We start from the raw sequence: 72,089 nt of genomic DNA, 5'->3' as shown, positions 1-72,089 counted from the left end.
TCCTCTCTGGCCAAGGTCACTGCCTTAGCCCCTGTGATATAATGAGTCACAAGAAATACATATTTGGTCATTCATATGACCAAACATATGTTTCCCATGTGTATCTTGTCTTCACCCACAGTTCTGAAAATACTGCAGAGTCTTAAAGGTGAAATAGTTGTTTTGTCATTTCAATGAGAGACTTTTGGACCCCACCCAAGGGCAGGGGCTGGAGGCTGAATCAGTCAATGGCCAATAATTTAGTCAATCATGACTATGCAATGAAGCCCTCACAAAACCCTTGAGAAGAGCTTATGGCTCTCTGCTCTGCTCTGCTTGGTTGGGTCCTGCTTCTCAGTCAGTCGGAGAGAGCTTCTGTGCTTGGGGAACAGGACGCCTCCATGTGCCACAGATTCAGGCCCCAAGCTCCAGGAGGATAGCAGCTCCTTTATTTGGGACCCTGCCCTGTATATCTCTTCATCTGGGTGTTAACTTGTATCCTTTATGGTATCGTTTATTAAACTGGTTTTCCTGAGTTCTGTGAGCCACTGTAGCAAATTAATCGAACCCAAGGGGGAGGTTGTGAGAACCTCCAATCTGTAGCTGGTAGGTCAGAAGCCTGGGGTTTGTGACTGGCATCTGCAGTGAGGGGTGCAGGGCAGCCTTGTTGGACGGAGCCCTTACCCTGGTAATCTGGTGCTGTCTCTGGGCAGACAGCATCAGAATGGACTTGAGTTCTTCAACACCCTGTTGGTGTTCGAGAATTGCTTGGTGTTATGTGTGGAAAGATCCCCTCCCCTCCCACACATGTACACACACTGGAACCTGAATGGAGTTATACTACTATTACTGCTGTGTATAATATTGTTATTTTTAGATATATATGTACAAAAAAAACCCAACACCATCTCAGACCCCCACCTGGCTGGCCCACTTCTGATTCCTCTTCCACATGATGGCAAGATTTGTGGTTTTCAAATGATTTCTTTATACTATTGAAGATACTTACATGAGAAATATGTGCTTTTGGACATGATAAAGCACATAAAGGAAACAATATAAGCTCCTCCCCTTCTTTCCACACCTCTGACGTTAATGGTTTGTTGCATACATTTCCACACCTTTTTTACACCTATCGAAACAACGATATATATATACATACACATACTTTTTACCAGTTTTAACAAACATGAGATCATGCTGTAAACAAAACTCTGCAAGTTGCCTTCTTCAGATCTAGCAGATGATTCTAAAATACCAGTAACCTCCCCGTCCTGGTTACAGCCAATCATTGCCTCCCTTTGGCCTTCAGTTGTCCTGAAGGTCACACTCCTTTTCATCTCCTGCTTCTTGTCTACTTGACCAGCTTAATCTTCTGCCACCCCATCCTGTCCATATGTTCTGGCAATACTCACTGACTGACTTTCTGGGCTTTGAATGACCCTCCCTCTGGGTTCTGCTCATGTGGTTCCCCCTGAGCAGAATGCTTTTCCTTGCCCTACTTGTCTGGCTCCTTCCCAGTTATCTTTGGGGACTCAGTAGAGATGTCACCTCCTCTCTCCCTAAAGCCAGTCTGGCATTATCTTCTTCTTGTAAAACATTCATTCCATCATAGAATTTACTACATTGGACTACAGCTGTTCAAATGTCTGTTTCCCTCTGGTCTACAAGCGCGGTGAGGGCATGGATCATGCCATTTTTGGGAGTTAAGTATTGCATAGTGCTTAGTAAGGATGAATAGTAGGGACCCAATAAGTACTTGCTGAATAACTAGAAAGATTAATAAATAATAAAGAAACAGACCCTCAGTTATCAAGGTCAGACACCCAGGAGCTGGCCTCGAGTCTTCCTTCCTCTCCTCCCCCCTTTACTGTGTAACCTATCAGTGACTCTGCTTGGCCCTGCTTCCAAAATGCAGCCCAAGACCCTTCTGACCCCCATGGCTTTTGCCCCCAAGCCTCTTTCAGGTGTCCTTCAACTTGTTTTCACTTTCATTTTAACCCTTTTTGTTCACACAGCAACCAGAGGGAAATTTACCAATTGCTAATCAGATTAGACCCTGACCCAAGTTCTTCAGTCCCTCCCACTCCCTGCGGAATAAAGCCCCAACCCTTACCAAAACCTGTCAGGCCCTGCATGAGAAGGACCTTGCCTACATTTCTAGCTTCCTTTTTAAAAATATCAACATTCCTTATTTACTTATGCCCCAGTTACGCTAGGAATTTTATTGTCCCAGAAACATGCTAAGCTTGCTCCTGCCTCAGGGCTTTTTCATTTGCTCTTCCGCTTCCCTGGAGGACTCCTTCCCCTGGATCTTCATCACACGGCTGGCTTCTTCTTGTCATTTAGAGCTGAGCTCAAATGTCGTTTCTTCAAAGAATCATGAATTTCTGATTACACTCACAGAAGTAGCCCTACTTGGCTAGCCGTGCTCTATCCAATATGGCATTCTCTGTTATTTAACTTATTTTTCTGCTTGTATATTTTCTGTCTCCCCCTCAATGGAGTATGAGTACTCCAGGGGCAAGGGCCTTATCTATGTTGCTGGATCGCCAGTGCTTACAGCAGATCTGACTTACAGAAGGTGCTCAGTCCAGAGTTGCCAAATGAATGAGTACACGGAATTTGGACATCATGAGAGAAGGGGAAAACCACCTAATTTAAGGGCACACATTCTGAACTCTATTACTGTCTCTGGCATTACTAAGCTGTATGAACTTGAGAAAGTTCCTTAAATTCTTGTATCTTATGCAAACACGGCTATGGGACTATGACTTCCCTCCTTTCCTTCTGGATTTCTGCAAGGTTTAGGCTGGCTAATGGAAGTGAACATGCCCTCTAAGCAAAGTGGTGATGAATATTATCAGTCCCAGAACAGGAGAATAACTTGAATTACCCAAACCACAGTCTCTTTGATATCAGATAAAGCAAATCTCTCTGGCCTGTAACTACAGTTCCACCCGGGGAACCAGTCAAGAATCCTCAGGAGCCAACAACACCTCATTTAAGGTTGCAACTACCAGACTGGCCCAGCTCTCAAGGCAGAGCAGGCACTGGAGCAGATGAAATACAAAAAGAACACTGTGCTAATTTATCAAAGTTAAGTCCATGAGAACCATCTCCACTGAGGAGGGATAGCATCTTTTGGGAGTTCCTTCTCAGGAAGGTACCATTGTGAAACACATAATTCCCCAAAAGCTTCTAAGAGAGGCAGCATGAATTTCCTGCATCTGACTTCAGATGCAAATGTCTGTAATGAAGGCACAACTGTGTGAGCACTCCTCTTTGAGGGCTCCGGATCTGAACTAATGAAAGATGCAGGACACTCATTATTTATTCATCAGTGTTTTAGTGGCGTCAGACTGGCTGAAACTGGTTATAGTTTCTATTTGTTTTGCAAACCACCAACCATTCTTAACCGGTGAACCCAGCAAACATTTGTGGCTCTTTGGGTCTTGGGTTCCTTCTAGAAAATAAGTACATTGAGATGTTGCAGAAAATGGAAAAGAAAAAAGAAAACTCAACTCTGTTGGACAGAGGAGGTTGCTCACATAAAATAATAAACAGATGCCCGACTTCTTCCTAATGCCAAGCAACCTTTTAAAGTCCTAGCTTAGTAACTCTTCAAGGGGCTTTGCTGTTGCCTTTAATGTGTCCTTTAGAGTGTCATGAGCATGTATGGACTACATTGGATTACAGCTGTTCAAATGTCTGCTTCCCTCTGGTCTCAAAATACATGTATTCGGGTCTCAAAATACATGTATTTGGGATTCTTCATACTTCCTCTGCCAGCTATGGGGGTCACTGGATGTAGGTAAAGACAGTCTCTTTGGTTGTAGTGTCCTGAGTATCTAATTATTTTCTATTCAACTTATATTTCCTTGAACATGGAATTTTCATTCAGGGGAAACAGTATATTTGTGAATATTCTCTTAGATCTTTTAAATTTTTTAATTTTCATAGCCTGATAAATACTATTTTAATATGCTCTGGAAAAGTCTGAAAAAGATTTTACAGAATTTAGTTGTATGTGGGCTTTAATATTCATCAGCTCTCACACTCCTTAGATATCTGTCTAGATTTTAAAAAGAACCTTGCTATTTTCTGATTATAAAACTAATGCACATTCAGTGTATATAATTTGGGAAATAGTTACGTATTTTAATTTTTTTAAATTTAATGCAGAGGATTCTACTTAATATTTTGCTTGAAGCACCTTCTTCCCTTAGCACTTCCTGTGAGCATTTCTTTTTTCTGTCATATTTCTCAAGATGCAATCTTGAATGACTGAGTAGTATTGTTTTGGGAGTTTGTATCATAATTATTTAATCATGTATCAAATTTCATACATTGGACCATCTAATTTGTGCTGTTATTAAATCTACTACATTAAGCATTTCTGTACATATATTTCATTTCCAACTTCTCACAATTTCCTTAGATAACCTTTTACAACAGAAAAATAAGAGGGTGAGGGTATGAGAAATTTTTTAAACTCTATTTACACATTTTCAAATGTTTCTTTATGATTCCTTTCTTTGAAATTATGCTTCAAAAGGCCTAGTATAATTAACAATTATAAAATGTTCACCTATATTTCTTCTAGTTATTCTATGATGTATTTTAACATTTATCTTTTTTTATATATCGCATGATACAGAGATTGATTTTTTCCTCCCAAATTATTCAGCTTTCCTAGAAAAGAGTACTGAATAATTTAGCCATTATAAAATATTTTCATTAGATAATAAATAACTTCATGTATTTACATCTATTTGTTGCCTTATATTCTGTTCAATGTATTACTCTCTTATCTTTTCTGTACCACACTGCTATAATTATGGCAGTGTTAGTTCAAACTGTTCAGTGAATCAAATTGTTTATTGAGTCCCTGGCCTATGCCCTGTACTGAGCTGAAGACTGGTACATAACGATCAACCAAACAGACATAGTTTCTGATTTCATGGAACTTACAGCTGAGCTGGGGAGACAGACATTAACCGAGGAAATAGAGCACTAATGAAATCATTACAAATGGTGGTAACCACAGTCAACACAAAGCACAGGATTTTGTGGTTAACAATACCATTGAAGAATTTTAATCAGGGGAGGTCCACCATTGGATTTATTTTATTTTTTGTCTTTTTGTTTGTTTGTTTTAAATAACTATGACTGCTGAGTGGAGATGAAATCAGAGGTGGTTAGAGTGGCACAAGGAAGACCAATCCACAGGGCAATGGTGATAACGTAAGATGGACCTTAGTGGACAGGGAAATAGGTTGACAAATTCATGAACTCTTTAGACCATAGAGCCAAGAAGACTTGGCAACTGACTAAATGTGGAAATGAAGAGAAGAGAGGTGTCAAGAATGACTACAGTTTTTTAGTCTGAGAGACAAAGATATTGTGCTGTGCGTGGAGTACAAGTAGGCAAAAGATAGAAAGAAACTGGAAGTGGGATGGACACAGACGAATCCTGTTTAAATAGGAGTAAACCTGGATGGTTGTGAACTTCTCCAGCTGTCATGGCTGATGGGCTAGTCAAGTTCCAAAGAGAATTGTGGGCTGGGGGACATTGGCATATGGGTGAAGCCAAGCAAAGTAATGAAATCACATGCACATAAAGTCTAGGGAGAAGATAAGCCAGTGCAGGACCAAGCCCTGGGTAACAACTTTAGTCTGTAGAAACTAGAACGAGGAGAGACAAAGAAGAATGGCAAATCGGACCAAGTGGTGGGAAGAAACCAGCAGAGCATGGTGTCAGTAGACCAAGAGGTGGGGGGTTTCATTGGGGAGGGCATTGCATCCAATGTTGCTGAGACCTTTGGTCAGACAGAAAGGAAAGTAATCCCGCTGGACTTGGCTTGAGTGCGTCCTGGGTAATGTAAGCAATAGCAATTTTGGTGTCATGTTAGAGATGGACATCAGATCAGGGTAAAAGACAAATTTGATTTCATGTGCAAACAAAATTCTCTTCCCTTTTGGAGAAATCTGGCCACGGAGAGGAGGAGTAAGGTGATCTCTTAGGGATGTACCTAAGGAGACTTTGGTTTGGTTTGGTGGTCGGTCTTGTGATAAGAGACCTTATAGAAGGTTTCTCTGCAGAAATCAGTAATGCAGGAGACAAAGGAGAGAGACGGGGAGAGAAGGCACAGAGAAAGGCTGCAATTTTCTGAATAAAAATTCCTGAGTTTGTATCTTCATAGTGAATGAATTGTCCCATTTAAGGCTTTTTGCTTTCAGCTCTCTTTTGTGTGTTATTAGCATTAGCTTTGGGTCTCTGGTTTATTTCAGTTTGCATTTGCCTGATCTATGTATACTAATTTTTTATTTTTTATTTTTTTCATGTTTCTTTGTTTACTTCTGAAACCTGTACTCTGTACACAATTGGTTTGTATTTCTTTGGACAAATGAAAGGCTAACCCATGTCTATTTTTTGTACCAACCCATGTTTGATTTTATGATTTCTTCTTATTTGTTTCCTTGCTCTCTCCTGTGTTTTTTATATTTTGCTAAACTTTTTGTTATGTAATATCTGGTTTCTATTTCTACTAGATGATATATTATGTTTAAAAAATCCTTCTTATGCATACTTCTCTAATGATCTGTAGCAAGAATGGCAATACTTACTGTTTCCTCCTATGAAAAATGTGCTTTTTGACCTCTTTCATTTCAACTTCTCTTGTCTGAAATTCTTTCCTGACTTTCGTGGCTATATTCTATGACTTCCAAAACAGAAATTTATTATTAAATCATCATGTGAGCCTTATGCTTTCATTCATAGAACTGTTTTATATTTTTAGTCTAGTTTTAATTCTATATATTACTGGTTTCAATGTTCCCCACCAGTGCTGTAATACCACATTGTTCCCATTCTTGAATTCTATATTTCAATGCATCATTGGATTATTGGTTTATAACTCAGTGGGTTTTGAAGCAATAGTTCATGGATGACATTTTTTCTGTGCCTTTCAATATCTTTTATTAACTTCCAATTAATTGCCTAGACCATGTCTAGATTCTTGAGTCACAAGCTTTCCACCATTTAAGTCTGAGAATGTTACCCTCATTTTCTTCCAGTGTTTAACATTATAGAGAAGAAATTTTAGACAATAAATTTAAAAATATTTTATACATAATCTTTTTCAGTTATGGTTAGGAAGATTTATAGCCTTTCCCTTATCTTTAAAATACAATAATTTCACAAGATTACTCTTTTTTGTGTTTCAGTAAATTTTTCTTGACACTTGAAACTTTTGAATCTGAACACTTTGGCCTGTCCTTGGCTTGGGAAGTTCCTTTCATTCCATTTGTTCCACTACCTTGTTCAGAAATAAAAATTATTTTATTAACTGAATATTTTCTGGTTTTCTTTTTGTCACTGGTTTCTTTGTTTTGTCTCATTTCCCATTATACTTTGAGAAAGTTTCTGAAGTTAATAATTCCTTTTGTGTCCATGTTAATTATACATTTTATTGCTTCTAACATAAATTTTGATTTGATTTGTCCTCTTTGATTTAACTTGTCTTTCCTATTGTCTTTCCATATCTTGTCCATTTCTCCTTTATTTTTCTCTTCAAAGTCTGTTATTACCTCATCTTTTGCACTAGTATTACTCATGTTTGTTTGTGTTTGAAACACAAATCAGGTGATTTCTCCAATGTACTCGTTTCCTAAATCATTTTTAAAGTTTGCCATTCCTTATCTTGTCGAGCCATCTGAACTCTTTCTCCTGTGCAGCTGAATCTTTTTATAGGCCCCAAATTTAACTGACTCATCTTTCAATGAAGAAATGTTTATCCTGGACTGGGGTTTCCCATAAATAGAATTGATGGAATTTTCTTGAACCTGCTTATTCTCCATCTAATTTTTAGAATTCTCTCAAATCATAAGATGAGGGCCAGAAAGTATCTATAGTTCTTCCCTTGCCAGAAAGAGTGAAGAAAAACCTGAGCTTCCCAGACACTTCTCCAAAGAAGAAATTCAGACGGCCAACAGACACATGAAAAGATGCTCCACATTGCTAGTCATCAGAGAAATGCAAATTAAAACCACAATGAGATATCACCTCACACCAGTAAGGATGGCCACCATCCAAAAGACAAACAACAACAAGTGTTGGCAAGGTTGTGGAGACAGGGGAACCCTCCTACGCTGCTGGTGGGAATGTAAATTAGTTCAACCATTGTGGAAAGCAGTATGGAGGTTCCTCCAAAAACTAAAAATAGAAATACCATTTGACCCAGGATTCCACTCCTAGGAATTTACCCTAAGAACGCAGGGGCCCAGTTTGAAAAAGACAGATGCACCCCTATGTTTATCGCAGCACTATTTACAATAGCCAAGAAATGGAAGCAACCTAAGTGTCCATCAGTAGATGAATGGATAAAGAAGATGTGGTACATATACACAATGGAATGTTATTCAGCCATAAGAAGAAAACAAATCCTACCATTTGCAACAACATGGATGGAGCTAGAGGGTATTATGCTCAGTGAAATAAGCCAGGCAGAGAAAGACAAGAACCAAATGATTTTACTCATCTGTGGTGTATAAGAACAAAGCAAAAACTGAAGGAACAAAACAGCAGCAGACTCACAGAACCCAAGAATAGACTAACAGTTACCAAAGGGAAAGGGACTGGAGAGGATGAGTGGGAAGGGAGGGATAAGGGGGAAAAGGGGGCATTACTATTGGCAGACATAATGTAGGGGGTGGGCGGGGAGGGCTGTACAACACAGAGAGGACAAGTAATGATTCTATAGTATCTTACTACACTGATGGACAGTGACTCTAATGGGGTATGTCAGGGGGACTTGATAATAGGGGGAGTCTAGTAACCATAATGTTGTTCATGTAACTGTACATTAATGATAGCAAAATAAAAAATACATTAAAAAAAACCCTGAGATTCCCAGTGCCCTCTGCTTTGTTACTTCTTTGCATTTCTGCATTTTCTTAGTCTCTCTGTAATACCCAGAGGCGGAGAACATTGGTGTCTACTCCTTTCCCCAGCCGTGCTCCATGATTGGCATCAGCATTCCAAAGTGCAAGCAGAAAGGTGCTTTTGGGGTGGGAGATGGGGTGGGCAGAGCAGGACACAAACAGTCCAAAATACCTTACTTAGTAATACCTCTCCACAGGAGAGAAAGAGGTTTCTGGTTGGTGTAGGCCTTCCTTCTCAGAGCTGGGCAGTAGACTGTGGGAGAAGAATAAAGCCCATCCTCAGGAGCGTATCCCTTCCTGACTGGGAAAGTTCTCCAACTTGGCAAGTTAGCATTTCATCTTTGCCCCCATGTGTCTTATTAATTATGGAAATTCTTCCCAGATACTCACAATAATTTGATTTTCAGTTAAGTTTCTGAGGATGCACACATTTCTTCTTTCTTATTTTAGATCTTTTCATGGTGATTTTGGTTAGAAAAACAGAAGACTCAGCTGAAAAGTTCCATTCCAATTTCAACTTAAATTAGGAGTCCCAAATCTACTTTCAAACTATTATTATTAAACAGCTGAGAGTTAGAATTCTTGCTACATCACTTACTCATCCTCAGGAACAGGCTCAGGGCCAGTTTCTGTTGGTTTCCAACCCAGCAGCCATTCTCAGTCTTCTCTGTAATCCTCACATATTTTTTAGGTGTTTATTTTTCCAGACTTCCCTGCAGCTAGAGTTGACCCAAATCCAGAGAGTGATATATTAGAGAACATATGTTAGTAGGTCTGGCAGAACTTTTTTCTGTAATAAAAAGAGAGAAATATGGAAAGGCATTTCTTACTTCTTTTCCTTTTTTTCTGTATTGGATGTTCTTTTAAAAAATAATTAATAGGCTTATTATTTTTTTAAGTATAGTTGTAGATTTACAGGGAAATGGAGCATATAGTACAAAGAATTCTGTGTAAGTCTCCCAACCACCAGCCTTGGCATACAGTTTCCCTTATTATTAATATTTTGCATTAATGTGGTATATTTGTTGCAACTGATGAGTCCAAATTGATAGATTATTTTTGACTACAGTCCATAGTTTACATTAGGGTTCACTCTTGGTATGGTATATCTTGTGGATTTCGACAAATGCACAGTCTTGTATCCACCATTACAGTGTTATGCAGAATAGTTTCACTGCCCTGAAATTCCCCTGTGCTCTACCTGTTTATAACCCTTGACCATCACTGTCCTACTGTCTCCATAGTTCTGCCTTTCACAAAATGTAATATGGTTGGAATTATACATTATGTAGGCTTTTCAGACTGTTTTTTTTTTTTTACTTAGCAATACGCAGTTAAGTTCCTCCATACCTTTTAGTGGCTCGATAGGTCATTTATTTTTAGTGCCGAATAATATTCCTTTGTATGGATATACCACAAGTTATCTACCTATTCATCTATTGATGGATATCTTGATTGCCTTCAGCTTTGGGCTACAAACATTTTGTGTACATTACTTGATGTTCTTTTGTGACAAGGTGATGTTTGGTGTAGTGGCAGCCATCTTTCCACCACGAGGCGACAAATGTGAGGATAAAAGTGAAGATGAAACAAAGTGGAACAAAAAGAAGAACTGGTAACTTGGTGATATGTTTGAGACAGTGGGCTACCCCCAGGACTCCTTGCTAAGTAAGCAACAAGTGTCTCCACTATGAGTTGAATTAAGCCACTATGAGTTGAATTTTCTATGAACTGTTACAGAAATTATGCTAAGCAATGAAATGACTAATCCATGCCATGATTTATCTAGTCCATGTACTTTAATTTCTGTAGCATATTTTATCTTTTTATGTCAAAAGAAAACTTTAATTTTGTGTAATTCTTAACAAGTTTTCCTGATGTTTCTGTATAATGCAAGTCACTTTTAATATTTTACTCTAGACTTTCATAAGTAGTGACTTGCAGTGACTAAATTGCAGAGACTGAGTTTCACATTCCAGTGTCCCTAATTGTACTCAGAATGCTGATTTCTAATGTATCTGATGTCTTTGCCTTTTTTTCCCTTTAAGCTCAATCTCTTTATTCTATGCCTCTTGAAAGAAGAGTTATTATGTCCCTCATCCTCACAAGTGGGAGGCTGCCAAGCAGCCGGTAAGTCCCTTAGGAAATGTTGAAACACACTGAATTCATTGAAAGCAGCCGCCCAGAAAGCTAAAGGAGAGAACTTTCAGTGATTAAAGAAGAAAATTACACTTGTGATTGCTGCCTGATTAGCAATCTGAACTTAAAAGCATTAATGTGTTTAAAACCTTTATCTCAACAGTAATCTCCACTCTGAACAGCCTAAGTTTATTAAGGCCTTGGCTTTGTTAGCCATTCTTTGCTGTGTGTAACCCACATGCATTTCCTAGGTACTTTCCTAGAAGCACCCAGTTTCCCTCAATATAGTTGCTTCCAAAACCCCGCTGTCTGTGGTCACCCTCTGGTCATCCTCTCTTCCACCTACCAGGCTCTCAGATATTTAAGGATCTTTGTATTTCTTAAATCTCCTCTTTCTTAGGTTAAATGTTCCTCATCCCTTTAATTGCTCCTCTTAAGACATATAATTTCCAGACCCTCTACTCCCTGGGTCTCTCTGCCAGGGATGCAGACTCTCTTGTCAATATCCTTCCTTCGGCAGTGGCTCCTGCACCTCCACATGTGTCTCCGGCTGGGCTCTCTCAGGAGCAGCCACTGGATGGGGACTGAAATATAGGTGGCTGGCTATTTGGGTGATGATTCCAGCAAATAGCGGGGGGGAATGTGCAACAGGGAAGGGAAGAAGCTAATACAGGCTGAGAGGAGCATGTTACTGCTATGGGCAATGTGGCTGGACCCCGTGCTGGACCTCTGGGACACTTAACAAAATGACTCTCAGAGCTGCTCCACTATGAGTAAAGAAGCAGGGTTATCTGTCCCTACTTCCATGCAGGATAAGTATTCTAAATATGACCTGATAAGCACAAATTATCTTACACTCTTGTTGCTGTTGTTTATACAGTCTAGGTTTCTTCAGTCTGTTTTGAAGAGGTCGAATTTGTATCTTTGAATCCCTGTGCATTTGTTACCAGTTGGAATCCATGAATTTACTTGCTGATGGTCAAATCTCTGCCAACTCATATGTGAGCCATTTGTTTGTTTGTTATTTGGTGAACTGGGGGGCGTCTGTATGCAGTTCCCCATATTTTCTCTTTTATTCAGTTGGTTTGCATGCATGACCTGTTAAGGACAAGCTAGTGCTGGAGGAGCCCTGCTTCCAGGCTGTCCTTCTCTTCACTCTCTGCCTTCTCTGTCCTAACATCTTTCCTGCTCATGACCCCTCTTTCAGCTCTTGGATCCCCACCCTGCCACAGGTCGAATAGCTAATAGTGCATGTTAGTTCCTGACTATGTTTTGTACTTTAAAAAAAAAAAAAAATGAAGCTAAGCTGTCACAGATGAAATCCAGGATAACCATGCAACTATTTTGCTTTCTCATTAAAGAACTTAAGGAAACGTTTTTTTTTTCTATGAATGCAAATGATTAAATCTAGATTTTCCATGGAAAGTAATTAAATTAGTATGTGTTGCAAGTCTGCAAATTTACTTGAACTGCATTAGGAGATGCACAGAAACTTTCTTTTCTATAAAGTATCTGATTTTTCTTAAAATCCCCTCACTGCCAGGGAAGAAGAAGAAAAATTAACCTGAATTTTGCCAGTGTTTGGCCGGCCATTTGGCAAGAGTGGCTTCCAATTTGAGTAGCCAGTCAGATGACTCAGTCTCTCCTGAGAAAATGTTTGGTCTTTTGTAGGGTCTTCTCCTCCCTGATTCTGTTCTTCCTGAGGACATCTCTAGGCATGAAGAGAGCTGTGCGGAGCAATGCTGCCCACACCCCTCTCTCAGGGCTAGAGACCGTGGACACTGTGCATGCAGTTACCTCTAGATCAATGACCTGGGCCCCTGGCCTCTGCTTTCAGACTCCCTGTACACTGCAACCTCTTTTGTCTTGATTCTGGGCTTCTGCTGGTCCACCAGCTTTTCCACCATTGCCCCATTCCCTCAGTGGGGCACATGGAACCTCAGAATCTTCTGATTCCTCCAAGAAGCCATGAAGCAACTAGAACATAACAGTAACTCACTTATCCAGCCACCTTACACCAGCAAGACTATCCTCCACCCAGAGCCATGCTGGATATACAAACTGGCCATTTTCAATGCAGCATCTCCAGGCTACAGCCGGGGACTCCTGATGTTCTTGTATTTGCCCACACCTGTCTAGATGTTTCTGCTGTTTCTCTTTTTCCAGGTTCCATTGTAAGAACGGAAAGCATGAGGACACCCACTCACTGTCTTTGCTCCCCTTTGTAGGTGGGACAATTAGTGCTTACCAAATATTTTGTTCCACTCTACAATTTTACGGACCATGTGACTATTTGGGTGCCAATTACCACCTCCAGGTTGAGAAGGCTAAGAGCTGGAATGTATCCACCATCCCTCTATTCTCATGCCGCAACAACTCACCAGAAGCTCCCAAATAAAGGATGGCAGAGCTCCAGGTTGGAGGCAGAATGCCTGTTCATATCCAACTACAAAAGAACAGGAAACAAACCTTTGCTGTGATAAGCCCTTGAGGTGACAGAGTTTGTTGCACTATGTAGAGTTAATCATGAAGAGCATGCCCTGTCCCAGGTTGCTGAGGCAGGAAGGGGTAGATTTCCCACTTCCTCTTTCTGTCAAGAAAGGAGATTTCCCACTGGGTATCCTCCTTTCTGGGCAGTGGGGTGGGGAGGGAATGTGCATTAAGCTTCATTGCTGAGGCTTCATGATGTAAGATCGAACCTTACTGGGACAGCTTGGCTGGGTTTTGAACTAGGATTTTTCCCCATTATAAATATTTTCATATGTATTTATGTATGTCATCACATATGTTTTCAAGTGGCTTACTGAACAGAAACCAGGATTTCTTCTGATTGTAAATGGAAGAAGTCTTAGTGTCAATAAAATCATCAATGGGCCAAAAGGTGTTCACACCAAGTGCAAAAACATGAATGAGATGTGTTACTGGTTGAATTGTGTCCCCCAAAAAGATGTTGAAGTCCTAACCCCCTAACCTGTGAATGTGATTATATTTAGAAATTGTGTCTTTGCAGATGATCAAGATCATTAAGGTGAGCTTACTAGGGTAGAGCCTAGTGCAATATCACTGATGCCCTTACTGAGAAGGGAAATGTGGACACAGACAGTCGTGCACAGAGGGAAGATGATGTGAAAATGGTAGAACGGCATCTATAAACCACACTTGAGGCCACCAAGCTGGGAAAGGGGCATGGAACAGATTCTCCCTCACAGCCTTGAGAAGGAGCCAGCCCTGCTGATCCTGATCTAGGACGTCCAGCCTCCAGGACTGTGAGACAGCAAATTTCTGTTGTGATTCTTCCTCCTCTTTTTGGGGAAAAGAGAAATCTGCATGAATATGGTACAACAGAAATGCGTTAGATCTGGGTGATGGGTGGTGTGTGCACGGATGTCATCTTGTATAATGTATTTTTCTGTTTGGAATGCAGCAAAAGCCCATGATAATCGGGATATCAATTGTTGGGCTATGGTTTCCTATCATGCACAGCAGGCTTAGCATAGCTACTTCATTAACCTCATATTTTGTGACCCTGCTTTGTATACATTTGCATTTTCTGGACCTTCTGCATACAGGGTAATTCTTAATTTCAAATTCATGATACCCACTGTAATTCATAATTTAACATTTAGAAAATTTGACCACACCTTTTAACTGGAGGATAAGAAACAATAGCAGCAGTAAAAGGAGCTTCGTAAGGCTGTGTGGGAGGTTGGCAGCCAACAGCCAGGCCACTTTTACCACCATTGAGTTGTTCAACTTCCAGTGCAGGTAGCAGAGGGACTGGAAGCTCCTCAGAGCCCAGAGGGGGCCTAGGAGGTGACCTAGATGGCCCTGGGCCATTTTCCCAGGCATGACAAAGAACAGGGGTTCAGGCCAGTTATCACCCATGGCATCCTTTTAAAATCCAGAACCCATGTACCGTAACCATTACATACTAAAAAATGGCTCCGTGATAGTAGAAAACTATACTTAACACTTGGAAGTTCTTTTTTTCTTTTTAATTAAAAAAACACAATATCCATAACAAATATGTGCTTTGTAAGTATTTTGACTTTGGGGAAGAAACCTCTCTGGACCTCAACTTCTCCGTCTGTATACTGGGGATAATGAAAGGACTACCATCATTACCACAGGGTTACTGAGGTAATGAGTTACTTACTTATAAAATGTGTGGCACAGAGCTATCTAAATATTTTCAATTTTCTTAGATTTAAGAAACATTTTGCCATTTGGAAATACTTCCTCCTTTTGTTAACTTGAGTCACAACAGCCCTGTGTTCCAGATGGGAATTATTAAAATCACCACCACGATCTGAACCTATATCAAATCATTATGCTGTATAATGCTGTATACCTGAAACTAATGCAATGTTACATGTCAGTTATATCTCAATAAAGTAAAAATCACTATCAGCTTTTGTTGTTGTTCTTTTTAAGAGAAAACTAAGTTCAGAGAGCTTAAGCATCTTGCTCTTGGTCACACAATATCAACAGGAGAGTCAAGAGTCATCCCCACCCCACAATCCATATAGTACCAGACAAGAATGAAAAAGTGAACATTTCATAAAATCTTTTCCATGGCTTTATATTATGACTTTTGAGATGATTTAATTTATAGTGTTGGAAATGGTTTACATTCATTTCTGATTGGCCCCCAGTAGGCAATGTATTCTGAAACTTTATGGTGAAATGTCTGGCCCTTCAACTCTTCTGTTAAATGGTTGATGTTGCATAATGAAATACATGCAGGGGGAGACCTGGCATGATTCTTTTCATAATGCCTGGCCATGTAACTGCAATGGGAAAAATCAGCCCTCTGTTGTTTATGCTTTGGGTCTTGTTTAAGTCACATATTCGACTCCAGGCTTAGGAGCTCCACATATTCTGAATATGTGCCTTGTTTTCTTAATTTTGAGTAAGTCTCAGTGATAAGCTCTACTCCTTTCTCCCAATGAGTGTAATTCTGGCCTGTCTTGACAAGAGCCACAAGCTGTTACTACCTCGAGGCCAACTTTCACAGATTCCTAACAGTCTTTAACAAACATCCAGATGTCAGATAAAAAAGAAGAAAACCCCACTTCAACAGGCATAGTTGAAGGCCACATAAATAGTGATAAAGCTGCTAAATCTATCTGCGTTTCACACCCAATATTTTCAGGCTCCATCTCTGAAACCTCTGCTTTAACTTAGAAGGTGTGATTGTTCAGCCCAGCTGTTTCCTAACTGCCACGGGTGTGAACAGTGAAAAAACACAGAAGACAGATCGACCCTGGATGGAGATGAACACAGCTATTGGTGTGTCTTGGTTTCCTCCTCTCCTCTCAGGAACTAAGCACTCAAGGCCTCTTGGCCGTGCTCTGCTCTGGGCTTCTTGGCGCTGGCCTGCTGTGTGGGTCGGGGGAGACAGAGCTCACTAACCTCCAATATCAGACGTACCAGTCTCAGAACAGAACTTGTAAAGCTTCCCAAAGGAATGTGGTTCAGGGTGCCCTTTGGTTCTAGGCATGAGCTCACTGTCTTGCAGGAGCAGTGAATTATTTTGTGCTGCAGAGGAATCACAGGAGTTTTGAATGGTAGGCTCATAAAGTCATGATTTATAATTAAATTAGACCTCAGGAAAATGTCCCGAGTTATATCTCTTTGGCTTTCTCTGGCTTTTTTGAAGGTCCTACAAACAGACTGAATGGAAATTTCACTTAAGAAATTGTTGTCATAAAATTTTATGGGACCATCACAGTGGTTAGGGGACTGTTAAACATCCCTGCAGGGGGAAAAACAAACACAATTAGACCCAGACTAGCAGCTCTGTTTGGAGGGTGAAAACCAAAGTCACAGTGGAAATGCCATGTCCACAGAAGCACAGCATTCAGCCTCAGCTGGATTTCCTGTCTCAGGATTACTATAAAAGTGCTGTCAGGTTCTAAACTTTCTGTTTTTTCTTTCCCCCTCCTTTTCCTTACTCCCTCTCTTTACATTTGAGAGCATTTTTTGATTCACAGCAATATCAGGCAGCAGGTGTGGTTTCCCCACATGATACCCCTGCCCCCCACAGCCGCACAGATACCCTCCCCACACTACCAATATCCCCCAGCAGAGTGGGACCTTGTTACAGCCGATGAGCCTGAATTGATGCATCATAATCCCCCAAAGTCCATGGTTTGCATTAGGGTTCACTTTTACTGTTGTACATTCTATGGACTTTGAAAAAGATAATGACATGGATCCATCATTATATTATCATACATGGTAGCTTCACTGAACTAAAAGTCCTCTGTGCTCTGTCAATTCATCCTTCCTTCCCCCCTAACCTCTGGCAGCCCCTGATCTTTTTACTTTTTCCATGGTTTTGCTTTCCCCAAATGTCATATAGTCAGAGTCATACAGTAGCCATTTCAGACTGGCTTCTTTCACTCAGTGATATGGATATAAAGTTCCTCCAGGTCTTTTCATTGCTTGATAGCCCATTTCTTTTTACTGCTGAATAATATTCCACTATCTGGATATACCACTGTTTATTTGTTCTTTCACTATTGAAGTACATCTTGGCTGCCACCAAGTTTGACAATTATGAATAAAGCTGCTGTAAACATCCCTGTGCATGTTTTTGTGTGGACATCAATGTCAACTCCTTTGGGTAAATCCCAAGGAGGGTAATTGCCAAGGATCATATTATAAAAGTATGTTTAGTTTTGTAAGAAACTGTCAAACTATTTTCCAAAGTGGCTGCACCATTTTACATTCCCACCAGCAATAACTGAGAGTCCCTATTGCTCTATAGCCTCACCAGCATTTGGTAATCAGTATTTTGGATTATGGCCATTCTAATAAGTGTGCCTGGTATTTTATTATTTGAATTTGCATTTCCCTGCTGACATATGATGTTGGACATCTTTTCAAATGCCTATTTGCCATCTGTATATCTTTTGGTGAGGTATCTATTAAGGTCTTTGACACATTTTTTAATTGAGTTGTTTTCTTATTGTTTAAATTGAAGGGTTCTTTTTGTATTTTGGATATGGATAACATCTTTTATTACATGAGTCATTTGCAAATGTCTTCTCTGCATCTGTAGCTTGACTCTTTATTCTCTTGACAGTGTCTTTCAGACAGCAGAAATTTTTCATTTTAATTAACTCCAGTTTATCAATTCTTTCAAGGATCATGCTTCTGATATTGAATATAAAACTTCATCACCAAATCCAAATTCATTTACATTTTCTCCTGTAGTCTTTCAGTTTTACCATTTTGTACTTTACATTCACGTTTGTGATCCATTTTGAGTTCATTTTTGTGAAAGGTGGATTATCTGTATTTAGATCCATTGTTTTGCTTTCGGCTGTTCCGGCACCATTTGTTGACAAGATTATCTTTTCTCCGTTGTATTGCCTTTGCTCCTTTATCTAAAATCAGTTGGCTATAGTCATGTGAGTTGATTATCTGAGTTCTCTATTCTGTTCCACTAACCTATTTGTCCTCTCTTTTGCCAACACCACACTGTCTTGATTACTGCACCTTTCTATTAAGTCTTGAAGTCAAGCAGTATCATTCCTCCAACTTTGTTATTCTAATTCAATATTGTTTTGGTGATTCCAGGGGTTTTTCTTTGCCTATCCATATAAATGTTAGAATCAGCTTGTTGATTCTGTAAAATAACTTGCTAGGCTTTTGATATCACATCTACAGATCAGGATGGGAAGAACTGACAGCCTGAGTCTTCCTGTCCATGAACGTGGAACAGCACTACATTCATTTAGTTCTTGCATGATTTATTTCATCAGATTTTTATTTCAAATTCCTCTTGGTCATTGTTGGTATATGGGGAAGCAATTGGCTGTTGTGTATTAACCTTGTATCCTGCAATCTTGCTATAATCACTTATTAGTTACATAAGTTTTATTTGTCAATTCTTCTGGATTTTCTGCATAGATGATCATGTCATCTGCAAACAAAGACAATTTGATTTCTTCCTTCCTAATCAGTATATATTTATTTCCTTTTCCTGACTGATTGAATTAGCTAGAACTTTCAGTAGGATATTGAAAAACAGTGGTGAATGGGGAGGGACATCCTTGCCTTATTCCTGATCTTAGTGGGAAAGCTTCAAGTTTCTTAACATAAAGTCATTAAGTATGGTGTTAACATTAAGCCATTAAGTATGGTGTGTTAGTTTTTTTGTAGATATTCTTTATCAAGTTGAGGAAGTTTCCCTCTATTTCTGGTTTACTGAAAGATTTTTATCATGAGTGGGTGTTGGATTGTGCCAAAATGTTTTCTCTGGATTAATTGACATAATCATGTAACTTTTCTTCTTTAGCCTATTGATGTGAAGGATCGCATTAATTGATTTCTGAATGTTGAACCACCTTGAGTACGTGGAATAAATCCTTCTTGATTTCATACATGGCTGGATTTGATTTGCTAAAATTTTGTTGAGGATTTTGGTATCTATGTTCATGAGAGATATTGGTCTATAGTTTTCTTTTCTTGCAATGTCTTTTTATGCTTTTGATATTAGGATGACGTTGGCCTCATAGAATAAGTATTGAACTTGTAAAGTATTCCTTATGCTTCTATTTCACAGAAAATATTGTAGAGAATTAGCATTTCTTCCTTAATGCTTCTATTTTTTTTAAATTTGGTTTCTTTTGTTTCTTTCTCCCTTAATTTTTTAAAAATTGTACATTATGGTAAAATACATATAACATAAAATATATTATATTAGGTACAGTTACATTATTGTGTAATGAAGTACAGTTACATTATTGTATAACCAATCTTAAGAATTATTTTCTTTTGAAGAACTGAAATGCTATATCCATTAACAACTTGTTGTTTCTCTTTCTCTAGACCCTGGCAACTACAATTCTACTTTCTGTCTCTGAATTTGACTACTTAGATACCTCATGTAAGTGGAATCACATTATCTTAGTCCTTTTGTGACTGCCTTATTTCACTTACTCTAATGTTCTCAAAGTTTATCCATGTTGTAGCATGTGTCAAATCTCCTTCCCTTTTAAAACTGATTAATATTCCATTATATGGATATGCACATTTTGTTTATCCATGGATGAATACTTGGACTATTTACCTTGATATTAATAAATGCTTCCTTAAGCCTTGGGAGTTAGGGTTGCAAAATATAGCTGTGTAGGTTGTCTTGTACACTTGTTTGTCGCCACTTGTGGTGATCGTGGGTTTGAGTGAACTGGGAACACTCGATTTCCTTTGTTCTCTGGGACCTCTCCTTTTGAATCTTGTACAGCCCTATTGCTATGAGATAAGAATATTCAAGGAGAATGTGGGACACAGAATTCATAGGATGAAGCTGCAAGTCATTAATTAAGCTGTCCATTTAATTTTCAGACCAAGAACCTTTATTATGCTGTAACACCAACACATATTCCAAAATGCAGCTTATACAAAATAAATAGAAACTCAAACAATGTATCTTCCTACATTATGTTCTTTAGTTTGAACACTCTTTCTGCCTATGTACAAGTGGAATACACTGGCTTTTCCATGTCTTTACTGATGTTGTCTCACTATAACTTATTATCCTTTAGTAACAAAAATGACTCTCTTCCTCCCAATGCTTGTTTATGCTCAGACTGACATTTTTCTTATCTCCACCTAACGGCCCAAGTACTTCTTTTCCTTTTTGAGCATATGCAGTCAACCTAGGTGACAAATTCTCACTTCTCACCAAATCTCTTAAAAGTACTAATAATAGCAACTGACATTTGTGGAGCAACTTACTATATCTGTCAAGAACTCTGCTAGGTCCATTACATATATTATATCATTTAATCATAATAATGCCTTACTCTAGCTATTGTTATTATTCCTGTTATATAGACAAAAGCCTGAGACTCAGTAATGTTCTCAAGGACCAGCCCAAAGTCTTAGAGCCAGGAGGGAGTGGAGCTGGGATTCAATTCCAGGCTGTAAGGCTCCAAGCCCTATACTTTTTATTCAAGTCACTACCTTAGAACACACTCTGTGCATCTGAAGGGGAACTTGGCTCAACTCCTCCCTTATGTTTTTAGTAATGACAAAATGTACAGAGCAGCACCAAAATCTTGGTTCTGTTTTCTTTCTTTCTTTTTTTGTTTAGGCTAACACTCTCTTATTTTCAGCAGTCCTCTTGTCTGCTCAACCTTAAGACAGCACAGGGACATTTACTTATTCATCCAGTGAAGGGTTCTCGGGGACAAAATTGTTTCTGATGCCTGTGCTCAGCACTGCTTTCCATCAGAATTCCTGAAATGCCAGTCGTCTCAGAGCAGAGGTCCCTAAGTTGGGTGGTAGTAACCCACCGGAAAAGGTTAAAAATCCTCTGTAAGACTCGATCTGAAAGGAGGCTCAGTGGTGATTATTCATAACCTTGCCATTAATGCCACTTAGACCAACTCAGCAGATACTCAGGTTAGGAAGAAAAGATTTACAGTGGGCATCAGATGCTCCCCTACCAGATGTGCTTTCTCTGCCTTCCCACCCACTGCAAGACTCGTCTCCACCTTTTCCTGTGCCCCAGGGAGTCTCACCTGGGCTTGCTGGCAAGCTGCTAGCACCTACCTAGCTGGGTTGGTCCAGAGGAGGCAGGGGAAGGGGAGACACAGCATCCGAGGGGGCTGAGGTGGATGAGTTTCTTCTCTTACTGCTCCCAGCTTTGCATTCAAGTTCCTGGGGTGACTGATGGTGTCTCTCTCTAGTCACAGCTCCTCAGGGCAGCCCCTCCCCTGTGGCTCCGGCTCCCCCAGTCCTGGGCAGCCTCCGCCCAGCTCCTACTGCCTCTTCAGTCCTAGAGCTGTGATGGTCACCTAGGGCCGCCCACTTCTGGGGCCTCAGTGCCCCTCACTGCTTCCCTTCATCCTGCCCACACCTCTGTAATGAGCCCTTCACTAGACTCTCTTCACTGGGACCATTTGGGGTGAATGTTTCCCACCAGGACCCCAAGTGACTCCCTCACTAACTCACAAACCGTGACATTTTGTTACAAGATAGGTGACTGAATATGGGACCCATATTTTGAAGTCTTTTCTTCAAGACAAGTACAATTGCCTGTTGTCCCAGGACTCTCTACACTTGAGTCAGAGTCATCATTCCCTCTGGGAAAAGGCAGACACACCCCAGAATAAAGAAGGCAGTTCAATTTCTGAATGTTTATAAAAATCAGTAATAGAGACATGGCCTTGGAAGCCAGGGCTTTCTGTGGCCAGAGATGGGCTTTGTAAATGCTTCTTGAGCCCCAAAATCTCAGGATCTGGTAGAGTTGGAGGATAGTTACCCACACAAACCACAGTGCACAAGGATGTAAGAGGACTTCCCATGGCAGAGCAGACAGGGTAGCAGTAGACAGAGGAGAGAGACGGGAGAGGGTGTGGGTAGCAGTGAGGTGCCAGTTATATCTGAGAAGGAGCCATGTACAGACTCTGCTAAATGAAGTCCCAGAGAAGAACTGAGAATCCTGGGAAAGTCTTAGGGAACCACAGAGCAAAAGCAGGCTGTCCCTTACATGTCAGAGAGAGCCCATGGGAGCCAGGAGCCTTCTAACAGGTCCTCCTTCTTTGCTTGAAACCTTAATGTGAAGAAGTAGAGATGATAATGTGGTGTGGTTGACTGAGGAAGACAGCGTCCAGGTGAACTCCGTCCTCTGAGTTTCCCACGACCTCAGAGCGGTGCAGGAGAGGGGCACAGGCTCCCAGCACCTCCTGGATGCACGGAGGCCCGGAGAGACTCACTGTGGGGAGAGGTGCTGCAGAGTGGACTTGGGACTAGAGAGGTGCAGTCTCTCAGCAGCGGGCCGGGGCAGGGGCCCCTCGCAGAGCACAGGTGGGAAGGTCCCCGCTGGTGTGGGATTCGGGATAGACTGAGACAAACGGTGGCAGCGTGTGGCCCGCCATACCTGACTCCAGGCCACAGCAGCGAGAAGGGGGAAGCCAGGGGGAGGCGGAGTAAGACCCCGCCTGGACTGGGTGTTCATCTGAAAGAGATTAGACACAATCCAGAAGTAGCTGAGTTTCTCTTAAAGTGGAAAGTTTCCATTTTCCACCATCATCAGAACAGGGGCTTGATAACTTTGTTAAACTGAATTATAGAGAAATAAAGAAAGTTGTTTTTCCTGCCTAAGTTTATTACTGGGACATTATCTCTTCTACAATTATCAATCTCTACATGTGCAATCTGCACAGTGAAGGCTCCTCCCTATTCTTCCTCTGGGCCAACTGGATCTCCGGCCTCTAACTGGTTAATTGAGGTTAGAAACACTTCATACATGAGTGTGTGGTGTCTGTGAGCATGTGTGGGTCCTGTGTGCACAAACATGCATCCACTATAGGGTCTTCAGTTTCACTATTGTCTTACATCATTTTTGTCTCACCTTCACTTGAGGAAAATCGTCAAAATTTGGTTGATGATTTAAAGACATAAATGTAGAAGTACTGATGAAATAAGTCTGCTTTCCTAATTAATATGCTTGACTATTTTTAATGAAATAACATATTTTGAATAAGGGGTTAATAGTGGCCTTTACTTCATGTTATCAGGTTGTACTTGAAATATTTCATGCTCTCTTCAGGCCACAATGTAAGGGGTCAGGGAGGGTTGGCAAATGGCCCACGTGGACATCTTTCAGGGAGGAGAAACACTGAAATCGGTGAAGATTATAGGGGCTTCAGACCATGTCGTATGAGGAAATGGTTGAGAAAACCATGAAATATAAGGAATGGCCTAAAGAAAGGAAAATCACAAAGGATCATAAACACAATTTTCAAGTTCTGAAAGGGAGTCAAGGATGGATTAGATTTTAATATTCCTAAATCATAAGAGTAAAACCCAAATTCAGAGCAGAATCAGACATTTTATGGTGAATCACATTGTTTAGGAGATAGGGAGCGAGTAGGATTTTGTGCCGGGATGTTGTTGAGGGGCATCTAGCCTTGACTGGGGTCTTACGTCCCCTTTCCTCGCTGCTACTCTGTGATGTGATGACGTTTCCATGCTGTGCAAACTGAAGCAGGACTGTGACCACTTTTTTCCTCCATTTACATTTTTTCCTGGTCTGTTAACAAAGATTGAATAACCTACCAATGCTCAAAGCACTCTTGAAAACCACCGTTGGATTAGCATTTGGTTTCCAAAAGATTATCTTTCTTTGGTTTGTCGCCTTTTTCTCCAAAGTACATGGCGTGTTTCTCTCCCCACCTCTGTTTTGGGAATTGGACCTGGGTGATGAGAATTTGGCTGGTGTCAAGTCCCATCTGAAACAGTGACTCTGGGGAGGGGTGGATGCTCTGCAGGGGTGTCAGGCTTACTCCTCCGGCACCCAGGGGCTCCATGCTCTGGCTCTGGCTGTCTTTATTCCTGGCGAGGAGTGGGGCAGGCTGCAGCGACCTGTGGCTTCCAGGGTTCTCCTTCCTGTCGGCTTGGGTATTGGCAGAGACCTCAATCATAACAACCAGGAGGGAAAAATTTAGAACCTAACTTACTACAACAAATTATTCCTAAATCCAGTCATCAATACGGGCACATTTCAGCAGCTGCCAAATGAGAAAGAGAGAAAAAAGGAAAAGAAAACCAGCGGAATTCTCATCTGGGTTTCTGCAGTGGTACTCGCCTAGATGATTTCCAGCTTTAAGTTGAAGCCTGAAATGTCCTCCCCATCTTTTCCAAATGTCTAAATCCTGTTCATCCCTAAATACCACCGAACTTTCCTCAACCTCTTAATCAGAGGAAATCTCATCTTTCTCAAAATTTCCCCAGCATGTTGCCTAGCTGCCTGTTTAGCGCACAGCACATCGCTGTCCCCATTGTAGCATTCTCCATGCAATTGCGTATTTCTCAAAGGCATTTTCATCTTTGTATTCCTCCCAGGGTACTTGCTATGATGCCTGTTAGTTGGCAGGTGGTTATTTGCGGAGGGAGCAGATGAACAAATCTATCATAACTCACTCACTCACCACATTCTTCTCTGTGTCAGAGTGGTTAAACCCGGAATCCACACTGGACTAGTCCCCAGAGCAGGGTACTCTAAAAAGAACAAATGAGTTGATAGTTCAATGCTTCAGATAGCTTTTGTCTAAGTGAGTTTGTGCACGATGTACTTCACTGTTACTCTTTAGTCTAGGAAGGTTTTTTACCCCACTGAAAGAGCCAATATCTACTTTAAAATCAAAATGGAAGGTTTGAAAAGGTTCAAAATTGAATCTCTGGATTTATGCCACCGGCTGCTCAAGAACCAAAACTCTCATGTATTTTCCCCTTGATGCACTTGGCCTCCTCCCAGGCAAGTGTGGGTCTTCTGTAAATATTTAATGAACTTCTGAAAAAAATAAAGGAAGGAAAGAATTTATCTTAAGGCATATTTTATTCTGTAAGATGCCCAAAAGTCAATGACTCACATTTTGCTTCCTAACCATTAGTACAGGTTCAACTTAGAAGATAAAAGATGTGGAGCTGAAAAATGGGCAAATGTTTGGTTACTTTTAGCTAGTAGGTTAGAATTATGACAGAGGCAGTAACAACAACAACAAAAAACTAACAAAACTGTGGCTGATTCTGTGGCCTTATATGGACACAGCTAAGTAGAATTGTTCTAGCAAATAATGGATGTGGGCGATGGCCATCTACTGTTTAATGGTTTCTAAACTAACATTTAAGGGGAAATGAGTGGTTTATACCAGAATCCAAATAATATATTTCTCAGCCAATCATATATATGAGTGTTGATCTTGGATTAGTGATGGTAGGACATTAACAAGAAGGCTGAAAGATTATATTATCTCTGTGGGTCACACAAATAGATTGACACAGCAAATCTTTTTTGGTCAAATAATAAGAGTGATATTATATATGGATTGTGAGAAAGGTCTTGCGTTTGGAGTCTAGAGCCCTGGATCATGTTCTTGGACCTGTAATCAACTAGTTCCCTCCTCTGGAGGGAAACTGAAAAGTTTTTGCATTTTTCTATGGCAGTGCTTGCAACTTGATTACAGTAATTGTATAAATATTTGCATTCCATTACCTCTTCTAGGTCAGAGGCTCTCTTGTTTATCTTTGAATTCCCAGTGATCAGCAGAGTATCTGGCAGTGAGGGCGCCCTACACCTCTTCAGGGAATGCATTGAAATGAAAGGGTTGTATAAGATCATTAATTTCTGCCTCTAAGGTTCTGAGATTCTCAAGATCAGAGAAATTCAACACACATGCAGTTTAAATTATGGGTTAAAAGATTTTCTTCGGAGGGAAACCACAGAGAGAATTTAGTTCAATTCCCCCACTGTGTGAAGAATGTAGCAATTCAGTCTATAAGTTTTATGGATACAATAGAAAGGATCAGACAGGAACTCCTGTAGGTTTCTTGTATGAAAAGGGGAACCTCCACCCATAAGTACCCACGTCAGGCTTTTCCCCTCAGCACCGCAGGTCCTGGAGCCTCTCCTGGCGGGTTCCAAGCCCCTCTCCCTGACTTTCCTTCTTTCTCTCATGTATTTAGATTCTCCCTCTCAACTTGGGCTGTCGCAGTGCTTTGGGTTTTGTTTAACAACATGCTTACTATCTCTCTTACTTAAAAAACTCCAGACAGCTTTTTGGATCCTGTATCTCTATCCATCGCAGGCAAACTTCTTGAAAGAGTTGCCCATACTTACCATTTCTATTTCTTCTCCTTCTACCCTCTGCTCTGCCCTCTGCCACCCGCCTCCATCACATCAGGACAGCAGCACTTGCTAAGCCCGTGAGTGCCTTGATGCTTAAAGTCTGCTTGCTCTTTTCCAGTCTCCTTTCCAGGCTCATTCTTCTATAAAAAAATCTTTAAAGCTGGGAATTCCTTAAAATGCAGCACTAAGCCCAAGTCTCTTCTTGTTCTGACTCTTAGCACATCATTCATGCCCACATTTTTTTTTCTTTCTTGAATATGACTCTTAAATTTACACCTCTAGCTCAGTTCCCTTATCTTTCATGGCTTTTTCTCTGTCCCAAAGGCATCAAGCCAAACATGTTCTCCCAAAACTCTTTCTGTTTCTCCCTTCCACCAAAAATGGTGAACTTCTTTCAGTATTTTCTATTTTGGGGAAGGGTTCGGATAAAACATCCAGTTATAAAATTTATATCAACTTGTACCCATGTGAAGTTCTTTGAAATGGCCACCTACATCTTCTCTTCTTCCAGTCAGGAAGTTGGCCAAAGTTTGGCTGATGGATCTTATCAAAACCATGATTGGCTTAAGTTATTTGCCCTACTTACAAACACTTTGATGGTTTCCCATTGCTCTTAAAATGAAAATTAAAATGCTTAACAAGGCTTCAGAATTGTGCATGATCCCACCCCTGCTTAACTGCTTAGCTCCCACCATTCTCCTCTTCATTCTTTGCACTCTCCATATTTACCTTTCTTTCTGTTCAGTATATCTGCTGTCCTCTCTCAAGCTACACTTCAAGATGGTTTGCTGGCAATTGCTAAAAACTGATTATAAAAGCAAAAACACCCAACCACTTCACATACAAAAAAAAACCCTGATCTTAAAGCATTTGCCAATGTCCATGGTATAAATATTCCCAACATGACATCAACTGGCTTGCAAAATTCCTGAAAATTAATGTTGTTTGCTCTTGTGAGGCAGAATGAGCTAAGTCCTGCATACAACTATAACTGATTCTGCTGCCGGCATTCTCTGTTCTGTTGAATTAAAATGTCTCCTGAATTTTGAGAGGTCAACTAGGTCATCACTTCCTCAGGGAAGCCATCCTTGATCTACTTGACTAGGTTCAATCCTCCTACCAGGTGTTCTTAGAGCCCATGCAATGCCTCTTTATAGCCCTTACCCCCTTGTACATTTATTTACATTTATTTGACAGATTTGATTAACGCCTGTCTTCAGAGTAGACTTTCAAGCTTCATGAGTAAGAAAAACATGTCTGCTTTCAGTCAACATTGAATCCGTAGGGCTCAACACAATGTATGGCACATAGTAAACATGTAGTAATATTTGTGGAATGAATGTTCAAAAGGGACTTTGGCACAGTTTGCTGCTGTCTCTTTTTGCATGCATTTGGAGTGGAAATGTTTGGAACAGGATCACTAATTTACTCATGGTACTCTCAGATATGGTGTCTTACAAATCCACACCTAAAATTGACTGGTTCTTCCCAAGAACCCAAATAAGTTTGAAGGAGGGAGCAAGCATCATTGGGTTGAATCTGGCTCCTTGAGTTTGATTGATAACTTATGCTTAATTCACTGCTTGTTCTTTTTTTTTTCTTTTTTTTGAGAGGGCATCTCTCATATTTATTGATCAAATGGTTGTTAACAACAATAAAATTCTGTATAGGGGATATAGGGGACTCAATGCACAATCATTAATGAACCCCAAGCCTAATTTTCAACAGTCCCCAATCTTCTGAAGCATAACGAACAAGTTTTTACATGGTGAACAAGTTCTTACATGGTGAACAAGTTCTTACATAGTGAATAAGTTCTTACATGGTGAACAGTGCAAGGGCAGTCATATCACAGAAACTTTCAGTTTTGATCACGCATCATGAACTATAAACAATTGAGTCAGATATGATTATTTGTTTGATTTTTATATTTGATTTATATGTGAATCCCACATTTCTCCCTTATTATTATTATTATTATTATTTGTAGATAATTATTTATTATTGAAGGGTAGTTGACACACAGTATTACATTAGTTTCAGGTGTACAACACAGTGATTCAACATTTACATACATGATAATTCTAGGTACCAGCTATCACCATACCAAGTTGTTACAATATTTTGACTATATTCCTTATGCTATACATTACATCCCAGTTACTTATTTATTTTATAATTGGAAGTGTGTACTTTTTTTTTTTGTGAGGGCATCTCTCCTATTTATTGATCAAATGGTTGTTAACAACAATAAAATTCTGTATAGGGGAGTCAATGCTCAATGCACAATCATTAATCCACCCCAAGCCTAATTTTCATCAGTCTCCAATCTTCTGAAGCATAACAAACAAGTTCTTACATGGAGAACAAATTCTTACATAGTGAATAAGTTACATGGTGAACAGTTCAAGGACAGTCATCACAGAAACGTTCGGTTTTGATCTTGGATTATGAACTATAAACAATCCGTCCAAATATGAATATTTGTTTGATTTTTATACTTGATTTATATGTGGATACCACATTTCTCTCTTTATTATTATTATTTTTAATAAAATGTGCTGAAGTGGTAGTTAGATGCAAGATAAAGGTAGAAAACATAGTTTAGTGTTGTAAGAGAGCAAATGTAGATGATCAGGTGTGTGCCTGTAGACTATGTGTTAATCCAAGCTAGACAAGGGCAATAAAACATCCACAGATGCAGAAGATTTCACTCAGAACAGGGGGGGGAGAGGTTCTAAGCCTCACCTCTGTTGGTCCCTAATTTCTCACCTGATGGCCCCCCTGTGACTGTGACTGTCTTAGGTTGTTCCTCCCTTGAAGAATCTTACCCATCTCTGGCTAACCAGTCATCTTCCAGGGCCATACAGGGAAATGTAAAGTTGGTAAGTGAGAGAGAAGCCATATTGTTTGAAAAGGTTAGCTTTTTACTTCTTTGCATATTTATGCCCTGTGGCTTCTATGCCCAGCATTTGTCTTGAGGTATCTTTACCACTTGGAAGAATTACGATACATGGTAAATTCAGTATGAGGCACGAATTCTATTTAAGGGTTGTAATTAGGAAGGAAGAAGAAAAGCTATAGAAGTAGCAGGCGGAAGAAAACATGGGAAGATTGATTATTTCTTTGACATATCTTCTTGTAGAATAACATGAGCACGTATAGATTTTAAACTACTAATTAAATTGCGCACACACATTAACATAATAGGAATACAGTTACATAACCAAAGCAGATCTATAATTACCAGCCATCTCCAGTGAAACCAAGAAAACCAGTTAGGCACCATAGGCATTTGTGAAAACTTATCTATGATATGGTGGATATTGTCCAACTGAACTTGAACAGTCTGTGAGAAATCAGACAAATTAAAACAGCCCATTCCTGGGGACTGTTCACATCCCATATGTTCTTTTAACAGTAAATAGTCTGTAGTTGTAAGATTTTGGAGCGCTACAATTTGCACTTCTCCTAATTCTTGGTTGAGTTCCAACAGTATAGATCCAGACAAATTTGTTGTTTTACTGTATGCACAGGCCAGCTTCAATATCTCCTTCTTCATTCCCATGGCAAGTCCAGGAACCAGTGGGATGAGTACATCTACACCTGTAGCAGCGCGTGGATCTTTGTTAGGGTTTTTTGATGATCATCTTCTGGTATGACTCTTCCAGAGAGTGCTGATGTTGGAAGTTCTTTTTCATATCATATCTTAGTTCATTTTCGGGGTAGCCAACTTAGGCTTTGATCCTCTGTATAACCAGGTCCCCCCTATAAACCCCTTTACAGTCACTGTCCATCAGCATGGCAAAATGTTGTAGAATCACTACCTGTCTTCTCTGTGTTGTACAGCCCTCCCCTTCTCCCACCCCCCCATGCATGCTAATCTTAATACCCCCCTTCCACTCCCCCCACTTATCCCTCCCTACCCACCCATCCTCCCAGTCCCTTTCCCTTTGGTACCTGTTAGTCCATTCTTGGGTTCTGTGATTCTGCTGCTGTTTTGTTCCTCCAGTTTTTCCTTTGTTCTTATACTCCACTGATGAGTGAAATCATTTGGTATTTCTTTTTCTCCACTTGGCTTATTTCACTGAGCATAATACCCTCCAGCTCCATCCATGTTGCTGCAAATGGTAGGATTTTCCCTTTTCTTATGGCTGAGTAGTATTCCATTGTGTATATGTACCACATCTTCTTTATTCATTCATCTACCAATGGACATTTAGGTTGCTTCCAATTCTTGGCTATTGTAAATAGTGCTGCGATAAACATAGGGGTGCATCTGTCTTTCTCAAACTTGATTGCTGCATTCTTAGCGTAAATTCCTAGGAGTGGAATTCCTGGGACAAATTGTAAGTCTGTTTTGAGCATTTTGATGAACCTCCATACTGCTTTCCACAATGGTTAAACTAATTTACATTCCCACCAGCAGTGTAGGGGGATTCCCCTTTCTCCACAGCCTTGCCAACATTTGTTGTTGTTTGTCTTTTGGATGGCAGCCATCCTTACTGGTGTGAGGTGATATCTCATTGTAGTTTTAATTTGCATTTCTCTGATAATTAGCGATGTGGAGCATCTTTCATGTGTCTGTTGGCCATCTGTATTTCTTTTTTAGAGAACAGTCTGTTCAGTTCCTCTGCCCATTTTTTAATTGGGTTATTGGTTTTTTGTTTGTTGAGGAGTGTGAGCTCTTTATATATTCTGGATGTCAAGCCTTTATCGGATCTGTCATTTTCAAATATATTCTCCCATACTGTAGGGTTCCTTTTTGTTCTATTGATGGTGTCTTTTGCTGTACAGAAGCTTTTCAGCTTAATATAGTCCCACTTGTTCATTTTCGCTGTTGTTTTCCTTTTCCGCAGAGATATGTTCAAGAAGAGGTCACTCATGTTTATGTCTAAGAGGTTTTTGCCTATGTTTTTTTCCAAGAGTTTAATGGTTTCATGACTTACATTCAGGTCTTTGATCCATTTTGAATTTACTTTTGTGTATGGGGTTAGACAATGGTCCAGTTTCATTCTCCTACATGTAGCTGTCCAGTTTTGCCAGCACCATCTGTTGAAGAGACTGTCATTTTGCCATTGTATGTCCATGGCTCCTTTATCAAATATTAATTGACCATATATGTCTGGGTTAATGTCTGGATTCTCTAGTCTGTTCCATTGGTCTGTGGCTCTGTTCTTGTGCCAGTACCAAATTGTCTTGATTACTATGGCTTTATAGTAGAGCTTGAAGTTGGGGAGTGAGATCCCTCCTACTTTATTCTTCTTTCTCAGGATTGCTTTGGCTATTCGGGGTCTTTGGTGTTTCCATATGAATTTTTGAATTATTTGTTCCAGTTCATTGAAGAATGTTGCTGGTAGTTTCATAGGGATTGCATCAAATCTGTATATTGCTTTGGGCAGGATGGCCATTTTGACAATATTAATTCTTCCTAGCCATGAGCATGGGATGAGTTTCCATCTGTTAGTGTCCCCTTAATTCCTCTTAAGAGTGTCTTGTAGTTTTCAGAGTGTAAGTCTTTCACTTCTTTGGTTAGGTTTATTCCTAGGTATTTTATTTTTTTTGATGCAATTGTGAATGGAGTTGTTTTCCTGATTTCTCTTTCTGTTGGTTCATTGTTAGTGTATAGGAAAACCACAGATTTCTGTGTGTTGATTTTGTATCCTGCAACTTTGCTGTATTCTGATATCAGTTCTAGTAGTTTTGGGGTGGAGTCTTTAGGGTTTTTTATGTACAATATCATGTCATCTGAAAATAGTGACAGTTTAACTTCTTCTTTACCAATCTGGATTCCTTGTATTTCTTTGTTTTGTCTAATTGCCATGGCTAGGACCTCCAGTACTATGTTAAATAACAGTGGAGAGAGTGGGCATCCCTGTCTTGTTCCTGATCTCAGAGGAAAAGCTTTCAGCTTCTCGCTGTTCAGTTTAATGTTGGCTGTGGGTTTATGATATATGGCCTTTATTATGTTGAGTTACTTGCCCTCTATACCCATTTTGCTGAGAGTTTTAATCACAAATGGATGTTAAATTTTGTCAAATGCTTTTTCAGCATCTATGGAGATGATCATACGGTTTTTGTCTTTCTTTTTGTTGATGTGATGGATGATGTTGATGGATTTTCGAATGTTGTACCATCCTTGCATCCCTGAGATGAATCCCACTTGGTCATGGTGTATGATCCTTTTGATATATTTTTGAATTCGGTTTGCTAATATTTTATTAAGTATTTTTACATCTACATTCATCAGGGATATTGGTCTGTAATTTTCCTTTTTGGTGGGGTCTTTGCCTGGTTTTGGTATTAGGGTGATGTTGGCTTCATAGAATGACTTTGGGAGTATTCCCTCCTTTTCTATTTTTTGTAAAACTTTAAGGAGAATGGGTATTATGTCTTCTCTGTGTGTCTGATAAAATGCCGAGGCAAATCTGTCTAGCCCCGGGGTTTTGTTCTTGGGTAGTTTTTTGATTACCGCTTCAATTTCATTGCTGGTAATTGGTCTGTTTAGATTTTCTGTTTCTTTCTGGGTCAGTCTTGTAAAGTTGTATTTTTCTAGGAAGTTGTCCATTTCTCCTAGGTTTCCCAGCTTGTTAGCATATAGGTTTTCATAGTACTCACTAATAATTCTTTGTATTTCTGTGGGGTCCGTCGTGATTTTTCTTTTCTCGTTTCTGATACTGTTGATTTGTGTTGACTCTCTTTTCCTCTTAATAAATCTGGCTAGAGGCTCATCTATTTTGTTTATTTTCTCAAAGAACCAGCTCTTGGTTTCATTGATTTTTGCTATTGTTTTATTCTTCTCAATTTTATTTATTTCTTCTCTGATCTTTATTATGTCCCTCCTTCTGCTGACCTTAGGCCTTATTTGTTCTTCTTTTTACAATTTGTATAATTGTGACATTAGACCATTTATTTGGGATTGTTCTTCCTTTTTTAAATATGCCTGGATTGCTATATACTTTCTTCTTAAGACTGCTTTTGCTGTGTCCCGCAGTAGTTGGGGCTTTGTGTTGTTGTTGTTGCTTGTTTCCATATATTGCTGGATCTCCATTTTGATTTGGTCATTGATCCATTGATTAGTTAGGAGCATGTTGTTAAGCCTCCATGTGTTTGTGAGCCTTTTAGCTTTCTTTGTACAGTTTATTTCTAGTTTTATGCCTTTGTGGTCTGAAACGTTGGTTGGTAGGATTTCAATATTTTGGAATTTACTGAGGCTCTTTTTGTGGCCTAGTATGTTGTCTATTCTGGAGAATATTCCATGTGGACTTGAGAAGAATGTGTATCCTGTTGCTTTTGGATGTAGAGTTCTGTAGATGTCTATTAGGTCCATCTGTTCTAGTGTGTTGTTCAGTGCCTCTGTGTCCTTACTTATTTTTTGTCTGGTGGATCTGTCCTTTGGAGTGAGTGGTGTGTTGAAGTCTCCTAGAATGAATGCATTGCATTCTATTTCCTCCTTTAGTTCTGTTAGTATTTGTTTCAGGTATGTTGGTGCTCCTGTATTGGGTGCATATATATTTATAATGGTTATATCCTCTTGTTGGACTGAGCCCTTTATCATTATGTAATGTCCTTCTTTGTCTTTGTTACTTTCCTTATTTTGAAGTCTGTTTTGTCTGATACCAGAATTGCAACACCTGCTTTCATCTCTCTGTTGTTTGCATGAAATATCTTTTTCCATCCCTTAACTTTAAGTCTGTGCATGTCTTTGGGTTTGAGGTGAGTCTCTTGTAAGCAGCATATGGATGGATCTTGCTTTTTTATCCATTCTATTACTCTGTGTCTTTTGATTGGTGCATTCAGTCCATTTACATTTAGGGTGATTATTGAGAGGTATGAACTTATTGCCATTGCAGGCTTTAAATTTGTGTTTACCAAAGGTTCAGGGTTAGCATCTTTACTATCTTACTGTCTAACTTAACTCGCTTGTTGAGCTATTATAAACGTGGTCTGATGATTCTTTATTTCTCTCCCTTCTTATTCGTCCTCCTCCCTTCTTCATATGTTGGGTGTTCCGTTCTGTGCTCTTTTTAGGAGTGCTCCCATCTAGAGCAGTCCCTGTAGGATGCCCTGTAGAGGTGGTTTGTGGGAGGCAAATTCCCTGAACTTTTGCTTGTCTGGGAATTGTTTAATCCCTCCTTCATATTTAAGTGATATTCATGCTGGATACAGTAGTCTTGGTTCGAGGCCCATCTGTTTCATTGCATTAAGTATATCATGCCATTCTCTTCTGGCCTGTAGGGTTTCTGTTGAGAAGTCTGATGATAGTCTGATGGGTTTTCCTTTGTAGGTAACCTTTTTTTTCTCTCTGGCTGCCTTTAATACTTTGTCCTTGTCTTTGATCTTTGCCATTTTAATTATTATGTGTCTTGGTGTTGCCCTCCTTGGATCCCTTGTCATGGGAGCTCTGTGTACCTCTGTGGTCTGAGACGCCATTTCTTCCCCTAGTTTGGTGAAGTTTTCAGCAATTATTTCTTCAAAGACACTTTCTGTCCCTTTTTCTCTTTTCTTCTTCTTCTGGTACCCCTATAATGTATATATTGTTCCATTTCGATTGGTCACTCAGCTCTCTTAGAATTCTTTCATTCCGGGAGATCCTTTTATCTCTCTCTGCATCAGCTTCTCTGCGTTCCTGTTCTCTGTTTTCTAGTCCCTTAATAGTCTCTTGCATCTCATCCATTCTGTTTTGAAGTTCTTCCAGAGCTTGTTTTATTTCTGTATTCTCCTTCCTTAGTTCTTGCATATTTCTCTGCAAGTCCATCAGCATGGTTATGACTTTTGTTTTGAATTCTTTTTCAGGAAGACTGGTTAAATCTATCTCCCCAGGTTCCTTCTCAGGGGAAGATGTAGCAGATGCCGAAGATGTCTGGGTTTGTCTTGTCTGGATCATATTTTTTTGCCTTTTCATGTTGACAGGTGCTATTGACTGTCAGCTGGGAGGGCCAAACTTTTCACTTGCTACTGGCCTTTCTTTACTGGGACAACTGCGACCCCTTGTGTTGGGTAATTGTTTGTAGACTGAGTCTTTGTGTCTTGCCTGGCTGGTATGGAGGAAGCTCCCTTGCTGTGTGCGTGGCCAACTTCAGGCTGCTCCTCTGCTATGGCAGGGCCCGGGAGGGGTAATGGACGGGAGGCTGTTTGACTGTTTACCTCCGTGAGGGGTCTCAGAGCTGTTGCCCAGGGGGTTAGTGTGCCCGGTTTTCCCTGTAATTTCCAGCCACTGGACTGTGACCTGTGTTGTATCCATCCAGCTGTTATGTCCCTGTCCCTTTAAGACTTTCAAAAAGCACTCACTTTTCTTTGTCACAGGGGCATCAGCTTCGGGACCCACTCAGAGGTCTTGCTGCCCTGTTTCTTTAGTATCCAGGACCCCACACATGCACTGTGTCTGTGCTCTGGTGCGGGTGGCTGGGGCTGGGTGTTTAGCAGTACTGGGCTCCCTCTCCCTCCTGCTGGGAGCTGGGGGGAGGTGTGCTCGGTTCCCGCCAGGCTGGGGGTTGTATCTTACCCCTTTCACCAGTCACTGGGCTCTCGCATGTGTGGATATAGTCTGGCTGTTGTCCTGTGTCTTCTGGTCTCTCTTTTAGGATTAGTTGTATTTGTTGTATTTTCAAAAATATATATGTTTTTGGGAGGAGATTCCCACTGTCCTACTCATGCTGCCATGTTGGCTCCACCTCTCTGCTTGTTCTTTAAATAAATTAAAGTTTCCCTGATTTCTGTCCCCTCCCTTTCATAGATAGAAAATCTGGGTGCAGGGGGCATGGTTGATGGGCCTCTTGACTGTACCAGTAAGCGCTGGCATCATCCTGCCATTTGAAAGTTTGTTTTTACTTTTCATTATACAACTTGGCTCTGTGACCCCTCCATGGTCCCCATGGAGGGTGGCATAAAATATAAAACTATGGCTCCCAGGGCTCTCATTAGGCCATTTAAAGACTTTTCCCAAACTGGAATAACCTTTATGTTCACTGAAATTTATCTCTCTCTGCTTTTCCCGTAACATTCCCTTCACCTGTAGAGTTTCTTCCTACATCTTACTCCAAGCTCACTCCCTCTGGAAGCTTTCCTTCTGTAGCCCAGCCCAAGGGGCCTGAGCTCACAGCGACATGGCCAGGGTTCACAGTGATTTCACCCTGAAGTCTGTGCAGGCTGATGTCCAAGTGGTGCCTGTAACTAGTTGGGTGACCTTGGGCAGGTGGCTTCACCTCTGGGTTGGAGTCACTTATGGAGATTGACAGTAAGTAGCAGAGGAAGGTGGGACACAGAGGTTTGAATGACCTATAATAGCCTTCATTTTTAAGACTATGTATTTAGGACACATTTTGTAACTAATATCCCAAAGGTTATGCACTTTTAGAGCACTGAAATTGTGTCCAACATTTATAGATGAAGAGATTTCACATAAATGTCTAAATTTCTGTTTCTTTAAAAAAAATTTGGCAATATCAGGCTGGCATCTCCACATGGCAATAATACGTTGGAGTGAGTGGTGGTCCCATTGAATGGGACCTGTGCTTTCCAGTGCCCCACATCCCTCCTGCACTTTTGTTAGGTTGCTTGGCCTCTGGGAACAGTTTGGGCTTTGACTTCAGGCAGTTCCTTGTGCTGTTTCTTATACTGAGCTCTGATTCTCATGCTGTTTGTTTTTTAATGATTTATGCTTCACTGGTTGTTTTCCCAGGCACTCTATAATCAGCTTGAGGCCAAGGCTTGTATCTTATCATAATAATGGTAGTTAACAAGGTGAGCTCTTACTATATACCATGCACTGTAATGAGCACTTTACATGTATTAACTCATTTAACTGAACTTCTTTATCCCCGGCAGCAGCTAGGAAAACGTATTGCGTGTAACTGCTGCGAAATGCTTGTAGATTATTTCATGTACTGTTTAACAAGGAGTCAAATTGGGGACAGACTCCTCGCTCTCAAACTGTGCTCAAGCTCCACTTCTACTGTCACTATATGAACTTGACAAAATGCCTAGGTTTTATTATCCACTGCCCCCAAATCGAAGCCCTACCTACTTATCTATCTGTCTATCTAGGTTTCATCTATCTATCTACCTATCTAATCTTTATATCACCTATCAGCAGCTGTTTTTGAGATATGATTTTCATAAAATAAAATGCATAGTTCAGTGAGTTTTGACAAACATTTGGCAAGCACGAACACCTATGTAACTACCATCTTGATCAAGATAAATGTTTCCATCACTCCTGAAAGTGTCTTCATGTTCCATTCTAATCAATAACTACCCCTGTTTTGATTTCTATTACCACAGATTAGTTGTACTTGGTCTGGAACCTCATAGAAATAAAATGATAAGATATGATTTTTGTTTTTTATATTTATTCATTTTTGGCTGGGTTTTTATGTAACATGATGTTTTAGAGATTTATCCATGCTATAACACATATTAGTGGCTCATTTTTTTAAATTGCTGTGTAATATTCTCTTGTATGAATAAACCACAATTTGTTCATCTGTTGGTGGACATTTAGGTTATTTCCAGTTTGGAGATGTTACAAATAAAGTTTCTATGAGTATTCTTATGTGAGTCTTTCTTTTTGTGGACATATAATTTTTCCCTTAATTTTCTCATCTACCAAATGGGGGCAAAAAGATATGATACTGTGAGATTTAATGGAACATGTACAGCTGTAACACAAGCCTCAGGACATAATGAATTCTTACAATTAATTTTATCTATTATTTTTTTTACAAAGGTAACTAAAAAGCAATGTACCCAGAAAAAGTTAAGAGTTCACTCTTTCATTTTTCTATAAACAAAAAATAAAGCACATCATTTCAGACCATTCTTACTTGAGATCGTTGGAACTACACAGATACTTAGCTTGAATTATCTGGATGTCTATAGCTCAAATTCAAAGGTATTCAGTTTTGATTTAAACTCAAGTCACACAAATGCATGCAAAGTTGAAGGGTGTGCAAAACCCATAATTGAACAAACTTGTTTATAAGAAGAACTAATACCAGCCTCACTCAAGAAGCTCAGATAATTTTCTGGACTTAAAATGATTCTTCCAGGATAATGTTTTGATAAGCTGAGTAGAAGTGAATTAGGACCTTGTGAGAAAGTATTTTCTGTAGAGAGAACTTGAATGTTTAAATATAATGGAAAAAAGATGCTTGGGGCAAATGCATTTAAAGCTTTGACAAACTCACAACTTGTAACAGTTGCATAAACAAAAAGGCCATTACTGCTCAATTTCCCCCTAATGACTAGAATGCCCTCTTCCACCTGCCATTTTGCTCATGGAGACAGAATAAAAACATACTTCTTGTGTTGGCAGAACTAAGTGTAATATGTTTCACACTGTAGATGACTTATCAGCCTTTTGCCTCTGTCATTGTATCCATTTAACATTCTTAACATTTAACATTGCAATGATTCTCATGTGCCCTTTATTCCAGCAGGTTGTCTGGGACAGGCAGGTCTCTAGGTATTGTAGGATACCAATCCTTTAGCTACTTCTGGGGTGACCCTTGTTTGAAAGAATGACAGAAACTTACATTATTCAGTTTTCTATATGTCCATTACTTTCTTCTCAATAATTAGAATTACTGGAAATATCTGTTCAAAGTATACGTGTCACTGAATGGGTTAAATAGTGTCTAAAAATAGAAAATGCTTTTTTTAATTTAAAAAAATTGTGTACACCTAAAACAGAACTTACCATTTAAAAAGAAGTCACATGTACATAAAAACTAACTTAAGACACAATAGGTGCAGTTATGTCTAAGATTTTTTCCTATCTGTTCCCATCTCCATAAAGAGCATCCATAATCTCATCTTGCAGAAAAATTCATATTGTTTTTGTAGATTTCAACTTCCTCTTTTTCTGTGAGATTTTCACATAATTAGGACCAGCTATACCATGCCTGTTTTCACCAAATATTATAATATTTTTTGATGCACTTAAAACTCCTTCAAACTGTAATTTTTAATGACTGTACCATTTGATTGTAAGTATCTGCTATTTTTTTTTAAACATTTCATTATTGCTGGGTATTTAGGTTTGTTTATTATATTTCATCATGCTAAATAAATATCTTCATAAGTAAAGAATTTTAGGTTTGTTTATTATATTTCATCATGCTAAATAAATATCTTCATAAGTAAAGAATTTTTCTGTGTTTTATATTAGATCTTCAGTCTCTCAGATAAGGAATTATGAGAGTCAAATTGTATGGAACCATCAAGACCCTTGCCTTGAAATGTTTGCAACAATTTGCACATCTATACTCAGTGCATGAGGGTGCCCCACCATCACAGGAGGCAGCTATTAGAGTAGGAAATTCTTGGTTAATCTGGTAACTAGGAAATGGTCTTGTATTGTTTTTGGTTTCTAGTTCTTTGATTACTAATGAGGTTGAATAGTCTTCATGGTTTATTGGCCATCCCATGCATAACATTAAAACCACGAAGGTCATCAAGGTGTTCAACAAGAGTGTATCAAAGTCCTATTGTGAGAGCCCCAAAGTGGGGAAACAGCCCAGAGTTCCTCTGCAGATGAATGTTTAAACAAAATGTGGTCTATCCACACAGTAGAATATTATTCAGCCATAAAAAGCAATGAGGTACTGATCTACTACAACACATGTGGATATTGCTAATATTATGCCAAGTGAAGAAGCCATCAGTTACAAAAGGTCACATATTGTATGATTTTCATTTATATGAATTATGCAGAATAGGAAAGTCCATAGAAACAGAAAGTAAACTAGTGGTTTCCTGGGCTGGGGGAAGAGAGGAGTGGGGAACTGCTGCTAATGGGTATGGGGTTTCTTTATGGGGTGATGAAATGTTCTGGAATTGGATAATGGTGATGGTTTTGTGACTTTGTGAATATATTAAAAACCACTGAACTGTAAACTTTGAAAACATGAATTTTGTGGGATGTGAAATACATATCAATTTAAAAAAATTATGTGTTAGGCATTAGGCTACTTCTTGGGGATACCAGAAAGATGAGATGGAGACTGTAGTTCACTGGAGGAGGATGCCTGAATATATAAGGCCGTAGAAGAGTGCATGTACCTACGTCTTGCACTGTTTTAAAAGCCAAACAACCTCTCCAGACTAGTATGTGGAAGAATAGTTAGAGGCAGGGTTGCCCTTTCTGGATTTTCCATGGATTCCATGAGTTGGGTTCTAATTTTGTCTCCTTTGGGAAATGGGACTTCCTAGTTTGTTTCCCTTGATGCAGTTTCTTTACCTTGGCTGAAACGCATTGTGGAGGACATACTACATACCATGTACTACATTTAGGAAATCTTCACTGCTGTGCCCCTTTTTCTTAGTGTTTACAGCAAGATACCAAACAAGGGAGAGCATCTTTGTGCCCACACACGTTACTCAGTGACTGATGGTGGTTGTTCTAGAAATACTGTTTAAACTTTACTCCAATAAATAATTCATCCATCACTTAGCTTGTTTTCTTAATAAGTGTAAAATAACTTTTGGCCAAGTTTAAAAATTTTTCAATCTCATACAAGTCTATTAATTGCAAATCCTGCCTTAATGCTAATTATATTGAATTTGTCCCATGATGGGAACAACTTAAATGGGAAGGAATTAATCGGTAGCTCAGAAACATGGCTGAACGAGGAGAAAGTGAGGTTGATGATCAAATGGGTCCTCTACTCATCTCCTCTTCAAAAAGTTGTGCAATGCTAAGCAACTCATATCCCTTGGGATTCAACTATTCATTTGAAAAATGTATAATTTACCTGCATTGTCGATTTCACAAGGTTTCTTGTAAAGATTCAGTGGAAATAAATGGGATATCATTTTGCAGAGCAGAATGCATTCTATAAACTGGAATACTGTTATTATCGCCATAAGTGTCCTCATAAGTATTTTTTCAGAGGCAAACCCCTCACCATTGTTCCAGTAGGATGGCAGAGAATGAGATGAGGAGAGAAAATTATTCTCTCTCATTTCTCTGTCCAATACCAGTTAAGGTAACATGGATCACCTTCTTGGTTATGACTAAAGAGGAATATTGCATTGAACTCATTTTCTTATATTACACAGTAACATAGGGAGGCAAACAGAGTGGTTTTTACTTCTGGGAGGATTGATCATCTGTTGGGTTGATTTATCTGAACACACCATAGTTAGGCTGTGCTGTAACCTCTAGGCAGTGCACATCTTATTATTTTGCAGTGCCCCATGAAGGTTTTCTGGAAAATAAGGCTGAGTTATGGCTATCCTGGCAGGAAGTGTCATTTTCATTTGCTGCCAGTGAGTGCTGGAGAGTGAAGAGTCACAAGGGCACTATATTTTGTGTCATAAGAGATTGCTCTGTGATAAATGAGCACTACACAGCGATTGGAGACTGAACTAATCAGTCACGGGAGGTGGGTATTGACAAGCACCTATCATCTTGACAGCAGGGCAGCAGGGACAGGCTTAAAGAACCTGCACTTTACAGCTCCTTTAAAGAGCAAACTATTACTTTGTGATGGAGGAAGAGGAGGCAGCAGTGACCGGCCACCACCTTTGAGTCTTTGCTGGGTGACCTGCTAGCAAGGGATGTTTCCTAGGCTGTGTGTGGAGCGCACATCCTGTGATGTTAGTACTATCAGATGGAGAGAGCGATGTGAGTCAGGAACAGATGGGAGCACATGTCTACCTTGCCAGAGTGTGAGAAGATGGGCTTAGCAGAGTTTGCAGGCATCCTGGGCTGCACTTTTAGAGTCTAGTTAGAAATACCCTCTTACTTAGCTACTCAGAATCATTAGAAGACTCTCCCTGGAGGTAACCATTTTCTTAAAGGACAGTTTCCCAATGGCAGGTGGCTCTGTGGGAACTGGATTTCCCACTTCTTTTCTCCTGAGACTGTAGGCGCCTTGCCAATGGGTTTCAGCCCCAAGCAAGTTCACTATGGATTCAGTGAGACTGAAAAATGACAGTGGAATGTTCTTGGGATGAAAGGGCTTATACCCAGCTTTGTTCCCATGGTGGTTGGTCAATTACTAAGGTCCTGTCCACTCAGAGCGGTCTCTGCCTCTGGGCCTCTCTGCCCCCACAGCCATCTCAGTCTGTCTTTGGTGCTGCCACCACTCCAGGTCGGCTCTCCTGCAGCTGTGCAGCCGTGTTGCCCAGAGCACTAGGCAGAGCTCTTTATATAGAGTCAGTAACAACATATTGCCCACACGTGTGTAGTGAGCTAGCTGACCAGGGCCAGGTGAGAATCCTGGCCACAGGAACCTTCACTTTCTCCACAGTAGGTCACAGATGCTCCAGGCTTTTCTGACCCACAAAATCACTATCCTTCCTCTTTCAGCAGAAGGGAAAGGATCTGACATATTGACAGCAATGAACAATGGGAGGGATGGTGCAGGGGAAAAGGAGCTGGACAGTGCCCCAAACAAACTGCCTTCTCTCCGTTTCTTCCAGCTGGGCCTGCCCAGATTCCTTCCTTGGGAAGAGGATGGATCAACAGGTGTGATGTTCTTTGGGTGGAAGGATAATTAGGAGTAGATCTAGGCAACTCCAGCTTTCCCAGCCACACCTTGGAAAGGACAGGAGGTGAGCAGAAGCCGGCCTCGCCCTCCCTAAAGGTTGCCTTCCAGACCCACCCAGAGGCTGGAAGAAACGGGCTCTCAGATCAAAGGGAGGCTCCTTGTTTGTTTTCACCTAAGGAAATGGAGCTGTTTCCACACCCTTTCACAGAGCTGCTCTAAATTCTTCTTAATTCCTTAACCTGCATGAATAAATCTATCTGACCCTCTTTCAGGGATTAGAGCTGATGAGATGAAAGGCTGTCCCCATTTCAGGGTGGGTAGGATAACCAGGGAGAGTCATTTTCATCCCTAGTTCTTGTTCTACTGCAGTAAAAAAATGTGCATTCCTTTTACACAAATGAGAGACAAAAAGAATATATTTTAAATTAACTAAAAATACTATCTCCTGGAGATAAATATGATTGACATTTTGATGATAACATTTAAGATGTTTTTTCTCTATGTAAGTATGCATGTGTTTTTTCAAAAGTAAAATATTTTACAGAGCACTTTGCAACACTTTTCTCACTTTCTTTTATATACATGTTTTATGTGAAATACAGATGAATACCATCTTATTAAGAGATAGCTATCTTTATCTTATTATATCAAGCTTATATTGTTGAACAGTTAAATTTCTTTCCTCCCTCCCTTCCTGTTATCTATCTGTATCTATGTATCTATTTCTCTACCTATTGCTGTTATAAATTGAAATGCAAAAAACTCTTGAATAGAAAATGTATGGGCACATCACTATTATTTCCCTAGAAATGAGATTCCAGATAAAATTATCTATGTACAGTCCTTAAGATATTACAACTTTTCCATTCCTGGGCCCCTGCCTGGTAGCAGTGTCCACTTCCTCAGGTTAAAACAGTGGTTTTCAACCTTCGCTACTTACTGAAATTATCTGGGGGGATTTTAGGAAAATACTCTTTCCTGCCTGTATCAAAAATGAATGATAACAAAATCTCTAGGTGAGGAGCCCAGGCAGCAGTAGTTTTAAAAGGCCCCCCAACTGATTCTCATGCAGAGCCACAGTGTAAGTTTGGGGAGAAGAAATCCTGGGGCAAAATACCTCTAAAAACCAAAGTCAGTCAAAGGGAGAAATGAAGTTTAAAACCCGTTTATTGCTCACAAACTACAGTCCAGGGCCGTCTCTCTCCTCTGCTCCTGAAGAAGCAAGCAGGCAAGCCCCTCCTCTTAAACTCTCAGGTTCAGATGCGCCCTCGGTTGCCCAGGTAATTACCCATTGATATGGAGATGAACTTCTCTTCACCCCTGAGGACATGCACATGCACTAAAGACAGGCTAGATACTCTGGAAATGTTACAATTTTACGCTCACATGGTTAAAAAGGTTACTGGACCAGAGCAGCCTTCTTTCTCCTATTCCATGTCCAGGGCAGACATCATCAATGGAAACACTTTCTCCTGGAGTCTGAGCTCAGGATCACCATCCTGCAGACAGCCACTAACAGATGGCAGCTCTTGACCTTAGAGTGAGTTCTTATTCCCTCTAAGGTGTTACATATAACTCCCTAGGTTTGGTTATGGAATCATCTGTTTCTCCTTTCATTCTGACACTTGCTTGGTGTGATCTCAAGCTCAGTCTTCAGGTGCAGCCCCATTAATGAGTCCTGTCTTTTCCTGATGATTTGTTTTTTTATCATTACGCAATATTTCTCTCAATCACTGGTAATAATCTCTGTTTTCAAGCCATCTTTCTGATTTAACATAGCCAATCCAGTCTGCTTATGCTAACTACTGGCATTGAACAACAATTTTTCTCCATCTGTTTTTCTACCTCACCATGTCTTAGTGTGTCTCCTGTAATTGGAGTTGATTTACATCTACCTTTTCATTATTTGCTTTCTATTCTTCCTCTCTGCTTTATTGTTCCTCTGTTCCTTCCTCATGACATCTATGGGGTTATGTGTGGATACATTTTTACTGTTCCATTTAATTCATGTTCAGCTATCCTCTTTCACATTATATTTTTAGTGGTTGTTTGTGGAATTACATTAAACATCCTTAACTTTTCTCTGTTTAGAGTGAGTATTGCACCATTTCATGTAAACTGTAGCAATCGTCTAAGTATCATTAAGGTATAAGCTTTTGGGGGTTGTTTGTTTTAATTCAGAGTGATTATCTCTTACTGGAGGAATTTAAGCCCTTGTCTTCCTTCTCTTTTTCCTTCTGCTGCTTCTCCTTCTCTTTCTTTTTTGTAATTTCTGATATTTTTTGTGTATTTAAAACTGCTTCTTTGTGGCTGTGGGGAAAATGGAGCTTCCTATGGCCAGGATCCTCATCTGACCTTAAACTACTTGATGATGTAATTGGCCCACTCCTAGGCTGATGCCTCCACACCTGTAGGCAATGAGCTATTGTTGACTGAGTCACTATACAAAGAGCTCTGCCCAGTGCCCTGGGCTGTACAGCTGCAGGAGAGCAGAGGCTGGAGTGGTGGCAGCGCCGAGGACGGAGACTGAGACGGCTGCAGGGTCAGAGAGGTGCAGAGGCAGAGATGGAGGAGGATCACGGACTTGCAGACTGCTGGATGCAGACTTGATTCTAGTGCTGAACCTACTGCCAGGAGAATAAAGCTGGGTTTACACCCTTTTACCCCAAGAACATTCTGTTGTTATTTCTCAGTCTCACTGAATCCATAGTGAACTTGCCCAGGGCTGATCCCTTCCAGCAAGACAGTGGCCTTCTTTCCTTTCCATTTTCCCCTTTTCCTTTCCTATCCTCTTCTCCTCCCTTTCATCACTTTTACTCCATTCCCTAAGCACATAATGTATTGGCTAAGGACATATGCTTTGAAGCCAGACTGCTTGGTTTGATCCAACTTTCCTACTTACTAGTTACAGAATCTTGGGAAATCACCTTCCCTCAGTTTCCTTTCCTGTAAAACAGGATGACAGTAACAGCTCCTGCCTCCTAGGGTCATGATGAGGAATGCATTAACCTGCACACTGCACTTAGAGCAGTTGGCTCATCACAGTAGCATCACAAACCTTTATGCCCTAGTGATCTGGAAGTTACAGACACATTTTTATCTCTAATGGTGGCTATCTTTATTCTGAAAAATAAAGGAACCTCTATGTCTCTAGCAATATCAAGAGTAAAATCCTGCCTGTTAAATCATTGTCAGCTGTAACATTTTATCATCATGTTAGTAATAGTTACTTCAGCACTCTGTTTTCCTAATTTGATTTCTTTCCATGATTGATTGTATCCAGTCTTCTCTAAAATTAACCTTTTTTAAAATTAATTATTAAGTTAGTTGTATAATTTTTCTCCAAATAATTTGATGAAGTGGGTAGGGTTGGATAGAGGGGAGGCCACCATTAAGTGCTTCATTGCCAAGAATTTCTCTTTGTTTCCTTCCACATGAATGACAGCTGGATGGAACACAGAATTCCTTCGTTACTGTCTGTCCCCCCGCTGCACACACCTTACACTTGAATTAAGTATAGTGAAAGAGAAGTCTGATGACATTTTTTTCCCCTCCACAGAATTTTTTTTCCCCTTTCTATATGCTGGGGAAATGTCTGCATTATTCTTGAAATAAGAAGTTTTACCAGAAGGACTCTATGTGAGTATCTTCTTATAAATGTCATTTGCTAGATATAGTCTGAAGATTGTTATCTGAAGCTTCAAGTCTGTTACAGCATGGGAACATTTATTTCTACTGTTTCTTTGATTACTTTTATAAGGAAATTTTAAATGAATGGATTCTTTGTTTTTGTTTACTCTTTCTATCTTTATAGTGGAATATCCCAGTTCATACCACATTGGGTTTTTATGGAATTTGCTGAGAATCCAATGTTAATGATGATGACATGGTGAGACAATGAGACTCCATTTAGACCATCTCTCCACACAGGTTTTCTTTCACTGTTGCACATTGTGTTCTGGGGCAGTAAGAGTTTGCTTTCAAAAGCACCTGAATTGAAAAGAGCAACAGTAAATCAGAGCTCAAGTTCCTCCTCTGAAGACCTGCAGCCAACAGGTGCCAAGCAGCCTGGGTTACAAGGGACACTTAGGATGTTCTAGCTTCTCCCCTGAGTCACTGCTAATAACTTTGTGCAAATCCTTTTACTGCTCTGTGCCTTAATTTCATGTCAACTGGGGAGGTGGGACCATATCAAAACTCTTCATGGAGTTTTGACAAATGTTTACACTTATGTACCACCACTTCCACCAAGATATAGACCATGTCCATTTCTCCAGAATGCTTCCTTCATGTCCATTCCATGTCAATATCCCACCCTTCCCCCAACTGAATCCAGACAGCCACTGATCTGATTTCTGTCATGATAGTTGAGTTTTGCCTCTTCCAGAACTTCATATAAATGGAATTTTAGAGTATGTTTTCCCTTCACCAACTGTGTCTGATCCTATCTTTATGTTTTTTGTTTTTATTAATTATTCATGCTGTTTTATTTATCATTCTCCCTTTTATCTTTGCTAGCTAATGCTCCATTATGTGAATACAACACTTCAATTGTTTAAATTATTTATACATCCAAATCTCTTTGAAGTTTCTGAGCTCCTCAAAAACAGCCATTGTACCTCACATAGTGCCTGACACATGTTGTTCAGTAAATATGTCTTGAATAAATGAATGAATGGAATGGGTGCAGTTCCATTTGGGGACAACTTTGGGGACAATCAGCTGGATTTCTGATAGTCAAAAAGCATGGAGATGCAAATGGGAGTTGGACTTAGAAAATGGCAGTAATGTAGACAATGCCATATGCATATAATTGTTGTTGGTGGTATTTCTCCATGTCTTGGGCAGGGTCCTTATCTGGCCCCACCCTTCCAACAGGCTTGAGTGTGAGGTGCAGGAAGGAAGTGTGGAAAGAGAGAAGATGGATTGGTAAAAACAATGAAAAAAAAAAAAAAGAAGATGAGCAGTTCCATAAAGTAGAAACCAGAAGAAACATCTGATAAAGAAGGACCCTCTGTACTTAGACCCAAGTCTCAGGTCCATTTCTAGTATTTATGTCACCTTGGGGAAGCAATTTAACCACCTTGGAACTCCATTTATTCATACACAAAAAGAAAAACTGAGACTAGATGAGCTCTAAGAGTCATTCTAGCTCTAAGATACTATAAAATACTATAAAACCTATTTTATACAGATGTGCAAGAGAAAGAAACTGACTCTCAGAGTTCTACCAAGACCTAGGATGACTGATTATTCCAAAAAAGCTTGTTTTACTATGCTTCACCCCAAAAAGCCTCTGCTCTTTTTAGGTTCTCCATCTGGGGTTCTGATCCTAGGCTGTTCATCAGGCAGTTGAGCAGGCTGGGAGATGTCTGTGCTGGGTAGTGCTATCACTGAAAGCTGAAGGTCAGAGTTCATAGGTCAGTCACAGGAGGTTGTGTTGGGCAGGCAGGCTCCTATCTCACATCTAGGGAATGCTTGTCCTCCACTGCTGCTTCCAAAGATTGCACAGACAGAAAGCTGTTGCAAGACAAAGAACTGAAGCCCAAAAGCAAATATCTGATTAACTCAGCTCCTTTTTTAGTTCTTAAGGGGCTGAGTGTTGTATTTGATAAGAATGTATGTTTTCTCCTTAACAAACATCAGTGTCTGCTCCCCAGTTCTCATTTCTCAACTGCACAGATAGAACATTCATTGTTGGAAGTGAAAATGGAAATCAATAAAATCCTCCAGGCAAACTATTATGGGAATCATATTTAAGTCCCTCTTTCTGGGACACATTTTCCTCTGCGGCTTGTTTTCTCTTGAGTGAGGATGCTATGGTGCAGACAGAAGGGCTTGGGGTAGGGTCTCAGCAACAAGAGTCAGTCCTGCCATTTTGGTGAACACTTAGCTAATTCCAACCCTGGTTTCATTCCCAGAAAAAAATGCAACTTACTCTCAAAGGGTTTGTACCCTCTGAGTCCAGAGTTGGTTGTATCTCCTTGGACAGAAGAAAGTCTGTGTTTTGTGGCGCTTTACTGCATAGGAGGGTCAGAAGCACTTTCTGTGGCTGCTGGAATTTCACCCAGTCTGTGGGCTATTCTTCATCTGTTATTACTACTCAGGAAGTTTCATAGAAAGCTGTGTTTGTGGTATATGCAGCCCTGCCAGTACTTTTTCCCTAGACTGTGGTCATTACCCTTGAAAGCCAGGATATATTAAAAAAGAAGTATGCACCTTCAGAATGGACTAAGTGAATCACAGTCAGGGTTATTAATACTTTTGCAATACTGAACTTGCTATAATAATTGATGACTATTATATAAATTCTAAGCATTACTGTTAATACAGGTGGCTGATCTTCAGTGGGCTGTTGGGGAAGAAAATAGCACTGACATCCGCCATACAGGCTGTGTGCCTGTCACTTAGCGGCTCTAGACTTTAGTGTCCTCATCTGCAAAATGAAAGAGTTGGAGGTAAGCATTTTGAGGTTTCAGTTCTGTATCTATCCAAGATGTTGGACTCAGATAACTGCAGGATCCCTGTGCCAAGAGTAGTCTTGGAGACCAAAGTGGGGAAATGAAAATAACAGGAGGAAGCAGTAATAAACTCTGGGGTGATGAGGGGTGTGTGTGTATAGGAAGCTGGCTGGGAAAGAATAAAACAGAAAATAATTACTAGAGTTCTTCTGCTTCTTCACTGCATTGCTTTGGAACAAACAAGTCCCTTGCTCTCACCTGCTACACCTTGACGTCTGGACCAGAAGTCCTCAGGAGTCAGATTAGGGCAATGCTGAGCTCCCATGCTTTTGGAAACCCAAGAAGGACAGAGGCATGCTAGTTAGCTACCACAGCAAGACAACCAAAACCAAAAAAATAAGGGTCAGGAGACTCCTGGTGACCTGCTAGCAACAGGAAAAGGAGCAAGAAAACATAAATGAAGTATGAGATGTGAAAATGAAAATAATTGAAATAGGACAAGCAGCAGAATATAAAGAATAGCAGAAAGGGTACAGCTGAGGAATGATTAGTGAATTAGAAGACAGACTGAGAAAATCTACCAGATGGAAGAAGAAAGATAAAAAATATAAAATGTCAAGAAAAACCAAGATAGATGGAGGAAGGTGATAGAGCATTAAAATTTGGAGAAGTCTCAGAAATAGAGAGACATTTTTAAAAACAATAAGGGGAGAAGAAAAAAAAAGACAGAGATAGATATTCCCTAAATTAAAAAGAGAAAGAAACCAATGAGGAGATTAAAAAAAAAAAAACCTCATGATAAATACATTATCGGGTAATTTAAGAATATCAGTTTAAAAAAATCTAAACTCTGGCAAGAAGAGTTGGTTGCTAATAGGAATAAAAACAACATACTAAATTAGAAATTAGAAGTATTCTTTCTGAAATCAGGAATGTAACTTAGATGGACACAACTATTTAACATTGCATTGGAGGTTCTAGCCATATAAAACACTGGGGCATGAAAATTTAAAAGAAGGATAAAAACCTGTTATTATTTACAGTAGGGTCTTTGATTACATAGACAACTCAAAAGAATTTACAAATTACTAGAAATAATGGGAGAGTTTAGCAGTTTGATACAGCTTACTATGCAAACATCAGTTATATATTAACAGGCAACATTATTAAAAGAAGTCATAACTTACAATGCTATCAGAGGAAATTAAGTGTCTAGAAATAAAGCTAGCAAAATTTGCAGGGTGTCTACAGGAAAAATTATTAAAAATTTATTGAGTTATTAAATCTAAAATTAATGTTCTGTGTTTATTGATATTAAGACTTAATTTTGTGAATGTGCAAATATCCCCCAAAATAACCTGGTAGCATAATTGTATATTCAAATAATATATGAAAAAGATTCTTTAGGGTGATGAATCATCTTGGCAAGATAATTCTAAAATTTATATGGGAAGTGTAAAGGGCCACAGATGATCAGAATATTGTTGAAAAGACAAGCAGTGAGGAAGGACTTGCTCTACAGTATGGTAGGATGTCTTATAAAGTTATAGCCTTTGAAGCAGTGTGGTATTGCCCTTGGGATCACTGAAGTGGAGAGAACACCCAGAAACAGGCCCGCAGGTGCATGGTGTTTTGGTATTAAGAGAGGCAACATGTCAGATCAGTGGATAAAGGAGAGACTTTAGTAAGTAGAGCAGGAAAAATCTGGTTATCCATAAGATAAGAAAAAAAAAAGTATCCCTATCTCACACCATAAAAAAGTCAAACTGAAATGGATTAAGGGTTCCAATGTCAAAATAAAACTTCAAAATACTCAGTAGAGATCATAAGAAGGCCTTGGAGTAAGGCCTTCTTAAACAAGACACAAAAATCATTCACCATAGAAAAAAAGACTTGCAAATTTGACTATTGTAAAATTTAAGGATTCTGTTCATTAAAAGACACTTTTAAAAGGAAAAACAATTTACAGACTAGGAGAAGATTTTGTAAAACAGAAATAAAGCATTAGCATCAAGAATAGCTTCTATAAAGAAGGAATGAAGACAAACAGAAAAGTGGGCTAATGTCATAAATGGGCAGTTTACACATAGCCAACAAATGCATTAGAGATGTCTGTTATCACTAGATGGAAGCACAATTCAAGATTACAATAAGATACTGCTTGGGAACATTTATAGATCTGAAAATACCTTGTGTTGGAGAAAAAAGATATTGATCATTAGGTTCTCTGAGGTGCGATAATTTTGCAACATTTGTTCCCAAAGCTGGCATTCATATACTCAATTCATATACCCAGGAGAAACAAGTATGCATGAGAAACTTACAAGAATGTTCTTAGCAGCACCAGGAAGCAACTCCAGTTCCCATTAAAGGAGAGTAAATGAATGAACTGCTATATTCATACCGTGGAATATTATATAGCTACCAAACCAATAACTATGAATAACATGCAATAGTCTGGAAGCATCTTAGCAATAGTCTAGTCAGCAGAAACAGTAGAGCCCATGAAGATCACACATAACTCCATATATGTATAAAACTAAAAACCATCTCTATTTGCAGTATTCTTAGAAATACGTACAGGTACAGTGAAGGTAGGCAAAGCAATAGCATACTGGGTACAGCACCTGGACTGGCCATGATATGGTTCCAGTCTCCAGGTCACAGGACAGGGGACTCCATCTTAAAAAATGACCAGTTTTCTCACTAGAATAAAGACGAGAGAGAGAAGAAAACAAGCCCATCCAAATCCTCTTGATGGGGGTAGAATTGCTAGGAATTTCCTCTACGGAAAGGCCTTGCATCTTTCTGCAAAGCCAAATCCTGCCTTCTGTCAATGATTCTGGGAGGTGACCAAAATGGCAAAAGAACACTAGATTAATGCCAAAATCCATGTGACTCAAAATCCTGACTCTGACAATATCTGTGTGACCTCGAGCCACTCACTTGGCCTCTCTGAGTCATTAATAATACCTGGGCCGACAACTTTATGTTGAAGGAATTTCAAAGTTCAGACATGCAGAAAATATTTTTCAATGGTTACAGAATGTGGGTTGGTGATTACCTCAGGTGGGGGAAAGCACAGAGTAGGAAGGGAAAAATCACATGGCTATGTGTAGGTTTGGGATGGATCATGGATGCTTGTTACATTATCACAAGGGAAGGAAGGAGGGGAGGGAGAATGGGTGGAGGAAGGGTAAGAAGGAGGAGAGAGACAGAAACAGGGAGAAAATTAGGGAGGGAAGATGTAAAAGAAGAACAGAGAAAAGAAATAAGGAAAGGAAGCAAGGTCATGAAATACTGCTCTAAGCCTTGGCATTGCAGCAAGATGGAGTTCTCACAGTGGAGCCTCAGAACTCTGCAGAACATCACCAGTTAACTTGTTTCCCAGGCTCATGGGCTCTGGTTAAATCTGTCCCTATTAGGGATATTAAAGAAAATGCTGACGTCGCTGGGAGCATGTACATATTTGAACGGTTGCCGACCGCAAAGGCCTGTTGCTGCTATATATTTAGGAAACACACAAGAATAGATCTAGCCTGTGCACAGAAAAGGCAAACTCTCCAAATTTGTGTTCTCCCCTCCCTTTATTGATTCTTCTTCTTCTTCTCCTTACTCCCTTTCTCTAATTTTCTTTCTCCTAAACCTCCATACATTGTTCACTGTCCGAAGATGCAATCACGTAGAACTCCCTTAGGGAGAAGGGAAGAAGTAAATCTTCATCCTGGGGCTTCAGCAAACATTTTGTTTGGGCAATTTATATTTTACAGCACACATGTAAATGACTCTGGGGAATTTAATAACCCAGTTGAGCACCTTCAGTGGGAGCCAAGTTGGCATTTATTTCCTCATTTCTGAAGGGGGTTTCTGGGCTCAAGATGAGGGGAAACTCTCACAAATGGCAGCATTTTGATTTAAACAATTTTTCTGCGGAGAGATCAGTTCCAGACTGGCCTGACTTGTAGAGTTTGGGAAAGAGAGGAGCAGAAGGTGGTAATTTGCTCAGAAAGAAAGGAAAAACAATATTTATTTGATTACATTTACTCATGTTCTAGTTGGGGGTAAATTACAGGCCTAATGACTGCAGTGTTGAGGGTTTGCCTTGAACAAAGCTTCCTGAGCTTTCTAGGGCTTTGGAGTGAACGGGAGCTCAGCAGAGGGGAAATACTGCCTGCTGTCACCACTAGGGTTTGATCCTCAAGGTAGGCATTTCCTGTAATGCTGTTTGGCTATAGACACTCGTCCTGCTCTCCTTACATTGACTGCAAATGAGCAATCAAGCAGAGGAGGAAAAAAATCCGTGTATTATTAATGATGAAAATATTGACACACGCATTAGCGCTTCAAAGGCCTTTCACTGTGGGTGATTTTTAATCCTTACTCCAGCTCTGTGCCGTGGGACCCTCACTCCCATCTTACAAGTGAAGAAATTGAGACTATCTGTCGCTGGCTTGTGATTTATTGGTTTTTTGGTGCGAACTTTGTACAAGTGTCTCCTGTTATTTTCCAAAGACCGAATTCCCCTATTCTTGCCACAACAGCTCCAGAGCCCTCTTTGGAAAGGCTCTCCGGTCACCAGGATGGCCGTGCAGCACGGAGAACATAGTCCGTAGTTCTGCTACCCCTTCCTATGCTGGCAAACAGTAACTGCACTAGTTGGGGTGAGGACTTAATCCTATGGGTAACTGCTGAACCACTATGCTGTGTACTTGAAACCAATGTAATATTGTATGTTAACTACACTTCAATTTTAAAAAAATTAATTAAGAAATAAAAACTGTTTAAAAAAGACTCTTCAGGTCCAGGAAAAACAGAGCAGGATGGGCCCAGGACCCAGCTGTGCCAGGGTGCCTCCTCTGCCCTGCTCTGCCCGGCCTCTGCGCCGAACGGCAGACTTTGAGAATTGGCTGGCTTGGGTTTGAACCGCAATACTCTACCAGTGCAGTGATCACAGAGGGATTATTTACTACATCAAGATGATTAGTCCTCATCCTCCATTTAGGGGAAGACCTATCTACCTCTGGTGATTGCTGGGAAGGGTCAAATGCTGCAGTGGCTGTAAATTGGAGAACAGGGCTTCCAGGGCCTGGACTGGCTCGTGATGCCCCAGGCTCCAGCTCACAGAACAGGGGACTCCATCTTAATAAACGACCAGTTTTCTCACTAGAATTAAGATGAGAGAGAAGAAAACAAGCCCACCCAAATCCTCTTGATCAGGGTAGAATTGCTAGAAATTTCCTCTGCAGAAAGGGCTCTTGTCTTTCTGCAAAGCCAAATCCTACCTTCTGTCAGTGATTCTGGGGGGGGGGGTGACTGAAATGGCAAAAGAACACTGGATTAATGCCAAAATCCATGTGACTCAAAATCCCAGTTCTGACACTTAATATCTGTGTGACCCTGAGCCACTCACTTGGCTTCTCTGAGTCATTAATAATACCTGCTCTGACAGCTTCATGGGGCTGAAGGAATTTAAAAGTTCAGACATGCAGAAAATATTTTTCAATGACAAAGTAGCCCCCAACTTAAAGCTGTACTACCTCTACTGTTATAGTGATTAATATTCTATTCTGCCACACACGTCTCTATAAAATCCCTCAAGGAGGCTAATATGAAAGATCTTTCTAAAATAGACCAGAACCTTCTTTGTTAGGGGAGGGTCCCACCTTCACTGCCCCTGACTGCCTGGCTTCTGTTCTCAGGAATATCCAAGGGATCTTGAGCCCCAGGAGATTTGGGGGATCTCTAATTTGTGGGAACAACATGAGAATAAGATCATATGCTTCTCGTCGTAGCAGGAGAGAAACGTTTTCCAAACCCAGCTAACCAGCTTGAAATAAAGAGGTCCCAGTGACCAGGTATTTGTAAAAGGTTAATTGAAGGAACGTTCCACATTTTCATACAAGCTCAACCCAGGGATGTGATGGTACTCGCCTCCAGCCACCAGGATTTCATCTCCCTTCTGCTCACAGTCGTCTGATGATAAAGTGCCATCTTCCTATTCCTGGCATTCGACCTTTAAATGGCAAAGAGCCACCTTGTCATCAGAGAGAGTCATGAAGAGCCATAAAGGAAGAGACGGAGTTGGAATACTAATGTGTGAAAAGCAGCGTGTTATAAAGCTCCACCAGTGTAGGTAGGGCTTCCCGACAGGGAATAGGGGAAAACGGGCTCCCAAACTCCCCGTCTCGTGTCTTTTGCTACAACACTCTCATCATTTATTGAGAGCCAGCTGTGTGCCCACCCATTCGTAGCCCTCCTGCTTTCAAATTTAGACTTGGAACTCCCTTTTCCTTATGATTCTTTCCACTGCTGTTCAAGATTTAAGTGCTGATCATGTACACTTGATTGCCAGTTGCACATTAATGCATTATCTCCTTGTGTTGTTCTAAATGTCCCCAGTCATGGACACTGAAAATTGTCTGGCACTTGAACATTGCCTGTAAGATCCTGTCTCGACTGTAGGGAGGATGCTCAGGGGTTAAAGTGCATCTCTGTCATCAAATTGCTGGGCAACTCTGCAAAGTCACTTAACCTTTCTGTGCTCTGCCTCCATGGCTATAAAGTAGAAAGCTTAATAGCATCACCTCAGCTTCTAATGGGGGTGTTTTCAGGAATAACTAATGCTCAGCCTTGTAAAACATGTGGAAAACTGTGAAGCATGACATAAACTCTGAACTTGGCTTTTCCTCCAGGGCTGTGGAGAGGAAAGGAAGGGGTAGGAGAATGCAAGGAGGCTGCCAGGCTGATGACCAGGAACACGGCACCTCCATGGTAATACTCCAAACGACCCCCAGGAATCAATAAGTAATATGTCTGGCATGAGGGACAACATAAAACGAGGAGACTGAATCAATCCATCAGCGATTCTAAGCCTTCCTGACTCATGCTGGGCCCCCTGACAGCTCAGGAATCCAGGATGGCGACTGTCCCCCATTATTCGTCTATCTTCCTACCTCTGGCCATCATCACCATTCCCCTGCCACCCTCATGCTAGTCCCTGCATGACAAGCAGTTGTCACCCAAGGGAGCACTGTTAGAAGGTGGTGAGTTCACTGCTAGCACCTTTAGAAACATTGCTTGAGGCCCTGGTGTATTAACTTAAACCTTATGCCATCTGCAAGTCTACATAAAAATGCATCTACTGAGTGCACATGAGTTAGATGGCATTTAGGAGACGTAAATTTATAAGAAATGGTACCTATTCTCAAGAACCTGAAATAAAGCTGCCAGGCATGGAACAATTGAGACACAAAATAAAACTCTATATAGACAAGGCTAACTTTTATGGTACAGACTGCCAATCTGTAGGGTTTGGGAAAAGACAAATCCCACGGGAAGAAGTGTTGTCAGGACAACCTTTGCAAGACTTTTGGAAGGATCACATGGGGGTGGGGACAGGTGCAGGAGGAGACGAAGAGGTCATGACAAGGAGGCAGGATGAACACAGGTACAAAGAAGAGACAGGGATGGCATGAGTACATGGCATGGGCAACCTTGAAACTGCCGCTGACTGATTTATTTTACATGAAATGTTTACTTGAAGAGCTCTAAGGAAAGTGCTCCTTCTTTTTCATGGACTAAAATTTACATACTTTGTGGCAGCTGTTTACCTCTCACAAGGTTTTTCTTTCTCCCCCTAACTGCCTATGCAGTTTGGGGTTCTGGACGTCTGAAATGAATGCAAGTCAAACTTTTAGATAAGTGGCCTTCCATTCACACCCCTCCTGGATCTATTTCATAGCATCATCATTACATGTGAACCGTGGCATGTAAAAGGATTGTTAAAGAGCATGAATATGTAAAATTGTAAGAGTAGAGGATAGGAGAACCCCAGATTCTCTGGTTATGCAGGGTCAGTTTAACATTTAGGAAAAACAAGAAGGTGCCTACTTATGATGTCATTTCAAGGAATTTGGTAAAAGAAGAAAATGATCCCCACCTTCTGGCTGACTGAAATTCCAGCACCACTTGATTCCTTTAGTTTGAGGTGTTGATCCCTGTTAAAATACCCATATTCATGGAAGCAGTAATAACTGAAGCTGCCCCCTTAAGCTACTGTTCCATTTTTGCTCTCTTTCACTGTGAATGTCTTAACTGAGTGGCCTACACCCAACAGCCCCATTTCCTTACCTCCCACTTACACCTTAATCTCATAAAATCTAACTTCCATGCCCATCTCTCAATAGAAACTATTCTCCGTAAGGTCACCAAAGATTTACCAATCACCCACTTTTTCACATCACTTGCAACCATTTGCTCTGCCCTCTTCCTTGAAATTCTCCTTCCTCACAAGTGCCTGGCCTCTCTAGAGGATCTAGTGGTTTTTCTGTGTAATCTTCAATGGTTCCATTTCCTTCTTTCAGCTCCTCCATAACAGGTGCTATTTGTAAATGACTCTACAGGTCATGAATCAGGTTCATGCATATTACCTCTGATTTTCAAAGCTTATGAGGTAGGTACATTATCACCCTATCAAGGATGAGAAAATTGAAACTCAGAGAGTTCCTAATAAGAGACAGAGCTGAGAAGTTAACCCAGGCTTCCTGACTCCAAGCTGATGCTTTAAATTCCAACAGTCAGTCTTTCCATCATCCTCTCTTCACACTACACTTGCCCTTAAAGCAAACCCAATTGCCTGCATAGCTTCAGCGTGCTTACTCACTCCTCGTGAACTAAGCTGCGGTCCAGGATCTTAAACATCTGGACGTATGTGGACAACATACCTCCAACCACAGCCCAACAGTCCAGGAGGGCAGAATGAGGAAGAACGGAGTTCTGGGCTAGAATCCTACTTAGTGACTTGCAATATTGGCAGATCATTTAATCCTTGTAATCCTTACTTTCCTTACTTGTAACATGGTAAAAGTAAGAGTAACTCTTATTTGCTATTTTTGTGAGAGTTAAAGGAGATAATTTGATTTAACCCGAAGAATTGATGTATCAGATGAAATTGTATGTTCTCAATAACTTCTGCATTTCCTGGGACATCTAAAAAAGGTGAAAGTAGCTCATAATGGCCTAGAAGAGTATTATTGTTGATCAGCCAAGTTATTGTACTTGCCTAAAATTAGAGGGAAAGTACATTGATTCTCATGGCAGCAGCCACCTGTGAGCACATGAAAACGTTGGCATTAAATGAAACTTTGGGCGGCGGAGTAGACATTAGAGCAGCCAGGTCCACCTCCGAGGGTTTGATCCATGCTGATTGTCTCTTGTGACATTCTGGAATGGATCCTTGTAACTCCTTTGCAACTTCTAGAATCAATATTTAAGACCACAAGTGTTTAAAAAAAAATTTTTTTTTGACACAGTGCATCCTCCCAGTTTGTAGGGGTATTGCCATGTTTTCTCAAAGGGACACCTAACGTGTGTGTATATTACAGGCAGTACAAATTCACCTTCCATTGAATGTGATATATAATTGTGGGGGGAAGTGAATGTGTGGGACCTTAAAGATATTATCACAGGTGGCTCCTGTGTCCCTCTTGTCATTCCGACACTCCTCCTAATTTGGGAGATGGAACATTCATTTACACTTATGTTCTTGGGGTTGGAATTTTATGAGAGGTTTTCCAAAAGGTAAGAAAAAAAGAACATTCAGAAAATGGGTAGTGATCAATGTGAAAGGATGTTGTCTTGAAAAGCACATATTTCCAGGCCGATTGTGAGGACCTGAGGATGTCCAGGTGCAGGAGGCCGCTTTCCCTGTGAACTGTGGTGGGCCTACGTGGGTGCTGAGGTTCTCTCAGGCCGCAGGCCTTTCGTGGCCTCTGGGTCCCTCTGGCCCCTTTGGGTGAGAACTAGCGACTGTCACCTCTCTCCATTCCTTCCTCCTCTGATTCCTCATCTTGTCCCCTGCATCTTTTTAGAACTCACCTTTTCTATTTGATGTGACCTGGCAGAGGCTCCAAAAGACTGAGGGTGATGGTCTTTCTCTGCATCCGTGTGTGTGAATCTTCATATTTATATTCTCAATCGGAAAGGAGTCATTTTCTCTACACCTAGGCCCTGAAGCTCCCCTCTCAAATTTATAACTTGCTGCTGACTCAATCCGGTTTCAGTTACTGACTCACTAAATGCCAAGCCTACAAGAACATAATTACCTTTAGAGCATATTTAGTCAGCATGTATATAGGTACTAAAAAGGAATATGAAGTGTTTGCCCCCACAGTTTTATTCTGTTATATCAGCCAGCCAAAAGAATCAAAGCGAACTCCATGTGTTCTTAGCATTCCCGAGTCACAGCTCTACCAAGAGAGGTGTGCATGAAACCCCTTTTGGCTTCTTCCATCAATCTTGAATCCCAAACAAAGCAGACAGTGATGATTCAGTTGTCACTGGGGACCTGCCCTCTGAGGTCCTGTGCTAGGCACAACAGGGGAAAGATCTATGAATAAGAGACAGCCATTGTTTTCCGTAAGCTTCAAGTCTACCTAAATCACAAAGCAGAATTTTAAGGGAATAAGTAAAAGAAAAGATTTCTGGAAAGCCAGTAAAGGAAGCAGCATTTCGGTCTCAGCAGAAACAGCAGAGATGTTGCCAACAAGCAGGACTGATGGATGGGCCTCTGGCAGCAGCATGACTGGGAGGGAAGGTGATCAAGGGTGAAAACCCAGCCACCATCTCAAATAGTTACTTAGTTGTATTTGACCAAAGCAAGATTAGTATGAAGTAGAGTCATGAATGATAAGCTTGAATACCTACATTGGACTCATATAAAAGTGGGGCTTAAATGAGGTAAAGGAGTTTGAACTTTATTCTTTGCCAGTAAGAAGCCACTGAAACTTTCAGAAATGATTTGATATCAATTCTTTAGCAATAAAACAATTCAGTATCACCTCTGGTGCAGTACCTTATCAAAATATGAATATCCCCATTCCCTTGGGGTGTAGGATGCCTCTTTAAGTTCACAAATGAAGAAGAAAAGCATAAAAGGAGATACATGAATACAACAGGGATGGGAGAGAATGAAACCAGGCAGCCTTGGTGGATATTGACGTTCCATTTCATGGTGGGATGCCAGCTGCCTCTAGCATCACAACAAGGGATACTCAGGCCTGATGCTGGATGGGGGTTAGGCAACATATTCCAGAGTCTTTTTGTTCTCTGAACGGCTTTGCCATCCATTGAGGGACTATGTGGCCTCTCCCAAAAATTGGAGCATAATCTTTATAGGCATTTTGTCAGCCCAACAGAAAACTGTTACTGTACAAACAGCCATTAACCACAGACTGTGGGCAAAGCTAATACTAAGTGTGTTGCAGCCCATTGGAACCGGGAAATCTGAGCTGCTGCTAATAGGTTTCCAGCTGTTGAGTCCTCCACCAGTCCTGGCCTGGCTTTCCACCCATGATAACAAGGCTCAATTCTTGCTTGTCCCCTGTTGTTAGGTTCTATTGGGGGATTTTTTACTGAGTGAAAGAAAGATCATGGATTGACATTTGTTTCCTTCTGGAAATACAAAGTCAGGGCTGGACAGGGATCTTAAAGATTGTAATGTTCAACTATAATTTGTATGTGGGCACAGGCCCAGAAGAGGGCTGGTGACTTGCACACAGCTGTGCACTGGTCTGCTGGCTGTCTTCTCATTCCTGAACACTAGTTCTCTTAGCTCTCCTGTTCAGTAGATCTGGGAAGCAGTTCTTTCCTCTCATTTTGTAATTTGCATGCTCCCTTCTTATATCTCCTCTTGTGGACATCTGAACTTTCAAAATATTTTCTTTGGTTCCAGTCTCCCTCCATAATGTCTCCCAAACAGAGCCCTTCATGGATTGCTTGCTAACATGAGCATCACTGGAAAGGAAAGGACCACCAGACCTGATTAGAATAGTTGGATGTTCATGGGAACGTGTGCGTATGGTGGCACAGCCCACTTAGCCTATCGGGCATCCAGGGCCAACTGTGGAGTGTCTATCATTTCAAGGCCATAAGGAAAGCAACTCTGGACATCTGATTTCAACACTCATTCATTCATTGACTAAATAAGTCATGAAGCCTCCTACCACATGTGTGAGGTGCCGAGCTGGCTGTTTAGGGTATCCTTTATTTTGTCAAAGGTCAAATATCTATGACACAGAACCAGACTAATGGATTCATACCCTAGTGGTAAGCTGCCTCTATCTAAGACTCATATATGGCAGAATTTTATATGTTCAGGAGTGGGGGTTTACATGTTGAATGGCCAAAGGGAATGATTACCACCCCATTCAGATGGAAAAATTTATCACAAAAAATGCCGATTCTGGAATTGGATAGCTATAGTAGCAGAGACCCCAGGACTCAGGAGATATATGAGAAGACTATAGGTTAAAGCAGAGCGAGATGACATACTCTGAGTGCCCCTCCTGTCCTCCATACAAAGGTCACAGAAAAGAGAGGACCCTGGCACATCCAGATCAGACAGTGTGATCAGGTGAAATAATCATAACAGAAATACTGAGAAAAATGCACCATTCAAGACTTGCTGTTAGTTATGGAATAGATCAATGCACACTGTTCTATGGAATTTTATTTCATTCGTGGATCTTGGCACAAAGATAATGCAACTGATTATCATTACTTTGTGGGTGTTTGAATTGGTGTTGGGGCAGGACTGGATGTAGAGCAATTCTCCTTTCTGGGGTGAGATATTTTTGATTCACTTCATCAAAACAAGATGGACATACTCCTAATTCTAAGACAGCCCTAGACTATCCTCTCTCTGGTCATAAGGTTCTCTTCATTTCTTATTAAAATTACCTTTATCAACTCCATTGGGATGCTACACAACATTCAGATTTAAACACTATAGCTTTAGCATTCCACCAAAAAGGAGACCTTTTAATAGCCAGAACAGACTGGACTTTGGAGATAGTTTGGCTTCTCAGTGGTGGGACTGGGGGCACAAGGGACTTTTCCCACGACCACATGGCTGATGTTTTTCAGGGGCAATTGAGCAATTGTTCTAGCGACTAGGAGATGTTTGGCCCCACTTATTTTCTCCCTTGGGGCATAAAGTGTGGTTATAAATAATTAAATCTCCTAACTTATTTGAGGTGCATTAAAAGGAAGTTTTCTCCATATATGTATATATATATAATCATAAATATAATGATATCATGTGAGCATGATTTCTAAATAAAGACTTTAAGCAGGGAAATTATAGAGATGGCATATTTTCCTCCTTATAGATATGAAGCCTATTTACTATAAAGGGACTTATAATTTGCCTCTATTTCATGATAATATAAAGTATTCATTTCTGTTAATTAATTTATTTTCTATAAGAAGGAAAAATAATTACAGAATGATATTAAGGATTTTTGATCCCCAAAAGGGTATATCCTCTTTGTTTGGATATGAGAGTTTTGGGAAATAAGACAGGCATCTAAACATCAAATCTGTGATTTCCAGTCCTTAGAAAAACTCATTTTGGGAAATATGGCAGACTGACTAGCTGTCCTGAAAATGCCTCATTGCCAAACACAAATTCTAGGTAAAAAAATATATTAAAAAATGTTTAATTCAAAGATAAAATTGTAAGAACACAAAGATATTCTTCTGAAGCAGGTAAAACGTGAGGGCATGAATCCAGGGAGCTAAGAGCAGTCTGGTACCACCACTGCTGTTGGAGCATCTCCCGGTCTGAGAGGTGCAGAACTTTGGCATTAATGGCTATAGACAAATCAGGACAGAAGACAAATGCTTTCACCTTTGCAGGTGAGGAGGCAGATCAGAGAACTCCACATATATCAGGGACAAAGGGTGGTGTATACCCTCAAGAAAAAGATGAACTAGGGCCACTCTAAAAATGTCTTGGGCTTAACTCCGGATAGGAGTGAGGATGGGAAAAGTTTACTTCTAAAAATGTATGGATATGACTGGCCTTACATGGGTTTGACACTGAATTCACAGTATGTACATGGCCACATAACCCGTAAGTTGAGAATTTTACTTAAACATGAACTAGGTTTGGTAGTAGCTCAAGGAGCCTCGCAGAGAAATGCTGTTCCATCATGACAAATCATCTCAGTTAAGGTCTCAAAGAATTCCCACTGAAAGAGTTTAAACAAACATGAGTTAACAATCAAAAACAACAAAACACACAAGGTCACTGGGCATCATGACTAAGAGTCAGACGAACAGGCAGAGCCATACTTTAACATGTTCATGTTGGAGTTACAGGATACAGAGTATAAGATATGTATATTTAATGTGTTTAAAGAAATATGAGAAGGAATCAAATCTATGAGTATGAAGCAAGAGATTATCAAAAATAGCAGTTGGCTAAAAAAATACTGAAAATATATCTCAAAACACACAAAATTACACAGACAAATACATAAAATTGAAACTCAGTAAAAGGCATCAACAAACTAGTGGGTTAAGATGAAGAGTGAGTTAATGACATGGATGGTATATTAAACAGGATGTTTCGAAGAGAAAAAGATCAGAAGAAAAAATGAAAGAGATATTGAGGGACATGAAAGAAAGAGAAAGATGGTCAAATATACACTTAACCAGAGTTTTGGGAGTTTAACAGAAATAATAGGGTAAGGTAATATTTTGAGTCTGATGGTTGAGGACTGTCCAAAATTGATGAAAGACAAGTGTCCTTGGATTCAAGAAGCCCAGTAAACTTAATGCAGGAAAAATGAATGGAAATTCACAGTTAGACTTGTTATAGTAGATAACAAGGGTTAAACAAAGACATTTCTGATAGGCAAAATCTGAGAGAGTTGACCAACAGTAGATTTGCAGTCCAGGAACTTTTAATGTTTGTACTTCAAGAAGAAGGAAGGTTAAGGATTCAAGGAAAAACAAGAAAATGATATGCAGGGAAAAAAATAAAAACATTTATTGATGGCATAAACAACAGGAATACTAAAATCTAATTTATTGAGTTAAAAAAGCACAGAGTTAAAATCCTGAACAATAACATCCTAAAGGTCAGACTAGCCATTTAGAGTCAAAACAGTCTAAGTTTCTTGTATTTTTCAGAAGAAAGGGAAAGATTCACTTAAAACTGGGCTAAGAATACCTTTATATTTCAAAGGTAATCACTAAATCATAAAAATGAGGCATATGAATTTCAAATCATTAAAGGGAAAAAAATGGGATAAGGGGAAAGTGCCTCAATCATTTCAAAAGAATAAAAGAAAATAAAGGAAAAGAAGATAACCTAGTATGAGTTTCCCCCAAAAGCAGAGCCTGAAGTTGGGGCTGGTGTGCAGGTGGTTTATTTTGGGAACTGACCTGGGGAACAGCAGTGGGAGGCTGGGTACAGTGAAGCAGGGAGTGATGGGAATCCAGTTAAGCACACACTATTTAGATGATTGCCACTGAAATCCCAGCAGCCATCCCCAAGGAGCGATGACGCAGATACCCTGCAACTCTCCACCTGAAGGATGGCAGGTGGAGCTTCGTGCATTGTCAGAATAGTGAGTATCTTCTTGAAGCCATTCCATGGGGTGGCCACAGAGATGCCCCCAGGAACAGAGATGACAGACACGTGGCTAAGGAGGAGTTGCTATCAGGTGACACGTGCAGGGAGCTGGTTGCTACAACAGCAACTGGAATAAAACGGTGATTAAGATGATGTAAGTCTGGGCACACAAGATGTCTGATCAAAGCACAGATAAAAAGTACATGTAAGACAGTAGAAACGAACACACATTTATCATAATCCACAACAAATGTAAATAGGCTCCACTCTTTATTTGAAAGGTATAGATCATCATTCTAGATATGAATATCTGTTCTGTGGTGTTTCCAACAGACACTTTGCACATAAGCACACAGAGGTGGCAGGTAAAAGGACAGAAAAATGTGCCCCACCATATCACTGGCCTACCTCCTGCCTGTGTTGTGGGTTGTCACTTCCCGCTGCAGATCCCACAGGGCCTGGTGGCAGGGAGCTTGGGGCCACCTTTTTCCACTGAGTTTCAGGACAAGAGTTGTGAAGGAAAGTAGAAATCTTTACAAATGAAGACATTGAGACCCAGGGAGGAAAGGGGACTTTTTCAAAGTCACAAAAACTTATGGAGGTAGATGCTGGACCAGAAGCCAGACATATTAACTCCACATTCATTTTCTCTTCCTCTGTACCAAGGGGACTGATGAACACCTTTATGTAAAAGTTCAGATACTGCCGTTTTTGGAGGCCACTAGGTTTCTGTTGCAACTGCTCAAATCTGCCATTGTAACATAAAATCAGCCATAGCCAGGATGGCCACGGCTGTACTTCAGTGCAATTTTATTTACAAAAACAGCCAGATTTGGCCCATGGGCAGTAGTTTGCTGGCCCTTGCATTACACCTTGCAAACATGTGGTTATTTTCTCAGCTGTTCCGAAAATTATGTCAAACCATATCATTGCCCATATCACACATTAGAAAGACACTCAGCCTTACATGATCAGCAGTGCCCAGGTTTCATCTCAGCAAATGGGCAGTAGTTGCTGACCCCAACCCCACACAGTTGAAGAAAAAGAAAAAGGAAGGAAACAGAAAATGTTGCTGACAGTTCTTTTCAAAATGGCCATTTGAGCCCACACTTGTACCTCCACCTTCTCCCAGCCTTTCAGGGCACAGTCCCAGTGGTCTCCAGATGTGGGTGTCATGCCAGCTAAGATGGGATACCACCTCATCTGGTAATAAATTTCCTGGAATCCACCCCGCCACCTCCCCACCCCCACCCCCTAGCTTCTTAGGTGAGTCCCTCCTCCAGTTAAGGCCATTTTTTCCCCATTCTAAACAAACACAAAAGAGACCACTCAAATCTACAACAATCAACATGTACATTTTCCCTCTTTCCCATTTGTCCAAGGGAAATATTTTCCCTTTACTCATATATACATTTCCTAATATTTCACAAGAATCGTAGACCTCCTTTTTAAGGGAGAAAGAAAGCTCAGTATGGCCACAAGAATTGCTTTGTTATCCTTCATCCCTGAGCTTCTCTGCCTCTGGACATAACAAAGGGTGATTTATGCTTGTTAAAATACAAAATTGGCACCCTTAAGGCTTAAAAAGGACAGAATTTAATTTGTCTTTTGTAGTTCCTCTGTTCTGTCCCTTTTGGTAACATTTCATTAACTCCATGCTTCTCTCAAAAGTCACAGTGTATTATTCTTTGTTTTTGAAAAAGCAAAACAAAACAAAACAAAGCTAAGCCCAAAGCTAAGAGCCTGTCCACAAAGAACAATAGGAAATGAATAGCCAAGGCTTCCAGGGGTGATTATTATGAATCTTTGTGAGAAAATGTCACTGGGGCTCTGCCACGGAATTGAATTCCTCTTCCCAATTTTATTGGCACTTATTGGGTCTGACAGTTTGATGAGAGAATTGTGGATTATTTAGAAGCTCTTCCATCACCAATCGGGTCCCGTTTGATAAAAAGCATTTATCGAGTGTTAGTTACAACCTCAGTTACTATGAGGAGGAAGGACAAAAATTAAATCACTGTCTTCCCTCCAGGAGGGGAGAAAAGTAGAAATTCATGAACAACATTCATCTTTTTATTCATTTAACTGAGATCAGTCCTCACTTACTTTTTACACGGCCTAAGAAAGAAAGGTACACATGATTGCAGGACAGAATGACTTAAACAGAGTTTCTCAGGGGTCCAGAGGGGAACTGGGCAGAGGTAAGCGGGAACTCCTTCCTTGGGGGTTAAACCAGGCTAGGTCTTGAAGGGAGACAGGGAGGGAACTGGCTAGTTACTTCCATGGCTGTGACATCAAAATCAAAACTCGGAGAAGGTACCTTGATTTCCTTCTATGAATGCCTCATTTTTTTTCAAGAGAAAAATTTAAATTCCAGCTTAAAAAGAAAAATACCCTACTCTCCAGCCACTGCATTTGAGTGTGGGCTGGACTCCGACTATATTTCCATCAAAGAACAGTGTGGGGGCAGGGGAGAGACATCCCAACTGTGAAGAAGAGGGACCCGGCAAGCTCTGCCTCCAGCACACGGTGAGGTAACATCACTGGTACCAAGAGGACGGATCGACACAAGGTACATGCTGAGCGAATGTGATGAGAAAGGCACTTCACCTCGGGGGCATCCTTTCCAAAACCCCTTAGCCCCAGTCTCGTCGATGCAAATCAGACCAACCCAAACTGAGGAACATTCTACAAAGTGCGTGACCAGTACTTCTCAAGACTGTCAAGGTCACAGAAAACAGAAGGTCTGAGAAACAGTCACACACCAGAGGAGGCATGACCCTTAAAGACAATGGCGTATTCTGGATGGGATCTTGGAACAGGAAAAGGATGTGAGTGGAAAAATTAGGGAAATCTGAATAAAGTCTGGAGTTTAGTTAATAGTAATATAACCATTCTTACTTTTGGCAAATGGACCGTGGTCATGTAAGGCCCTGACAGTGGAGGAAACTGGGTGAGGGGTGTGCAGAAACTCTCTGTGTGATGTTTACAACTTTCCTCTAAGTAATTCCAAAATAAAAAGTTTACAGCAATATGGTTTATGAACTTCTGGGTAGGGTGTGACAATAGTTTTGTTATGCAAACCCTGTCTTCACAAAGGAATTGTTATAATAAGTTTGGACCTGTACTCACTTGGAAATTTGAACAGCAGCCGCATGGCCAGCAAAGGCTGAACATGAACTCTATGACTTTAGAGTTTATTCATGTGTTTCTGAACTTTAGCTGGATCTGAATGCTTTACCATAGAAGATCCAGTTTTAATGTTCTACTTCACAAGAAAAAGTAATGAAATATAAATCTGAAAAAAAGGAAAGATAATCTGTGACAGCAGGCACTGCTTCTTCTTCTTCTGGCTTCTCGTTGAAACTCATATGAAGACAACCCAGGGCCCACACAGAGATGAAAACTCCCATGTGCAGAATCAGCACTAACAGACGACCTGTCTCTGTAGCCCTAGACTCTGCAGGTGGAGCTGGCGTGAGGCAGCACCGGGCTGAGTTCCCCATCTGGTGGGCTGATGTTTTCTCACTGCAACAAAGGCCACTGGCCTGAGATAATTTAGAGGCCAGGGCTATGCAAACACATTGCTGGCTGTTTTCATGCTTTTGTTTTTCTTCCCCTTAAATACTTGGCAAACAAGCATTCATCTTTAATGCTTTTCCAACTCTGCCCAGCGGTCAGGGGAGCGGGCACCAGCCCAAGCAGTGGTCAGCAAGAAGTTCTGAAGCTTTTGCTACCCACGGGAATGTCAACGCGCTGTTGGCCTACCAGAGCCACAGCTTCAAGTTTGAGAGAGAATGTATGCGTGTGGTGGGAGAGGGACATAAAGGCGGAAGAAGAAAGGAGTAGCAATAAAAGGAAGAGAGAAAGATCCCAGAAGGAAAACTATGTGCAAGACCAACTTCAGAAGCCAACAGAGCCATTTCCTGCAGCTCTGCACCCCACTGTAGTTATCACACACAGAGAACAATATTCAGTAGTCTTTTTGATCAGTTGCGGAGGCTTCAAAATGTGCCTTTGAAACACCAGGCGCCATCTGGAGAAAATGACTTCCAGCCCACCCAAAGGCCCCACAGGCTGAACGAACACGACTTGAGTCGGATGTCCTAACTTGCCATGTCACTGCTCCTCCGGGTGAGCCTCCGTCAAACAGTTGGCCTAGGATGCCCCAGAGCACTGGGTCTGCTTCAGCAAGCTTTGTTGCACAGAGGAAGACATGGTTTGTATGTGGTTTGTATGTTTCTGCTTTCGAGTTTCTGGATTTAATTAAGGGAATATGGGAAGTCAGGTACAAATTCAATCACTCCTTAGCACAGCAGCAGCTTCCCTTTTTCTTCTGTCTTCCACTCTTCTTCTGCATCCCGTGGGGCTACTTGGAAGTGTGTAAATTAGGAATATGTTGGCTGCAAATAACAAAGATGACTGAACGTAGTGGCTTACACGATTTGGAGAACTATTTATCCCTTACGTAAACGAGGTCGGCAGGCCACAGGGGGAGCTCCATAGAGCCAGCAAGAACCCATGTTGGTTTCAGCTCATCAATTCAAGGGTCTTCGCATGAGACCTCCTTCTCAGGACCAAAGATAAAGGCTGGACCTCCAACCATCATATTTGAGCTCTAGGTATCAAGAGAGAAGAAAGAACAAAGAAGAAAAGGGGTGAAGCTCACATTCAGCAGTCTCTTAAAGGCATTTTTTTAGAAGTAGCCTCACTCACTTATCTTGGACCAAAAATGAAACACAGTTTCATACTTACATGTAGGGAAAGCTGGGAGATAAAGGCTTAGCCAGAAACCTGAGGTATGCCTTCCAAAGAAGAAAGGAAGACTAGAAATTGAGTCCTCTGCCATGGTTGACCATTTTGTCTTGTCAATCCAAATTATTTATTGGACTGAAGTCATCATTGGAATAAGCATTATGCACAGAACATATTCACACCCCTCCCCAAGGGAGTAAATGCAAAGTTTCAGTTCTTTGCTACCTCCCAGATCAACGTCTAGAATCGAGAGTCCTCTACATCCTTCTCCAGGTGCTGCTTCTTGTCTTGTATATTTAAAGATAAATGAGCTCTCAACACACTATGATAGAGAAGGAACAGGGAAATGGCAATGACATGCCCCACTCTGCAACTGGGAGGGTGGGAGACATGGCAGTCCTTGCAGGGTTCACAGATGGGTCAACCCTGCTGGGTGTAACCACGCGTACTCCCCATCTGGAGGCGGAGAGCAGTGCTCGTTGGAGAACTTTCCTGGTGCTGCTCTCTGGGAGGAGTAGCCTCATGTGGTACCATCCACAGACCCTGGCCCCTCATTAGTCTTGTATGTGGTCATCCAAAGGTGCGTCTGGAAACCACCGTTGCATTGGACTTATCACCTCTTTGGGTGCCATCCAGCTTTCTAGACCACTTTTTCCTAATGCAAGTTCAGGAGACCAGGGGTTGTTCCGAGTCTTGACACTTACAGGCGTTTGCAGCCCTGATTCAGGATTCAGGGCCGTACCATTGTCATAAAAATGTAGTAGCAATTCAGAGTACTTGCTTTCAGTCAGTCTTAGGTCTGAGTAACCATCACCAAAGGTTTATTCCCAAGCTAGGTTTTGAGCCTGATGTTTTTATTTCTCGGCTTCTGTGTCAGTATCATGAGAATGCAGCTCTGGTGGCTGCTTTGAAGCGTCTGAAATGATGGAGAGAAGTGGCAGCCTTCTTCCCTCTTGGCCACCAGGCTCATGGTCATTGTAAGGCACAGCAGCAGCCTTGCCTTCAGCCAAGACGTCCCATGGATTCCAAGATGTCCCGAGCTTCGCAGGCATCCCATGAAGCTGCTCCCGTTTGGGCTACAGAAGCAGTAGGCTATTCCATCTTTCTAGGCTCTAAACTACAGAACAAGGCAGGCAGCAGAACAAGCTCTACACACAGAGCTGTCTTCCCTTTCCTCTGAGTTGACAGACTGGGTAGGGCCGATTGGATCGTCGCTTGCCATTCGAATTTGCTGAAAGCGGCAATAAGTAGTCAACCAAGGCCACTATTCTGCAATTTTCTTTTCAATTGGCCCTAACAGTACGACCTGTCAGCTTGTAGTCTGCTCTCCAACCTACAGCAGTTTGACCCAATGCATCACTACTACTCTACGTGGATTATAAATTTCTCAACTGCCTTAACTGACAAACCTTGCCTGTTTCATCACTTCCTCTGCTAAGCTACTGCCATATTTTAGGTGTTGTTCTTACAACTTAGACCTCCCAGATGCTAAATTCTGCATGAGTCAGGATTACCGTAGGCCTGTCTTCAGCAAGGTGGAAGTTTATTTTGCTGGTAAGCAGAGACATGAAGTCATACCAATGAAGGCATGTTAGGGGGCTCCACAAAATCATTAGGGAACTAAACTTCCAGGTTTTGGATCCACAGCCCCTCACCCACAAAGTTAAGGTTAAAGCTGAAACTCTAGCCATTGTTCCCAGTTCCAGGTAAGGAGATGGAGGAAGGAAGAAGGAGAAAAGGCCAAGGGCACAGGCCAGCTGTCTTTGAAGGGTGTATCTTGGATGCTACCATGTACTCACCATCTTATATATGATTGGCCAGAACTTTGTCACATGGGACTAAGCTTCAAAGAAGCCTGGGAACTTCTCTTTATTCTAGTTGGTCAGAGGCCCTGCGAGAATCGGTGTCCACTACAAAGTTATGATTAGAATGATAAAAGGAGCAAATGAATGTTGCCATTAATGGCATTTGACAAGGGAGTCTTAACTGAATTTAAATGAGATGTTGGAGATAATTTCATACAGCAAATAGATGAGAATATAAATATAATTATCTGAATATAAATATAAATATAAATATCTGAGGAAGACAATTTAGCGATAGTTATTTAAATTTGAAGTGGGTAAATTCTTTGACCAAGCAATTCCATTTTTAGGAATTTATCTCAGAAACATTTACACAAAGAAAAGAACTAAGGTAATGGCAAAATATAGCTTATCTTCACATACTAATGT

This window comes from Manis javanica, chromosome 4 (genome assembly GCF_040802235.1).
Source record: "Manis javanica isolate MJ-LG chromosome 4, MJ_LKY, whole genome shotgun sequence".
Classification (NCBI taxonomy): Eukaryota; Metazoa; Chordata; class Mammalia; order Pholidota; family Manidae; genus Manis; species Manis javanica.
This window is presented reverse-complemented; position numbering follows the sequence as displayed.